A 72,089-nucleotide genomic window follows, 5' to 3' on the forward strand; every position below is an offset into this window, starting at 1 on the left:
ACCCCTGAGGTAGAGCAAGGCTAAATTATAGGCGAGCCATTAATGAAATAGTTTTCATATGACTGTATTTTGGTGCGATCAACAGTCCGAAAAGTGCTTCTGTATTGGAAGACACTCCGAATTATAAAATAGCCAAGCTCACTTTAGCACACCCATATAAGTGGAAGGGAAGTTAAACATGGCTTAATGTGTCTTGTGAATAAAGTCTTTGTTTGAAGTTAATAATTAAGCCGGGAAGGGAGTATATAGTATCACTGGCCTGAAGCCCAAAATGGACAGGTGAGTGAGTGGCTGACAACGAACTGTCAAAAAAGGTGCAATTAAACAAGACATAACAGGATCCACATTGCTGAAGAATAAAATGACCTTGGAGAAGGTGTCTTGGGATTCCATGTAGAAAAAAGCATATACAAAAAGAGGAGGTCAAAGAACCTGAGGCAAACCCAGAAGATGGAGAGACAACATCAAAGACATGCTACGACAGCATCAAATAACGGTGAGGCACCAGAAGAGCTAGAACCAGAAGTACATATTTTCCTTGACACCTGAACGGTAGAAGAGGAAGTAGAAAATACTTTTATACCTCCTTTAAAAACAAGTGTTACATGTTCTTGAGATGCTTCATATATTTACATCAAAACAAGTTTTAAGATGTTGCAGGGCTAATGAGCATATCAAGCTTCATTCTCCAATGCTTTTTTATGTTTGGCTGAAGAATCTTCCTTATCATGTAGAGAACATTCTCTGAACCAGTTTGGTCTAGTGGTCAAGGCACCAGACTAGAAAATGGGAAATTGTGCGTTCTGGTGCCACGTTAGCCATGAAAGCCAACTGACCAACTTTGTGCCAGTCACTGCCTCTCAGCCCAACCTACCTTCACAAGATTGATGTTGAGGGGAAAATAGGAGGAAAGAGTGTTGGATATGTTTGCTGCCTTGAGAGATGTATAAAAATAATGATGGTGAGATATAAATAAAATAAAAATAAATAAAAATAAGTAGCCAACAAGTTGCCATTGAACTATCAGGGGAGACATGATAGCACTCTTCCAATATTTGAGGGGCTGCCACAGAGAGGAGGGGGTCAAGCTATTTTCTAAAGCACCCAAAGGCCAGACAAGGAATAATGGATGGAAACTGATTTAACCTGGAAATAAGGAGAATTTTTCTGACAGTGAGAACAATCAACCAATGGAACAGCTTGACCTCAGAAGTTTGTGGGAGCTTCATAACTGGAGGCTTTCAAGAAAAGATTGGACTGCCATTTGTCAGACATGGTGTAGGGTCTCCTTCTTGGATGGCGGGGTTGGACTAGATGACCTACAAGGTCTCTTCCAATCTGTTATCTGTTATTGGAAAGTGTCAAGTTTCCAATATCATAGATGCTAGATCCCTTTAAAGTAGTGGGCCCTCTATTCCAAGTCATCTAGGGCTGTATAAAATTGGGAAGAATCATTTTTCATCACATTTATTCATTTATATTTATCAACTCTTTTATATTTTGGGAATGGTATGACATTCTTTCATGATGAAGAGAATCATCTGGTGTGTTGATTTTTACAGAAAGCCCTGATTAATGACATTGTTTGTGTTTTGGAAAATGAAGAGAAAAAAATTGCATTAAAATTCTGCTTTTGCCACGGATTGTGGATTCCTATCTTGCTAATGTACAGGAAAAATATTTATTTCTTTATCTAGGACTGAATCATTCCACCAAAAAATTATTTGGTTCAGAGACTATAGTGTTTTTTTGAGTAGTAGGAAATAATAAGTAGCAAAGAAAAAAGCATTTTCTTGCCATGTGCCATTTCCATTAAAACAGTATTGTAAACTCTGAATTGTTTTTATGATTGGTCTGCTCCCCCCGTCCCCCGAGATTTTAAAAGAAAACTAAAGATACTTCCTTCAAAACCAAACCAAGTGGTTTAAAAGATACCCGTGCCTGATTTTTGGAAAGAAAAAGGGAACAATTAATCAACTTTGCAATTCTGTGCCCAACGAAACCAAAGTGAAGCCTCCCTACATTTGCAAGGTCAAATTTCTAAGTAACCTACCAATCAATAAAGGGATTCTAAAAGATAATAATAAATGCAATTGTCACAAGATGCTTTTCCTCATGTTATATGAATGTTGAATCAGTTTGGTCTTCTTTCCTTGTTTAAAATGGAATGGGTCTGTTCCCTAGCTAATGCCGCCATGAGTCAAAATCTCCCATTAAATAACATAAGGGACATCTCCAATAGCGGGTGTTAGGAGCTGTGCTCTTTTACCTCAGACAGCAAAATACAGTCTTAACAGTATAATAGGTACAAGGAAGTGCCAGAAATACATCGCCCTGCAGTTCTCTTCTATTTATGATACTGCCTCCCGAACACACAGGCGTCGGGCATCCATCTTTCCCCTCTTGTAGCAAATCATTGTGGTCTGGAATGTTGCAGCTAAAAGCTGAATTCTTTATTGACACAGGAAGATAAACAGAACACAGCAGTCCGTCCCAAGAGGAGATGGTACCCTGTTTCAGAGGAGAATTCCTCTCCCCTCCTCCTCCTCCCCCCACATCAGCAAACACCAAGGGTCCTTCTCGCCCTCAAGACTTATACGAGGCGAAATCTGGAGTCGGAGAAGCATTCCCAGGAAGTCCAAGGGATTAGTGAAGTTTCAAATAGCTCAACAACAAATTGTGAAATTTAAAATAGCTGAAAACATCCATTTAAAAAAAATAAAAAATCTAAGTTAACATTTCACATAGGCAAAGGATCCGAATACTCCACGGGATGTTTTGAAACCCTTTTTAACCAGGCTTGAAATGAAAGGAATATCCAACATGTAAAATATCTCAGAATTCAGCTTCAGAAAAAGAGGCATTCCCCCTCTCCCCCCGCCCAGGTATTCTTATACATCAGGACCACAGTTTCATGGCATCCTTCTTTTCCCTCCTGTTCTCTTATGGCTTTTCTTTCTTCTTCTTCCTATCTGTTTAGTTCAGGGGCAGGAGATTTGTTTCAGTTGGAATAGAAGGTACAAATGGAGAACTGTTTAAAATGAACAGAAGCATATGTGGGATCACCCATTTATTTAGGAAATTTATACACTATCTTCAGTTGTATTCTAGGCAGCCTACCATGTACAGACAATAACGCATTCTAATACATATTATATATTATATGTAGAAAATAATATATATTAATAACAATAGCACAATACTATAAATATTGACAAAATATAATTGCGAAAAAGCACTTCAAGCCTAAATATGATTCCAGATGGAGAAGTCTCCATAATCTGTATTTTATCTAGAATTATTATTGTATTTTTATTCTGCCTCTAATATATGGAATGGAAGCTTGGTGATAATGGGTCTAAATGAAGAAACCAAGAGAATAAAAAAAGATGCTATTAAGAAAGATCCAAGTTGATACACTTCTGTGTGATTTCTGGTTTGTTGAGGCATTCCTAGACTTTTGTTTGAATAAATTCAGACTGTGTAACTTCTGTGACAATTTCATTTGTTTTGTGGGAATGTAGCAGTATACAAAGTACCTCTTTGGATTTCAATTATCTTATTATCCCAAATAACTCCCTGGAGATAAAAGGACAAAACTATATGCTTACTAAGTGAAATCCTGAAGGCAACAATCTAAAAAAAAAAAATGCTGGGAATATTAACAGAAGTGGAAAAGATTCCAAATCATGTTTATTATAGCAAGTTACCTTATAAATCTTCAGTATCAAATCCCATCCCTCAGTTTACAGTTTTATCAACTTTATCACTAGTAATTGAAATAAAATGCCCAAACTATTGAAACAGTTTAAAAACATTTTAGAATTTATTTTAAACCAGTGTAACTAAAACATTGCAAAACCTTAATTGAGCTAATTTTAATCATTATTCTACAAAACCTGCAAAATTCAGAAACTGCTATAGCATTCTATAGTAAAAAAAAGTGATAATAAAAAAGGACAAAATATGATATACAAAACAAAACAAAAAACCTTTTGATTAAAATGAACTGGATTCCGTAACTCTTTGGAGCAGATCATACATTTAGAATTTTGAAAAAGGCTCCCTCCAAAATATCTACAAAATGGCTGCTATAGTGTGCAAAGTCAGTCACAGGAAACCCAGTTTACAGTAAGGCAAACTTATGAACTACTGGGAGTTGAAGTCCACAAGTCTTAAACTTGCCAAGTTTGAAGACGCTTGGTCTAAGACAATCTATTAACCAGTGGTGGGATTCTATCAGTTAGGACCGGTTCAGGAGAACCAGTAGTTCTGGTAAGCATTTGGCTCCGCGCACCTGCCCCTGCTCTTTCCTGTGCTTTAGTTCCTGTTTTTTTAGCACAGCTGATTCACTCACCAAACTGGTTGTTATACAAGTCGAATCGTGCCACTGCTATTCACACCAAAGAAAGTCTACAACATACTGGGAAACAAGTTGGCTCAAGAATTCATATATCTCCAAGAATGTACTTCCAGCGGCGTTCTATTTCCACAAGCTCTTTTGAAAGCAAGATATGTTTTGAGTTTGGGTTAGTTTTTCATCTCCGTTTGTCCAGACTACTGCAACATTATTTCCAAAAGAATATACTTCCCATAAATAAATTATTTGCATGAAGGCTGGTTAGGCAGCAGGCAGCTCTCTTTAGAACAATGAATTACATTGACCGGAAAGGCTGTAGAGGACAGTGATTCAGAGTTGACAGGAGTTGGTGTGCAAAAGGGAGCGGTAAGCGGCAACTGAACTATGCTCCAGAGTTTGACAGATTTAAAAAAAGAAATACCTTTTACTTTAATTTGGGAGATTCTTAAAATAAATATAAAATTGAAACCAGAAGCTTTCCTTTTGGATTTCATGGACAAAAAAAAAATCTGGAATGTTTTCAGAAGAGACTTCTGTTATGCAATTAGTTGCCTTATTCATGGAATTTTGGGAAGACTCCATCTGACAATCTTCCATTTATAATTCTGTCTCTTTCCACCATCAACCCCCCCACCCCAATGGTCATGGAAGAGAAGACAATAGTAGAACACTGATTTTTTAGCAGAACGTGAAAAGCCCTCCATCTTGATGCCAAAGGATGATGCTTTGCTTCGCAGTATGTCTGATTCCTCTTTATCAATTTTTGTTAATCCGGCAGGGGGGTACCAAGGAGCCATCTAAGCGAGCACCATCACCTCTGACCCTTCTATGCAGTTCAGAAAAAGCTTCTGGTTTTCCTTTCATTCCCTTCCACCGGTTAATTTATGGAACAAGTCTTCATCCAACGTCTCATTCTGGTCTTTGGAACGGGTTGACAGGAAAATATAGCCGCCAATGTATTCATGCACCACTTTGCAATTTGCACTCAAGCAAGCAAAGGCGATGGAGACATTCTGATCGAACTCAATGGCAACCTGAAGGGGAAAGACAATGGAAATGCAAAGAATATAAATGCCGTGGTTGCAATTTTCTTTCTGCTTTATGTTCGTTAGTGCAAAAAGAAGCACCTGAAGCACAAACATCTCAAGGATAAATTTGGTATATCCCAATTCAGCGTTTTTCAACCTCAGCAACTTTTAAGATGTGTGGACAGTTCCCCTAACCAGCATTCTGGGAGTTGTTCTACCATGTCTTTAATGTTGCTGAGGTTGAGAAACAGTGACCTGCCCTAAATGGCTCCCTTTCTAAAATTTCGTTTCCCAGGGAAAGCATTCCTTTTTTCATTTTAATTAGATTAATTAGAAGTCTTTATTGGCCAAGTGTGATTAGACACGCAAGGAATTTGTTTCTGTGCATAAGCTTTCCATGTTATCCTCCTCCTCTTTTAATGGCCCCATAATTCCTTGCAGGGTGGAGCCTGGGCAACTGAATGGAGCTGAGTGTTTACTGGCCGGATGCCCTTCCTGTTGCTGATGCAGGGTTTGATTCAGCAGATAGATTCTCAGTGTGCCCAGAGAGAGAAATATCTGTCTCTACCTAGGATTGAACTAAGCTCTCAGTGTGCATACAACAATAGTGATAGGTAGCAATTTTCCACCAAGCATCAGAAGTAACAGAAAGGAGAAACTGTTTAATCCTATTCCCTGTTGGGCCTGCTGACTTAAAACCTCCCTCCTTCAACCTTTCTACACTTTCTGGGAAAGACTTTTTTTTTTTTTTTGCTCCTGCAGGGAGAAAAAAAACCAGCTTTGAAAGGATCATTTTGGGTGGACTCATGACAGTTTGCTGGGATTCTTCATGTACCTGCCGTAACCAGAATCATCGTAGGCCTTTTAAAATGTATGTTTCTGTGGTGTTTTCCTCTTTTTCGATATTGGCAACTTTTCCTGCAGTACTGCAACTCAATAGTTAAAAAAAAACCAAAGCTTGGGAGTCATCTATATGCCTTGTGTCTATAATGCTTGGTTCCATCCTAATTCGAAGCATAAACTTTATTCTGAAACTTTCTCCTAAATGCAGAAATACATTTTGGTTGGTAACGATGAGAAAGCATTTAGGCCATGCGGGGAACCACAGAGGCCTAGTCCACGTATTAACAGAGATGCTAATTCATGGCATATTACTTATTCATAAGCAGTCACACATATGGGGCTGGGTGATGGCATTTGATTTAGCTTGCTGACTAGAATTTGCCCCTCTGGAAGGCAGGCATAGGAAAAGATACCTCAAAAGGGACTTTCATTATACAGTTGTTGTGTCTTAACCAGTGGTGGTATTCAAATGTTTTTACTACCAGTTCTGTGGGCATGGCTTGGTGGACGTGGCTTGGTGGGCATATCAGGGGAAGGTTACTGTAAAATCCCCATTCCCTCTTCAGCCCGCTAACCTGCTTTCCAGCTCCGTTCTCCTGTGCAGGCCAACAAAAGAAGACCCAGCCAATCAGCTGGGACTCGGGAGGCAGCGAATAGATGGGGGCGGGGCCAGTCAGAGGTGGTATTTGCCGGTTCTCCGAACTACTCAAAATTTCCGCTACCGGTTCTCCAGAACTGGTCAGAACCTGCTGAATACCACCTCTGGTCTTAACACAAAACTCTTCAGAGGGTCCAAAGGACATGCTTGTCCATTTGGATAGTCCTTGGTTTATAACCACAAGTGGACCAGAATTTCCACTGCTAAGCAATGCAGGGAGTTGAGAGTTTGTGATTTTATGACCTTTTTTGGCCACAGTTTGCTTGTTGGATGGAAAGGTGGCAAATAGCAATAGAGTGGAGTAGAATAGAATAGAATTCTTTATTGGCCAAGTGTGGCTGGACACAGAAGGAATTTGTCTTGGTGCATTCACATGAACCCACAACATGTCCCAGGTGCCAAGCACTGGGGGCAGGTGTGACTTCATGGCAGCAACAAATGCTAAAGTAAGATTGTCTTTAGAGAAGAGGCCTGCGGGAAAATTCTTCTTGCAAATCAGATAAGAAGCATTTTCTGTCAGCAGAGCCCCTTCTCAACCAATAAAACAGTTGGAAAAGCTTGTGATCAGGGAAGGAGAATATATGTTTCCACCCATCCCATTTTCTAGATCCAACTTGTTCTCTTCTCTGCTCCAGAGAACCTTTCTTCCACTAGCATTAAACAAGATCTTTTCCAATTCTTCAGTCAACCATTTCTCAGGTGAAGAAATTTTAGTCAAGGAGCAACAGAGCGGAATGGTTGCCCTCCGGGAAACAATTTCATTTTTACCTGCCGTATCTCCCAGTTCACGTTCCATTGTTTCATGTTTGAATACCTCCAGGTTGTAATTGGGTCCCCAGTAGCTGTGTCTATCCTAATTAGCCTGTTGTAAGAAATCCCCAAGAGATCATCCTTCTTGCTTCCTTTAAATCTAAGGGAAAGAAGAGAAAGAGAAAAGTCCAACCAATTGCTTCTGTTTCTCCAAGCAATTATTCCCATGTGCATTAGACTAGACTAGACTAGGAGCTGGAAGAGACCTTCGAGGTCTTCTAGTCCAGCCCCCTGCTCAGGTAGGAGAACCTTTACCATTTCAGATAAATGACTTCTTAAAAACCTCCAGTGATGGAGCCCCCACAATTTCTGAAGGCAAAGCTGTTCCACTGGTCAATTGTCCTCACTGTTAGGAAGCTTCTCCTTAATTCCATATTGCTTCTCTGATTAGTTTCCAACCATTGTTTCTTGTCCTGCCCCATGGTACTTTGGAGAATAATTTGACCTCCCTCTTTGTGGCAGCCCCTCAAATACTGGAATACTGCTCTCATGTCACCCCTAATTCTTCTGTTCTTTAGACTAGCCAAACCCAAATCCTGCAGCCGTTCTTCATATGTTTTAGTCTCCAGGCCTTTGATCATTTTGGTTGCTCTCAGACTGAGCAGCAGGAGAAAAGAATCACAGATAGTCCTTGATTTACAACCCTTCATCTAGCAATTGTTTGAAATTACAAGGGCACTGAAAAAAACGACTTACAAAAAAAGTCCTCCTTGCAGCATCCCCATTGTCGTGGGATCAAAATTCAGACGCTTGGCAGCTGGCATTTATTTTCTATGTTTAGAGCATCCCAGGTGTTGTGATGGCTATTTGAGACTCTCCCAGCTGGCTTCTGACTAGCAAAGCCAATGGGGGAAGCTGGGTTTGCTTAATAACTCCACAATTCACTTAACAACGGCAGGGATTAAATTAACATCTGATGCAAAAAAAGTTCATAAAATCAGGTGTGATTCACTTAACAACTGCCTTGCTTGGGGACAGGGATTCAGGTACCAACTGTGGATTGTAAGTCAAGGACTATCTATATATGATCTTTTTCATAAAGCCAGTGAATTAAAAGAGCAGGAAGTGATTAGATTTTGGGGCATACCCCATTCACACTTGATTCTCCTTCTCACTCCCAAATCAATATATGTGAGTCAGGCTATTACATGCATTTTCTTATACCCCTTTTGCTAATGTACATCTTTGTGTGTTTGTGTATCTCTAGGCATTTTCTTTTAAATAGTAATTGCATTTTGGTTTGCGTATCAGTTCAGGAAACACAAATATTGCTAAGTTAGTATCTAAATGCAAATTGGAGAAACTTCCCCATGCGGACTAGTGGAAAGGACTGACTATAGTGCCATCCCAGTGGAAGCTACTGATGAGATGGAAAAAGGGTTGAGGAAGCAGGGAAGGGTGCTGTCCTGTCAATCATCAGTTGCTCCAGAGCAAAATGGTGAATGGCAAGTTATAGGTTGCAGCGGAGGGAACGTAGCAATAGCACTAGCACTTAAGACTTATATGCTGCTTCACAGTGCTTTACAACCCTCTCTAAGCGGTTTATAGAGTCAGCCTATTGCCCCCAACAATCTGGGTCTTCAATTTGCCCACCTCGGAAGGATGGAAGGCTGAGTCAACCTTGAGCCTGATGAAATTTGAACTGCCAAATTGCAGTCAGCCAGCAGTCAGCAGAAGTAGCCTGCAGTACTGCACTCTAACCCCTGCACCACCGTGGCTCAACTTCCTTCCTATCCTTCTCTTTCTTCACCAGGGATACTGTAGAACAGGGGTCCCCAACCACCGGGCCCCGGACCGGTACCGGTCCGTGTATCACTTTGTACCAGGCCGCAAAGAAATAAAAATAAAAAATAAAATAAAAATGGCGGCTTTCTTCGCCTTCGGTGAATGCTGCTGGGATCAGGGATCAAGAACACAAAGGAGAGAAGGGGAGGGAGGAAGCAACCAAAGCCTGTCCTGCTCTCCGGCTCAGCGGCTTCAGTTTCCTCCCGCCTCGTTCCTCTCTCAGTCGCTCTCTCACTCCTCCACCAGCCCAGGAAGAAACTGCTTCAAAGAAGCCGGCAGGGTGGCTTTTCCTGTCGGCGCTGCTCCTCCGAAGCACCCGTTCACCCCCACCCAGCCGCCCGCAGTTCAATCCAGTGCTCCGTTCTGCCTGCCTGCCTGCCTTCGTTTCTGGTTGTTTGGAACAGATTTGGCTGAGAATAATAACTATTCGCCTCTTTTCTCAGCCAAAGCTGCTCCGAAACAACCAACGAAGCAGCAGGCAGGCAAACGAGCACTGGATTGAACCGCAAGCGCTGTGTGGGGTGACGGGCACTCGGAGGAGCTGCGCCGACAGGAAGCCACCCTGCCGGCTTCTTTGGCAGTTTTTCCTGGGCTGGTGGAGGGCGAGAAGCGACTGAAGAGCACAGGCAGACACCTGAGGATGAGGCTGAGGGAGGGAGGGAGACACCTGAGGGATGAGGCTGAGGAAGGCAGGGCCGAGAGGCGGGGCTTCTCAGCCGTCCTGCAGGGACTTGTCCTGAGCCGCGGAGACAGCCGTGGGCTGCCACCGCCCAGCGCTCAGTTTTGAAGGCGCTCCTCAGCCAGGCGCAGTTCCTGAATCTACAGCTGAAACCCTCCGTTTTAAATGTCTCAATAGAAGAGAATATCTGTCGCTCAGGGTTGCAATGAGGAGGCATTGGCGCTCCTGAACTTGGTGGTTTGCTGGCAGACGCTTTATTACCCGACTAGGTAACAACATCAGATGTTACCTAGTCAGGTAATAAGCATGCAAGCAAACCACCAAACTCGAGACTCCCGGTCCTTGAAAAAGTGTTTCTGTGTGAAACTGGTCCCTGGTACAAAAAAGGTTGGGGACCACTGCTGTAGAAGGTTATATTTCCTTTCATTACAAACCAACCGTCAATAAAAAGGAATGGCTTCAAGCAAATGGGATTTTAAAAAGAGAATCCAAGCATTGATTGCTGACTTCCCATCGTAGACTGTGCTTCCCTCTACTGGCCAAATATAGAACTACTAAACATACTTGGGGAAAATAACTATCTGCAGATCACTTTTTTTTTATTTGATAACTTTCAGAAGACACTTTTTGACTTCTGCATTGTCTAAAAAAAGTTGACCCTGATGATATTACGTTATGCTTGTTAACCCTGAAGGGCCAGGTTGAGGCAGACCATCCTGAAGAAAATCTATTTATGTAGTTATTAAGAGCTGTCACTGATTTGATGACACATGATCAATCACTGTCAATAAGTCTGGGTTAGGTGCTGGCAGAACAACCTGAAAATGATGGGGGGAAGCTGTCAATAAATAATTCCAAAATAGGTGCATATGTAACTATGTTTTATAAATATGTAGCACCAAGTGCTAGGAATAGGAGGAATTCCAAAGATCCCAGCAGTCCTGTTTATGCAATCAGATTTATTAATCATCTTTTCATATTCTAAAATAATTTCAAGTGAAATGAAGGGCCACTGCTGGATATTAAAAGACAGAATATATATTTTAAAAGAAGCCACAAAGCAGGTGTTGCAGCCCTGATTATTCCCTTAAAGATACCGAGAGCAATGTGTGGGAAGAGACTATATCATATATAAGCCAGAAAGAAGGGTTACAGGTAGTCTTTGGTTTGGGACCATTTATTTAGCAACCATTCTTGGTAATAAAGGTACTGAAAAAGTGGGACTTGTAACTGGTCCTTGGAGTTCCAGCTGCTGCATTATCCCCATGGTCATGTGATCATGGCTGACATGATGATGCCACTATATTCTGCCACCGCCAACACCAACCCCAGCGGATCTTCCTCCTCGTTTTATTATTTATTGGCATATCCACCTTCTTCCTCTTCCCAGCATTGGCTCCCCTCCCCTCCTTTCTAACGTTAGCTGGCCTTAAGGCCCACAGAGAGGACTTCGGCCTGTGTTGGGTTCAGAGGTAGTAGTGAGGGATGGGGCTAATGGTGAGGACAAGCCCAGTTCCCCCTATGGAGCTTGAGGATGGCCAGTGTTGGTGAGCCCCATGGAAGAAAGGCGAGGCAAAAGTGAGGAGAAGGAAGGAGACAGCAATGGTGCTGAGGAGGATAGGGAGGAATGTCCAGTGGGAGTGATGGCAGCTGGTAGATGGTGGCAGTGGAATACAGAGGGGTCTTCATTAGTGGTGGGATTCTAATTTTACTACCAGTTCTGTGGGCGTGGCTTGGTAGGTTTGGCTTGGTAGGTTTGGCTTGGTAGGTTTGGCTTGGTAGGTTTGGCTTGGTAGGTGTGGCTTGGTAGGTTTGGCTTGGTAGGTTTGGCTTGGTGGGCGTGGCAGGGGAAGGATACTTTAATATCTCCATTCCCTCCCCACTCCTGGGGGCAGGTTACTGTAAAATCCCCATTCCCTTCCCACCCTACTAACCTGCTTTCCAGCTCTGTTCTCTTGTGCAGGGCAACAAAAGAAGACCTTGTCGATCAGCTGGGACTTGGGAGGCAGAGAATAGATGGTGGGGGGGCAGTCAGAGGTGGTATTTGCCGGTTCTCTGAACTACTCAAATTTTCCACTATTGGTTCTCCAGAACTGGTCAGAACCTATATGAATACCACCTCTGGTCTTCATCTCAACCATGCTGTGCAGGGTGGCCAAAAAAGATAGGGGGAGATAAATGTGGGAGGGTCTAGTTGAAATGGAGATAGTTCATGCAGGGCAGGGGAAACGAAACAACCTCTTTTCTGGCTCAGTGATCCCCTGAAAATGTCTTTCGCTTTGGAAGAATCGAGGCTCATGCCTGGGAGGGACCAAGCCAGGCATGGCTTGAATCTTTTTCCAAGAAAAAAAAAAAGGGAATTCATCCAAAGGTCGCAAGTTGTGGTCATGTAAGATCCTGGTTTAATAACTGCCTGCTCCCCACTAACAGCTGCATTGCTGGAATGGCCATTGCTAAGCAGCGCAGTCACATGACGTTTGATTTAAGGATGGTTTTGCTGAGTTAGAAATTCCGGCCTCAATTAAAGTCATAACCTGAGGACTATGTACCTGTAGAATAGTGATTTTAAGAAGACTTCTAAACCAGAGCGCTAAAATGTTTTTCACCCCAAAAGAAGGCCATTTCTGATATAATTTCTGGGCACACTTTTTTTTTTGAACTATTACCACCTGGCAGACAGTACAGGATAATAAAAACAAGGAAAAATAGGCTGAAAATCAGCTGCTATCCCAGGGCAGTAATTCTATTGAATTCTACTGTATAGTGCAATATTATAGTGCAATATCGGGTTTTCAATTCAATTGTATAGAATGTGAAGGATGTGTGTTTGTGTTTTATTTTTATAGTTATAGTGTACACTGAAGATGGCATTTAATTTCATTGTATGAGGTGCAATGACAATAAAGTAAACTGAACTAAAAAAAAAGTTGTTAAAAGGGTTCTAAGCAGTACTCTTCTTTAAAAATTTAGGGGCAGAGGAACACTTGAATTACCTCACAATGTAATAGGATAAGCCAAATTCTGGAAGTGACTGCCATGCCTGGATAAACCTCAGTTTGGCTTCCATAAGAGGCAGGTGAATGATGTTGTGGTGTGCTTCTAGAATGCGAGCAGCTAGCTAGGAAAACATGGAAAGGAAAGCACAGGTTTAACTGAGGTAGAAATGAACAAGCAGCATTCAAATAGTCAGAAAGCATCACATAACTTTTAGTACTTTACTAATCTGCTGTTTTAAGGAAGCAAACCAAATACTGAGTACAGATCACAATGGGGGAACCTTGAGGATGTCAATACAGGATGTGAAAATGCTGGCAACTCCATCAGCATGGACACTCTTTATCTTAGCTCTTCCTTTCCTCCTTTCTTTGCACAGGTGAGTGGAAATGGTATTCTAGCTACAACAGCACCTTTGTAGCTTGGCTGACAAGCAGCTGCACCAATTTCCCCATCACTTTCTTCTCTTCCTAGCAGAAATTCAATAATGGCATCCAGTATTTAAGAGCGGAGGTCCCCAAACCCCGGTTCGTGGACTGGCACCACTCTGCAGCATGCCAGACACTGGGTCGGGCAGACAAGCAAAGCCCCATTTGCGAGATGAAGCCACACCCCCTCCAGTCCGCGGAAAAACGTCTCTCCATGGAACTGGTTCCTGGTGCCCAAAAGGTTGGGGATCGCTGTTTAAGAGGGCTTTATTTAAGGGCTGCATTGTAATACGTATGGTTGACCGTAAAACTAGTTGGTAATAAGAGGTTTTTATATATACATATATATACATACACACACACACACACCGGTATTTTTTGTATAAAATGGTAATTTGTTATTCCTTCATTCCTTCCTTCCTTCCTTCCTTCATTCATTCATACCCCACCTTTATTTTCACAAATAACTCAAGACAGAGAACATATCCAACAGATCTTTGTCTCCCTATTTTCCTCACAATAACAATCCTATTAGATAAGGTGGGAGAATGACAGGCCCAAGGTCACCCATCTGGCTTTTATGGCTAAGGCGGGACTTAAACTAACTGCCTTAACCACTAGACCAAGCTAGCTATAGATTAATTAATGACAGAGTTTAATTACAATTGTGGTTATGACATTCATCAAATGGTTTAAACGATTTGTTTTCTCTTGGTTTCTTGGATTGCTTTGTGCACTTCTGCTCAGTAAACTTTTTTGCTTCAGTAAAGTCAGTGGGATCTGCAACTGCAAACATGCAAGGATATGACTATTGATCGATTCTATAAAATGCTGTTCTGCTGACATTTTTTGGGTTAGATACTGAATTGGGAGTTTACGGGGTAAATTCCAGGATTATTTTTTTCCTCAGCTCTTGCTAGCCAGGATCTTTTTTGGTTGAAGAGGCAGAAGATGAGAACTTCTGAATATGGAAGTTCTGAAAATGGAAGAGTTTAATGTACCCCTCCTTCTTCCTTTAATAACCTATTGCAGATGCAAAAACACAGAATGACACAGAATCGATACATTAAGATCAGGGAAAAGCAATTTTGGGCAGAATTTCTATCTCGCAAATTCAGGTCCAATATTCTATTTATAGGTTTATGCTGTCTCTTCAGATTTTATTTGTAGATTTTGCTGTAAGAAAGATACTCCTTGAAATTCTCTTTTGATCTATTAAACAAGAATCCTCTACCAATTAGACCTGAATCAGTTTGAGTACGTCCCCTGCAATTGGCCCAACATTCAGCTGTTCCTGTATTTTTTGGGGCTCCCCATTTACCTGTTTAGATTTATATTTCTTAGCATATCGTGGCGAGATGAAGCATTCCGGTTTCACGTCCATGCTTTCTACATCTCTAACTTCTTGGGGTGCAGCTGTTCTGCTTTTCATTTTCAGGAGCGAGAGGATGTTATGCACCTCGGACTGGTAAGAACTGTCTGCCATTGTTTTCCCTTTGGAAGCCAATGCACAAGCAGCCATCCATCTGGCATACTGCTCTTCCTGGAACAAACAGTCCATTGAGAGATATTAAGGAAAAAAATAATAATCTGGCACCAATTTTTATTCGCATTGTTTAGCTGCAATCATTTGAAATGCTTTGGTTAACTTCAACACAGGCTTCTGTTAAGAAAGCAGTGTTCTAGGACCAACTCTCTTCATACTCTACATAAATGACCTCTGTGATCACATTAAGAGCAACTGCATTCTCTTAGCTGATGATGTAAAGCTGTTCAATACCACAGACAATACTGCTACCCTTCAAAAAGACCTTGACTATGTATTTAGAAAGGTCAAACAAATGGCAACTTCAAATCTCAACAAATAAATGCTCTGTCCTACATATTGGCAAAAAAAAATCAGAAAATAAAATACAAGCTGAAGAGTCAAGACCTTGTTGATGATCCAAGCTCTGTAAAGCAGGGGTCCCCAACCGCTGGTCCGCGGACCGATACTGGTCCGCGGAACAACTCTTACCGGGCCGCTGGTTGCTGGGCGCCGCCATCTTTTTGGTAAAAAGTGCTTCCGGTGAGCTTTTCCGGGTAGAAAGCTCACCGGAAGCACTTTTCATAAAAAGATGGCGCCGCTAACGCTTCGGTGAGCTTTTCCGGGTAGAAAGCCATTTCTACCCGAAAAAGCTCACCAGAAGCGCATGCGCGCCATCTTTTTGATGAAAAAGTGCTTCCGGTGAGGTCACCGGAAGCACTTTTCGTCAAAAAGATGGCGGCGCCCAGTTGATGCCGTACCGGGCCGCGCGCCCAGCTGATGCCGGTACCGGGCCGCGGCGTCAAAAAGGTTGGGGATCCCTGCTGTAAAGGACCTTGGAATACTCATCTCTATTGATCTAAGTGCTAGAGCCCACTGTAACTACATAGCCAAAAAGGCATTAAGAATTGTTAACCTAATCCTACGTAGCTTTTTCTCTGGTAATATCACACTACTAACTAGAGCATACAAAACATTTGCTAGACCAATACTCGAATACAGCTCATCAGTCTGGAACCCACATTACGTATCTGATATTAACACAGTTGAGAAAGTCCAGAAATATTTCACAAGAAGAGTTCTCCACTCCTCTACTCATTGCAGAATACCTTATGCCACCAGACTTGAAATTCTAGACCTAGAAAACCTAGAACTATGCCGCCTTCAGTCCGATCTAAGTATAGTATATAAAATCATACATTGCAATGACTTACCAGTCAATGAATACTTCAGCTTCAACCATAACAACACAAGAGCACACAATAGATACAAACTCAAGGTTAACTGCACCAAACTTGACTGCAGGAAATACGACTTCAGCAACAGAGTGGTCAATGTTTGGAATACTCTACCTGACTCTGTGGTTTCTTCCCCAAACTCCAAAAACTTTAACCTTAGACTGTCTACTATTGACCTCACCCCTTTCCTAAGAGTTCTATAGGGGGCGTGCATAAGCGCACCAATCGTGCCTACTGACGCTGTCCTATTGTTTCTTTTTATTTTTCTTATATGTACCCATTTCATATATTCATAACTATGTATATACTTATACCTATTATTTTGTAAGTCATTGACAAATCAAAATAAATAAATAAATAAATAAAATAAAAAAGCATCCCATAGACCAGGCGTTCCAACTTTGGCAACTTTAAGACTTGTGGACTTCAACTCCCAGAATTCATCAGACGAGGAACTCTGGGAGTTGAAGTCCACAAGTCCTAAAGTTGCCAAGGTTAGAGACCCCACCACAGACAACACTTCATCAGCCTAATTGGTTTATTAAACTTCTATCCCATTTCTTCTTCAGAAGTTCCAGGGGGAAGTTTCCAAGGACCACATATGAAGGGGATGAACTGGTTTCTTTCTTCTTCCTTCATGTTTAGCTCTGAGAACAAAACTGACCAGAATGTTTTTCATCTGTTAGCAAACAGGCAAGACCGAAGCTGGAAATGAAATGTTTGCAGCATTAAGAGGAAGGTGGAAAGTTAAGGATGTTACAGAGAACAAAAGGGAGCTGTGAAAGCTCATCCAAGTTTGATTTTCATGTTCTTTTGTATGATGTGAATGCACTTTCAATTTCCTCCAGAGGGTATGTCATACTGTACTACAGGACTGAACCGAAGTGACACTAAATGCATCTTTTGTGATCCTTCACATACTGATAAATGTACAAGCAGGCAGCAGTAAGAAGGCAAGATTTTACTTGCCCTCTTACTGTGTTCCAGAAGTAAAATCTCCTTGCGCAAATGGAAACTTCCTTTCTAGAATTGAGGCAAGTCCTGGTACAGTGGTAGGAATGTTCTTCCTACCACCGAACCAAGATTGTGGGAAAAAAGTATCAAATCTCTTATGGACTGTTTGCTGAAAAAAGAGAAAAATGAACTTGTGACTTATGGGTTTGAACATCAGAAAGAGTAGCTTATGGAAGAAAGGAAATTATGTTGTAGAAAGAGGGGGGCAAATAAAAATGTATTATAACATTAAAAGCTGTTCTTTATAATCTTTTTCTTTTCTTTATATATTAAACTTATATGCCACCCATCCTACCTAGAGGCGACGCTAGGCAGCTTACAGCCAATAGAAAACAACAAGATGACACATTAAAACAATAAATATTGTTAAATTAAAATTGACTAAAAATTAACAAAGATGGCAAGGAAGTCACACATCCAATGTGACATGCCACCATCAGGGCCCCAGGTCAATTGGCACAGCCAGGTCTTCAGGGCCCCTGAGAAGGCCGGAAGAGTAGGCATGGATCTCACCTCACCTTTTCTCACCAAAAGAGTAGATTCAGATCTCACCTCACCTTTTCTATGTATTTTCCTGCTATTTACCATTTTTCTTTACTATCTTTATATTATTTATATAAAATATGTGTATAGCTAATATTGAATCCCTTTTCTCTCTCCTCCTCACGGACATATCAGAACTCTTAGATCTCCTTTGTCCTTTAATGTCCCTCCACCCCACCAGTCCACCTTGGGAGAACCTGAGGAAATCCCAGGGCTATAGTCCACACAAAATATAGCCCAAATAAGGCAATGGTAAACCTATACTGTTGGCTGAGAAAGCCTTATTGTCCTGTTCATGGAACTGTCAGACATTACTGACTTTAGGGAGGTAAACTGAGTTTCACAAGGGTTCTTCAGACAGGAAGGTCATATGAGGCAAAGGACAAATACTGACAAATTTATAGAATCATTTGGCAAAGTGGCTCTTGGCACAGACTTTTAGACAAAAATCCCCTCTCATGAATGGAGGCGAGTAGGCAACCTGGAGTTTGGTTAATTGTGGTTTTTCCCCCTATACAAGCCTTTTTTTTATTTCCATGCACAAATAGCTGGGAATATTTATGCACTGTGTGGGTTTGCAATGCATTGAAATGCCAGCCAAGCACCTGGACCTCAATGAGATTTCCCAAGGGGCAATGCAATGCACAAAAAGCACATTAATACCCCTCGTCTGTGCACACAATAGGTTCATTCAGCTGTTTTGTTACTCACATCATTACACCTCAAATGTGTTTCATTCATTCCATCAGCAACTGGGATGAGTAATTTAATCCCATATTTTTTCGCTGACACACTTACATCTGGGACAATTTCACATCCTGAACAACAAAACAGAAGAGAATTTATATGTAAACTTACATTTCATCTTCATTTAAGAACAATACATGAGAAAGACCGGGAGAACAAACCTCATATTAAAAAAAGGAATAAGGACAATTTTAAAAAGGTAAATGATTAATTATTACTTACCACTAAGATAGAAGTCCCCAACCCCCAGTCTGGTAGCGATCTGCACCCCATTGGGAACCGGGCCACGCAAGGAGGTGAACACATGAAGCTCCATTTGCACATGTGAAAACTATCCCCTCCCTGCCACACCCCGCCACCATTGTTGCTCCGTGATGTGGCAAGATTGGGGATCTCTGTAGTTAAGAGGATAGATGTAAACTTGCAGACCAAAATAATTTTATTCTGGGGTGCACTCAGCCTTAGCTTAGTTTAAAGGGAGACCGTGATATTATGGATCATCATCTGATCAGTAATATATCTTCATGTGATGGGTTTAAAATGATAAGAGCTGGGGTGTGGTGAGGACCTTTTCCCAGACAAACATAAGTGCCATTGAAGCGTGTCATAAGCAGATGATCAATATGGAATTTGCAATACACAGAGCATTTGCACCAGAGGGATTTCATCGCTTCCCACTGGTCACATAATTTGGGAACTCAGGGCATTGAAAGCCTGGCACCATTTCTATGAAGCTGTGTAATACAGTTTCTGTAGCCAGAAATGTAATCACAGAGGTATGTGGATTTCATGTGTTCCTCATCTTCACTCATGGCTGTGGTATCCACACTTTGGCACATATTATGTGGGCAACAATGTCATAATGATTAGTATCCTTTGGACATCTGTCAGTAAATGAGACCAAAACACTCCCAACTATACAAAAATAGGTTTTGGTAAATACTACATAAAGACAGATTAAGCTGTGTCTATGCATGTGCACAGACATGCATGTCCGTGTGTACTCAGACATATAAACAAAGAACAAATATGCTTATTGTGCTAGGAGATCTCTGTAGATGCAACTGCACTTCATAAGATGCTGTATGAAAATATCAGCTTCTACCTCTTAGGTTAAGCTTCTCAATAGGTTCTCCATGTTCAGCTTCTTTGTTTTTAAAGTAACATATGGATGTATCTTTGAAGACGAACCAATATTGCTTGAAGGCCTTCAGCACCAGCTTTTTGGATCTGCAAATCAAGAATTGCTTCGTCAAGCCTCTGTTCTAATGAGAATATTGGTCAACCTTTTAGGCCAAGTTTTATTTTCCATACATTATGAAAGTCCATGTGCCTGCGTCATTCAGAAGTATCCGTTTTCTCTATTTTAGCTGCTTTATCAGAGAGGGGCAAGTCACAGTAGAAACTACAGTGACACCCCCTCCAACCCCAAAAGACAAAACATGCAAACTCTGGCCTTTGAGTTTACTTCTCAGTGCAGGTAAAAGTATAGAAATAGTGAGATTTGTACAGGTAGTCCTCAACCACAACTGAGCCCAAAATTGTTGTTGCTAAGTGAAACGTTTAAGTGAATTTTGCCCCATTTTCCGACCTTTCTTGCCATAGTTGAACACGGTTGTTAAGTGAATCTGGCTTCCCCATTGACTTTGCTTGTCAGAAGGTCACAAAAGCAGATCATAGGATCCCAGCACACACTGCAACGGTCATAAATGTGAGTCAGTTCCCAAGCGTCTGGATTTTGATCACATGACCATGGAGATACTACCACTGTCATAAGTGGGAAAAGCGGTTGTAAGTCACTTTTTTTCAATGCCGTTGTAACTTCAAACAATTACTAAGAGAGCTGTTGTAAGTTGAGGACTACCTGTATTGTAATATCGTAATGCATGTTTTATCAACTGCCCCCTCTTCTATTTCCACAAAACACTGAATTGCAAAATATCTTGATTATTCATTTTACGTCTTCATGTACAAACTCTGCTTTCCTGAAAGATTTCAAGTAAGTCATTCATTTCTTTATGAAAACACAAATTCGATCGTTTTTCATGCAGTAGTATTTAAATGGATTTAATCATTGAGTTTTATTGTGAAGATATTATTTTAATTTTGTGAACCACCCTGGGAGTGGTTCTTATATGAAAGATGGCTTATAGACATAAGAAGTCAATTTCCAATTTAACTGAAGTGATCTTGGTACATCATATTGACTTTTGAGATTTGGGACATTGATTGTTTTCAAAATTCAATGTAATGAAACACAAGGAAATATGCTAAAGTAAACCCCATTGTTCAATATATGGGTTTGCTCCTTTTCCTTACCTAAATAGTTTGAGGTTATCAGCAAGCTTTGGAATGTCTGTGATATCCTCCTATGGAGAACCAAGAATTATGCTAGTAACAAGGCACAGCTAGATACTTTCAATTGCATGTCAATGATTGGCCCATATTATGGTTGCATATTTGGCGCATTTTATGGTTGCTGACTTGCTCTTTGTTTTCCCCACACTTTAAGCCCAATTCAGCGATACGTTGCAGATAAATTTAAAAATTTAAATTTAAAAATTTATCTCCGAAACAAACCCACAAATCTAAATTTGGGAGATAGGAAATAGCCAAGAGCTATCAAGGAGTACCTGTATAATACCTCTTTAACCCAAGAGGAGAAGGAACTTTATCATGACATTATCACTCCTCTCTAATTAGTTAGTTAATTTACTTTACTGTCATTGCACCTCATAAAATGATATAATATTGAAATTTTGTTTGTATCTCTTAAAATCTCAGGTGAAATCAGGAAATTAGGCACAAACTACCTTGTACTAAAAATACCTGAAAAGCAGATCCATCTTATCCTGGGCACCCTATTTTTGAATTATTACCACCTAGCAAATGGTACAGGATAATAAAAACAAGGACAAATAGGCTAAAAATCAGCTTCTATCCCAGGGCAGTAACTCTATTGAATTCTACTGTATAGTGCAATATTAATACAATATCGGGTTTTCAATTCAATTGTATAGAATGTGAAGAATGTGTGTTTGTGTTTTATTTTTATAGTTACAATGTACACTGAAGATGGCATTTAATTTTGTTGTACGAGGTGCAATGACAGTAAAGTAAATTAACTAACTAATTAGAGAGGAGTGATAATGTCATGATAAAGTTCCTTCTCCTCTTGGGTTAAAGAGGTATTGTACAGGTACTCCTTGACTTATCACAACTGAGCTCAAAAATTTCTGTTGTTAAGTGAGACCTTTGTTAAGTGAGTTTTGCCCCATTTCATGACCTTCCTTGCCACAGTTGTTAAGTGAATCACCGCAGTTGATAAGCTAGTAACCTGGTTGTTAAGTGAATCTGGCTTCCTCATTGACTTTGCTTGTGAGAACGTTGCAAAAGGAGATCACATGACCTTGGGACACAGCAATGGTCATAAGTATGAACCAGTTGCTAAGCAGCTGTATAACTGACAGACTGGATTTTATCATAAATTCGATCTGTTATTTATTATTTTATTCTAGAATTTTTAATTGTATACTTGCTGAGTGTTTTATTCATTCTGGACTCTGGTCTATAGACTGTAATAAATTGAATACAGTTGTCAAGCATCTGAATTGTGATCACATGACCATGGGGATGCTGCAATGGTCATAACTGTGAAAAACGGTCATAAGTCACATTTTCAGTGTCGTAGTAACTTTGAACGGTCACTGAACGAACTGTTATAAGTTGAGGACCACCTGTACAGATATTCAGATATTGTTGAACTCTAATTCTCTTCAGCTCAAGCAGGCATTGATAGTGGATGTTGCAATTCATCAACTTCCAGAGGGCCATAGGATGTGCATCCTGGCCTACGGTGATTGGATTCAATTTTTTTTACTACTGGTTCTGTGGGTGTGGCTTGTTGGGCATGGCTTGGTGGGCGTGGCAGGGGAAGGATACTGTAAAATTCCCATTCCCTCCCCATTCCTGGGGGAAGGTTACTGTAAAATCTCCATTCCCTCCCCACCCCACTAACCTGCTTTCCAGCTCCGTTCTCCTGTGCAGGGCAACAAAAGAAGACCCAGCCGATCAACTGGACTCGGGAGGCAGAAAATAGATGGGGGCGGGGCCAGTCAGAGGTGGTATTTGCTGGTTCTCCGAACTACTCAAAATTTCCGCTACTGGTTCTCCAGAACTGGTCAAAACTGGCTGAATACCACCTCTGCCTACCAGGTATGGTGGGAAATATGCTCATTGATAAAATCCCAACCTAATTTCCTACATCCAGAATATTACCTTGACTCCGTGCCCAAAGGAAGGGAATGACATACCAATAGGTTCTCTGATCTTCTGCCTTCTAGTGTTATTTCTAGATTGGAAAGTGCTGCTTCCACTTCGTCGGTTTCACTCTCAACTGGGAAGTCTTTGGATCCTGAGGATAAGGTCAGCTTGCTGATATGGTACTGCAGTCAAGGGAAAACATACCCGGATGGCATCTGGTAAGCTTGTTGATTTCATTTTAGCTTTTCCCTTTGATTAGTATATTCTGACTCATCACATGTATAAAAGGCAATGGAAGCAATCGTGTTTTTATTAATTTGATCCTTTTTTAAATATAGTATTATGTATTTACAGCAGTTCAGTAATAGACTGTCAATCCTAATTTTACTCCAGGCTGCTGAATGATGCATTTATCAAAATCAAATAATTCCTGGCTGATTATACTCTCAAAAAGGCTAAAAGTTATTCATACAAAAGCTTAAAACACACTAAATAAGAAAGCAATAGCACTTAGACTTATATACCGCTTCATAGTGCTTTACAACTCTCTGTAAGTGGTTTACAGAGTCAGCGTATTGCCCCTAACAATCTGAGTCCCCATTTTATGGACCTTGGAAGGATGGAAGGCTGAGTCAATCTTGAGCCAGTGAAAATCAAACTGTTGGCAGTCGGCACAGTTAGCCTGCAGTGCTGCATTCTAACCATTGCACCACCACAGCTCTGATGTTTTAACCCAGGCTGCATATTCTATCCAGCAAAACATGTGGTAGCTGCTAAGAGAAGCAGAGAAAATCATCCTTATGTAAGCAGGTCTTTCAGCTTCCCCAGCAAGATATGTCAGTGTGGTTTTCTGTTCAAAAATCAGATGAGGGACATATACCAGAAACAATTTTAATATACTAATGAAAAATGAACCATGTTGACATTGGTTGATGCAGGGGAAAGCAATTGATAATTTAAATTAGATTATTATGTTTAAAAATTTGGAAGAATGGATTTTGGAAATAACTTTATTAAATGGGTTATATACTATCACAAGCAGCACAAATTATAGCCAATGGTGAATTGACTCAAACCTGTGAGATCCAAAATGAACAAGACATTGTTGTTCATTTTCACCATTTGTGTAAGTGATATAAGACAGAATGAGAGAATAATCAGGATGAGGGTGGGAAAAAAAGGATATAAATTAAGGGCATTTGCAGACTATTTGGTTTAATCCCTTGGGAGGATTATTAATGGATTATTAATAGAGATATATTAATGGAAAAACTGAAGGAATTTTCTAGATGGAAAAATTGCAATTATTATTGATAGAATTTTGATGATAAAAGTGAATCATCTCAAATGATGCAGTTATTTCATACTAGTTTTGAAAAATGATGCACCTTTTACACAAGGATAAAAAGATTTATTTAGATTTGTATGGCAAGGCAAGAAATCAAATGTTAAATTCAATTTTTTTCAGGATGCAAAAGACAGAGAAGAGCTAGGAGTTTAAATTGTATTTTGCAGTTTGTTGTTTGGTTTGGATGAAAGAATGGGTTCTTCTAAGAAATAAAAGAATGTTAGAATTGGAACAGGATAGCCAGTGGCTTAGTTGGCAAGGGTTTTTAAAGTTAACATATGGATGTTAACAATCATTATATGAGAAGTGCCAATTTGAAAGTATGAAATAAATAGAAGCCCAGGATATACTGAAAGATACCTTTTTTGTCCTCAGCACAGGAAGCATTTTATAGATGAGAAACAGCAGATAGAACAAAATGATTAATATATCAAGATTTATTAATATAAGAGGATGGAAAAATTAAGATGAAGTCAAGAGAACAATCATCCTTCAGTAGGTTTAAAAACCATAAAAACCATAATTTTAATGGTTTTTATATGCACAATTAAAAAACAGGTTTGATATGGATAAAAAGACAATAGAACTGAAAAATACAAAATAGGGACTTCAGATCCAGGGATTTTTTTTTCTGAAAGAAGAAATAAAATAATATTCTATGGGTTTGAAAATTAAGAAAGACATGGATTAAGTTAAGGTCCGAAGGAACTTGTATGAAATCTAAGAGGAAGGAAGAGCAATACATTTGTAATTATCTGTTGAAAATGTCAGAAGTCATATTTCTTAACTTTAGTTTTTTTTCTCTTTTCAGTTTTTTGTACTTTCTTATTTTCTTCTTTTGATTTGTATTTATGAAAAATGACTTAATAAATATAAATTAAAAAAGGGTGAGTCAAAGGGAACAGAGATAAAGGAACAGGGAAGTAATATTTCAAATAGTAAACATCATTCTGCTCCATAAATATGTGAGTTACAGCAATTCAGACAAATACTGTAATTCCTTCCCTGTAGAAGTTTGCTTGCATACTCAATGAAAATGAAGTTTGTGCAGGTTCCCTATAGGGAATAATCCCATAAACTTTTTCCGAGTATAAAATCCCACTCAATTACATGTGGCTGTTATCCAATTAGACATGCAGAGAATTGCAGTCATTGAATTACTGTTTGGGTTTATATCTGAAGAACTAATTTCTGAACTGATCTGAAAACAACTAAACCTGGTTAAGAAATGTGCACAAGGGCCTCCTGTCCTTTTGTTTATCATCCAATCTGAGGAAGGACTCTTATCAAACTCAAAACTCAACATTTAACACTTTGGGGGGATGAATGATATTTTCTCATTGTTTGGAAATGGGAGTGCATCATGATCAATCTATGTTTTGTATTTGGGAGGTAACACAATTCAATATTTGTTCTACAACATTTGAAGAATTAGCCGCCTCATCAAATATCCTCTGTTAATCATTGACATATGTGTAAACAGAATTTGAAATAGCAAACTAGTTTATCGCTTTTGAAGAAAGGAGGGGGAAAGATTTCACTTGGAACAATCAATCCAAGTCCTCCTCCTTGGGTGTTCATGTTCTGGCAGGTGACTGCTGCAAACACAAAAAACTGGTTTTGTAACAAGATCAAGTACATGCCTGCAATGCAGCAAAAATGAAGGTTTCTTCTTCCGTGCAGTCTATTTCTTCTAGCAGAATAGCCCAGCGGGCTTGCTCATATAGCTGATGGATCCGTACTGCATCATACTGCCAAGAGAAGCAATACCAGGTTGCATTAGAAATAAGCAGACTTTGCCATAAGTCCAACAGTTAAACAGCCTAACTACCTCCAGATATACTGTCCTTTGAAACATTTTGTACTCCGTTTCAGCAAAGAAGGACAACATTGGAAGACCTGAAGGATGAGGTTGGGAACAGATTATCCTGGAGAAAATTTGGATGGCTGCCAACATGATGATGACCATCAGTCATGATGATCAAGTGGGGAGAGCTTTTGTTAGCCAGAGAGCTACACCACATTTTGCACTGTATGTCAACAGCTGCACTATAAAAATGAGTGGCGCTAGAATCAGATTTTGGGAGAAGGTTTAATGGCTTTATAAGAGAAATAGATATGTAGTATTTTAGATAGCTGTATGAGGAATGATACTGATATGTTCAAGGGTGGAATTGGAACAATGCTATCCATATTAATGCCAAGAAAAATCGATAAAGAAGTGTTAATATTGAAAAATAAGAAAGCTACCGGTATAGATTGAGTATTGAAGAAGTGTTAAAATCTACATATAGTTTCCTCAGGGAGCAGCTATGTAACTTGCTTAATGTCTGAAGAAAGTACCAATGACAGATGATTAGAAGAATGCCATTATTATACAAATAAAAAAGGAACAAGAATTAAGATAAGAACTAAAAGGGGATTCGCTGTAATTTTATGCTAGCAGAGTATTTTGACCAGAGCTTTTGCTGCTCAGCAGGTCATTTAAGCAAAACACATGCTAAGATATAGGCACAAATTTGGGAATGTTTTGCATAGATGTGGAATTGAAGGTTGGCTGTTAAATTTGATAAGAGTGTGATGTATGTGATGGAAGTAAAATACATATAATAGTAAATGCTCTCAAGAAGTCTAATATTGAGCAAGGAATTAAACAAAGATATATGATGACCTCTGTTTTGTGTAATGTATTTTTATGGCTAATATATAAAAGGAATATTTGTAGTGATGTTAGAGACATTTTGCTTGGGACATGAATACAGTGAGCTGTTGGGAGAAATGAATCCTTATATAAAAAAGTGAAAATGGCTGTAAGAATGTGCTTCTGCCCACTTAAACGGAATATGGAATTGAGTGATGGGTCTGTCCAGAGAAATACATACCGGTAAGTTGAATACAGTAGGAATGGAGTATTTATCTAATAATACAAGAAGTGATAGAATGAGGACTGAATGGGGGATGAGCAAATGTAGACTGAAAACAACACTGAATAGCCAGTACAGTATGAAAATAATAAGTTCAGGTGGTTTGGTTAAATAGAGACAATGAATAAGCTCAAAGGAAGTATACAGAAGAAGAATGAGCTGGCTGAGAGGAAGAGAAAGACAAAGTTCTTTGATAAGATTACATAACAAAAGGCAATTTTTGAAGCGATAAGCGCACAAGGATAAAAGAAGGATAATTTGTAAGACAGGAAGATATGGAGAAGCCTAGTGAAATGTGATGGTGCACAATTAGAGTACTACTACTTCTTACTATTTATCTGCACTCTGCATAATATTGCTTACCCTAAAAGGGAATAGAGAGATGCATGTACAGAGTGTTTCAAAAGCAATATGTTTTATTAATTTTCTTTTTCAGAGAAAATGTCATTGCGCTCAGCAATGTTTTTAAAAGTCAGGGCTAAAATGAGTAAGGAAGTATTGAAAAAAATGTCAACCAATTCAAACATTTAATGTTTATAGAGTAAATGGTCCATGGGGCCTGACTTTTGGTATGCCCTGTGCATGCACCTGCATAACTCTACTACTGTTGAAATATTGTTGTTTAGTAGCCTAGTAGTAAAATTGGATCTCACTGTACAAGATTAATCAACCTACTGAAATAGAACTGTAGACTTTGCATTGGATTATTAGAGGAGACGAAAATCATTTTAATGTTAAGTCTATTACAGATAAGAAGATTGAATATATTAAGGAATATTAAGGAAAATAGAAATATTAAGAAATAGTAGAAATATTAAGGAAAATTCTGGACCAGTTCTACCATAATGTTACAAAATAAAATTTTAATAGAGGATAATATATCAGTTGCTCCCCTTCCTGGATTGGAAGGTCCTGTCGTTCATGCTCTTTGCACCTCATTCATGCTCTTTGCACCTCATGGCTTGACTGCTGCAATGTACCCTATTGGAGACTGCCCTTGAAGACACTCAGAAGCTTTGACTTGGTATGCCCACGTGACACCCTGATTTGCAATTAGCACTGATTTCCAGTATGCTTCAGGGTGTTGATTATGATTTATATAGTCCCATATGGCACAGGGTCCAAATATTTGAGGACTGCCTATCACCCATGTTATCTACCTAGGCAGTCAGGGTTGACAGAATAGGTATGCTCTGGGTACCTTTGATTACACAGTGGCATTTTTCATGACCCAACAAGGGTATCTTCTGTATCAGGGCACCTGCCCTTTTAAACATTCCTACTGTGATAATGTCCTGGAAGGCTTTAAAAACTTGCTATTCTCCTAGGTCTTAGGGTAGGGTTGAGATTGTTGTATGTATTGGGCATATGTTTTGGCATATGGGCATATTGGGCAGATATTTTATCTGTTCATTGGTTTCTACTCTATTTCTATTTTTTTTAATATTGTGAGCCACCTCAACTCAGCTTGGAGTTGCTCAATCCCGAAATCAAATGGGTAAGTCAAATGAAAGAGAATATTCCACAAAAACTATTATGTTATTTTACTTACGTTAAAAGAAAACTGATATAGTGTTACTGTACTCTGATCTATAAGCTGTGGTTTAACAACATTCAGTTGTGAATACAAAATGAAATTTGCTTTTTAATTGTCATGTCAGGAATCTTAAAGAGCTTCTTACTTTTGCATTCAGATCAAAGAAATCATAGTATTTAAAACGGAGTAGAAGTTGATCGTCCTCCTGGATATCTTGTTCCATGAGTGATCGAGATGAATCTAACCATCTGAAAGGAAAAGAACACCAAGCACTGACAATAAATTCCACAGAAAGAAAAATGCCAAGTTGTAAAAAAGCACAAGATATCAGAAATATATGGGCGGAGGTGGGGGAGTGAGAGATATAGAGTTTAGTAAGTACAGTCATAGTAAGAAAACTTGAAATATATTTCTGCACACTGTAATGCCTATTAGTATTATTGCATATTACTAGATGTTGCCCCTGACAGTGTTAGCCTCAATAAACTCCCTTTTTATGACCCTTTAATCCCTTAAATGTTAGCCTCAATAAATGCGGGACAACATTTAGCAAAAGTAGAGGTAGCTGCATAGTTTTTCAATTTTAGCAAATGAACATATTTAGAAATTATGAATTCTACGTATATAAGAGGAAAATATGTGTGCTTTGGAAAAAATGTGTTTGGGAAGAGAGAAATACAGTTATGAACAATCAAAAGTGTGAAGAGGAATTTGAGCCTTCCTTTATTCCTAACATAATATGTCAAGGTGTCACTTTTCGTTCATCCCAAATCTTATCCTAATATCCTAATTAATCCTTTGTGTATGGATACACAGCACACACACACACACACAGCCAGCCCTGCCCTTGGCTTGTCAAAATGATCCAATGCTAATATTCAAAGAGAAAGGTTCCTCACCCAGCGTTCAGTTTGGCTTTGTCGACCAATGTTCGAGGCTGATACATTTTGGCAAGTGTCTCTGGTGCACAGTTAGGATGGCTAAAAGCGAGGGTGCTCCAGCTCTGTTGTGCCAATGGGCTGTCAGTGAACCACGCAACGGTGGAAGGGACGGGTGAACCAGTAATGGGATCGTAAGTCGGGGTCATGGTCTTGCTATATAAGCCAGGACTGGCTGGAATATTGAGAACAGAAAATAAAACAATCAATTTCTAACATTGCTGAATGTGAAAGGAGATGATTTTCTAATATAAGCTACCTGTCAACTCATAAAATATTTCTCTGGTCTTTTTAGAGTTGCCAACAGAAAGGGAGGGGGGAGCAGTGCAGCAGCTTGCAAAACCGAAACTGCATTCCATAAATGTTTTCATAGATAATTTCTAGGCGACTAAAGTTTTTGCTGTGCAAAATTCTAACTGGAGAGCATGATTGATGACTCTTGGCTAGGGATGTGTCCCATTGGAGAATATGAATTATGATACACCCAGGGGGTGGGGGGGAAAACCAGGGTCAAGGGTGACAATGAATTATGTGTCTCAGAGTTGGCTACACCCAGGTAGTGCCGGCATGCTAACTCTTAATAAATCCTTTTTAAGTTTTGGAAGTTTGGCTTGAGACTCATGATTTAAAATGGGATAACTGCTGGAATCCTGACACTACCTATATTTCTTTGGGGAAAAAAACTCTTCAGGACGCTATTTAATAGTTTTGCAGGCAGCTTTCAATAAATAACTAAATCCCAGCAATCTTACATCCGCAAGGATAATTGTGCTTGTTCAAAAAAAAATTAGTTAAATGTACTTTTAGTTTTCTAACTTTAGATGCACTTAGATTTGGAATACTATGCCATTGTTATAATCCAAAGTATCTCTTTCTTTAATATCCTGGTTCCTGGCATAACTGGGTTTTTTCCTTATATGTAAATATCACTAACCATAATTGTTCTATAGATGATACTGTGCCAGACCTGAATTGCATGGCGCTCAGGTTCTTTCAAGTCTTTCTCTAGAAAAAAGGAAGAATGCTTCCAAGTGGGCGCAGAGAGAGAGAATAATGATTAAATCTTTCACAGTGCAGAGCAGGGGTATCCAACCTTGTCAACTTTAAGACTTCTGGATTTCAACTCCCAGAATTCCCCAGCCAGTCATGTCAGCCAGTTGAAGTCCACAAGTCTTAAAGTTGTCATGGACGGACACTCCTAATGCAGAATAAGTCATGGAGTTTAAGTATACATACCAACGAGCTCCATCCAAATACTAGATTGCCATTAAATGGAAGCAAAGACTTCCTGCCAGCTAGTGACCCTCTGGATTTTTGCAGGTCACATGAGGTGTGCCTGCTGGCAATGTAGAAAGAAAATTACATTTGCAGCAGGAGTTGGTGTGGTTTTAACTGGTATTTCCCTTGAACACCAAGTCTTTTTCAAAAGCTGTAACCGATGAAGAACTGTTTCACTTTCCTAAGGTACAAAAGGCATTCTTGCATGCCGTTGTCAAAACTTAATTCTTATTCCTAAAACTGTGTACTTGAACTGAATACTTATTCTTCTTCTTTCCTGATGGCAGCATTTTCAGTTCAGAGTTCCCCAATAATCCCTGTCATTCTGAGTCAGCATAGCCAATGTTAAAAAAACAGCTTATAGGTTTCTCTAACTGATTAATTACATGGCCTTTTGTTCTTACTTTTCGAAGTTCAATGTATAAAGAAGGCAGCCAATAAATAAGTAGAGCTGATAAAATCAGTATTGTCTATTGCACTGTTACCTGGCAATCCCAAACTCACTGGAGAATTGTGCAGGTTTAAAATATCTTCTACGACTGGTTCTTTGTCTTTGTCCTTCTCTTTGTCTTTTCTCTTTTTCTTTTTTATCTCATTGGTTGGCTTCAGCAGAGACAGTTCTTCTGATCGTCTAATACCTGCAAACACAGTTGAAAATATCAACGGGTTGGAAAGACCAGCGGGTTCTATCATCCAAGAGAGTCCATTGATTTGACACATCATTTTCTTTTGCCCTCCAGAATAGGTTAAAGGGGCCAAAAAGATGACCCATACCAGGGTTACTGGTCTCTCTGAGAAAAGGAGTTTCTCCTGCTTTGAAAGAGGTGGTGATTCTAGTTCTATCCTGTAGGATTAGCTCACTCTGGGTTCCTTTGATTAAACAATGTCATCTCTTAGGAACCCTTCTCTATAACAGGGCCTGCCCTCTGAGCAAGATTCTCCCTGAAAAAATGGCTAGGCCGTCTTTTCGGGGGTGACTTAATTTCCCCCCTTGCATCTTCAGGCGGGCGGGCGGCGACGGCTTGGATGTTGACCTCGGTGTTGGTGGGGCACTTCTCATCAGGGTCAACGCAGGCAGCACCATATCCGGGTGTGCAACAAAAGTACTTCCTAACGGCAACCATTCCCCCCCATTTCGCATGTTTTAATATAGGCCTTAATTTGGGGGAGGGGCTTAATTTCATTTCATGCCTATAAAACATGCTGGGACTTCCTATTGGGGGAGGCCGTATTGTTGGAGAAACAGGGTAGTCTTAGACTCCCAGAAACCTGTCCTTCTTTCACTCTTTAACTGAGGAAAAGCATATTCTATGCCCATCAAACAGAGTCGTTCTCAGCTGCTTCTACTTTCAAGGCATTTGCTTCCAAGGGCTTCCAAGAGGAAAATGGTTCCACCTAGTCTAGCCTAACTGATAAAAGCAGCAGAAGGGACATATGAGATGATCTAGTCTTAATCTCCACCACACGTACTCTCTTACATTAGTGACCTAAAACTGACCTGAAATTCTTATTTAGATAAGATAGATCAAGGGTCTTGGCAAGTTTAAGACTGGTGGATTTCAACTCCCAGAATTCCTGAGCTAACATGACTGGAGGAAGAATTCTGGGAGTTGAAGTCCACAAGTCTTAAAGCTGTCAAGTTTGAAGATTCCTGAGATAGATAGAAGCACTAGCTGACCCTGGATGATTTCAATAAACTAAGAGGAATTGGGCACACTTGGATGGAAAACTGGAGAAACAGCAGGCTGTTTTACAAAGAATATCATAAAAAAGGCAGGGATCAATCACTTAAGCACGATTATATATAAAAAAGTCCCCATAAAGGTCAAATTTGCACTCAACTCAAAAGGTATTTTACTTTTACAATACTTCAGTAAATAGCCACTAATTAAACATACTTTGCTAACAGTTCCAGGGTAATCTACATGTAAATAGTAGATAAAACAGATGCTTGCTTCTACAATCTTCACTTAAACCCTCTTGCATGCTAAGATTGACAGAAGTAGTATTATATAGTTCAGATTGACTTTCTCAAGATCCAGGGACTTGAAGGCCAATATATCTGGAATGTGTACCAAGTTGGTGAGAGCTACTTTAGGGTAAAAATGGCCATGATATGAAGTTCTACCGTGTTTCTCCAACAATACGGCCTCCACCAATAGGAAGCCCCACCATGTTTTATTGGCATAAAATCAAATTAAGCCCCTCCCCCAAATTAAGGCCTATATTAAACATGTGAAATGGGGGGGAATGGCGGGGGTGGTGGTGGTGGCTTGCCGTTAGGAAGTACTTTTGTTGCATACCCGGATATGGTGCTGCCTGCGTTGGTGGGGCACTTCGTATTGGGAGATCTTCTGCCACCGTTGCTTTCCCTTCTCCCTTGCTTCTGCAGCGTTTAGAGCAACGCCACAGCGTTTGGCACAACCATGCACAGCCAGCCAGGGCTCCTCCCTGCAATTGGAGCCCTGCGGAGACACTTGGCTTCAGGCCTTTAAAGGTAAAGCCAATTCTTTTAAAAACGATACCCTACTACAACAAAGCCTCTCCTGCCCGAGAGGGCAGCCCAACCCCACGTGGGGAGGCGAATCTCCCGGGGCCGCAGCGCAGGATCGGCCCACCCCGGGAGAAGCACCCAGCCACCATCCCTGCCTGGCGCTGGGCAGAGTGCAAAGAGCTTCGCCTGGGGCGCCCAGCGCAGCTGAGAGGCGGGCCCTCCTGCCTGACGGCAGAGCTCTCACCAAGGCAGCAAGCGCCTCCCCGCCAGGCCCTCCGCTCATCCCACCAGGGCTGCGCCGGAGCCGTGTGGGCTGGGCAGAGCTGGGAAAGCGAGCCGCAGGTGCGCGCCCGCCTGCCAAGCGAAAGAGCCGGGCCGACCCAAGCTTGGCTTCCTTCCCAAGTCCCTCCAGCCCGAACCCGAAGGGGCCACCGGGAGAGGCCGCCCGAGGCAGTGATAGTGCCCACCCATCCTGGACAGGGAGGCAAGGCAACGGCCTGTGCCGCGTCCTCCTCCGAGCTGAGCCCCGCCGAGTCAGCGCCTCTGCCTGATGCCCGTTCCGCTGCAGCGTTTGGAGCTGCCGGCACATTTGGAGATGCATGGGGACAGGGACAGGCTGGGCGAGGGGTGGAAAGGACGGGGGGCTTCGGGCTCTCTCCACTGGCCAGGGAAGCAGCGCTGCCATCACCTCGCCTCCCTGTCCGCGGATGGGAACTTCCAGATCTGTTGCCCCATAATTCCTATTCTTTCTGTCTAGAAAAAAAAAAGGCAATTCTATTCTGCTAAATCTCCAGCAAACTATGTCCTCAGGTTATGAACAAGCCAGAAGAATTCATTCAATCATGTCACCTACGGTATACTTGTGAAAACTCAGCAATATGCCATACTTCTAGCTAACTCCCAAAGAAGCATTATCAAAATCATTTCTCCCTTTCTATACAGATTGCAAACTTTATCTACCTCTCCCACATTTTCATCTAAAATAGTGATAGCTGAATGACTCTTAGCAGGCCATTTCCTGTTATTTATAATGTTATTTATAATGTCATTCCCTGCAGTGTTATTTGCAATTATAGTTTCCTGTGTAAAGAAAAAACACGATCTTATATCTATGAGAGAGCATGCTTGATTTTCTCAGACTTAGCAAATGAATCAGTGGCTATTACCTGTACTATGGGAGACTTCTAGTGCATTTATTTTCTATAATATTTTATTCTGTCACTACACTCATATGCCGTTATGTACTCATCTACAAACACCTACAACCCTTTCCTGCAGGCTGGTACAAGTCTTATTTGTGGTGAGGAATATTTTAGAGATAAATTCCTGGTTGAGCAATACCTGAGGCTTTAATCATTGTAATTGTGGTGTGTTTACAGACATGTGCTAGGAATTCATATTGCGAATTGCACAGCTGTTAACATGGCTTGAGGTGATACATTCCATCTACAGAAAATGTAGCATACATCATTGGAGAGGTGAACAATAACAAACGGAAGTTATGCTTGTGTACAACTTCGTAGCTTTAAAACAGCAATACTCAACAAACTATTGAGTTCAAGGACCTCTGAACCTGGAAATCAGTATGAAAGTAGTGCGATAAGTCCACTGCAGTTATTTTAGAACTTTCCTGCTCTTTATCATAGAGCTGTAAATAAGATACTGTAACTACATAGCTAAAAAGGCATTAAGAATTGTTAACCTAATCCTGCATAGCTTTTTCTCCAGTAATATCACACTACTAACTTGACATACAAAACATTTGCTAGACCAATACTTGAATACAGTTCATCAGTCTGGAACCCACATTACGTATCTGATATTAGCACAGTTGAGAAAGTCCACAAATATTTCACAAGAAGAGTTCTCCACTCCACTACTCGTTGCAGAATACCTTATGCCACCAGACTTGAAATTCTAGACCTAGAAAACCTAGAACTACGCCACCTTTGGTCCGATCTAAGTATAGTACATAAAATTATATATTGCAATGTCCTACCTGTCAATGAACACTTCAGCTTCAACCATAACAAGAGCACACAATAGATACAAACTCAAGGTAAACAGCACCAAACTTGATTGCAGAAAATACGACTTCAGCAACAGAGTGGTCAATGTCTGGAATACTCTACCTGACTCTGTTTTTTTTTTCCCCAAATCCCAAAAACTTTAACCTTAGACTTTCTACTATTGACCTCATCCCTTTCCTAAGAGGTCTGTAGGGGGCGTGCATAAGCGTACCAACGTGCCTACCATCCCTGTCCTATTGTTTCTTTTTATTTTTCTTCTATGTATCCATTTCATGTATTCATAACTATGTTTATACTTATACCTGTTATCTTATAATCGCTTGACAAAATAAAATAAATAAAAAAACAGATCTATGCATAGAACTATAACTTATTTTTTTATCTTACACATGGTTTATTTATCAAGATGAACCAACAGAATTCATGACTTTAAAAAATTCATCTAATATCAAATACACAAGGAAGGTTGTAGAATCTCTTTTGCTGGAAATGTTTGATGCTGATGGTCTATCCAGCATGCTGCAATTGTAGATTTTATTTATTTATTACATTTGTATGCTGTCCTTCTCACCAAGGGGTGACTCTAGGCAGCTTACAACTGAGTAAAAACAAGATGAAATATTAAAATATCAAAACAATAAATGTGAGCACAAAAATTATTAAAGATGGGAAGGAAGAGAGCAAGATTACACAGTGTGGAAATAAAGCCTTATCAGTCCAGGATTCCTTGCTTGGCAAGGTTTAGACTAGATCAGAGTTCTCAAGGGTCAGTATTGGTCCTTAAAAGGTCCATTGTTGTTGTTGCTGCTATTATTATTATGTAAAGAGTATTTATTATTATTTTTTAATATAGGTGTTTGGTGAATAATCTGAAACTTCATATCCCTAACTAGATGATCTATAACAGGGATGTCAAACTCATGTCGTCACGGTGGCATCATGTGACGTATCAAGACTTTTCCCCCCTTCACTAAACCGGGCATGGGCGTGGCCAGCACATGACGCATCTGGCTCATGTGCCTCGAGTTTGATACCCCTGATCTATAAGGTACCATCTGTCTCTTTCATTCTAAGTTTGGATGACAAATTGCACTTGAGAGCAGAAACACAATAAATGCTGTTGTTACATTACAGGAACCAAAGGCTACAGAGAGACTATCTGATGTCCCATTAGAAATCAGCAACCTTACCTTGCTCAATTATCCATCTTCAGGAGTTTTGAACACATTTTGGGTTTTTTTTAAGGTTTCTAACTGAACATGGTCAGGGAGTTGTGGCTGTTTTGGTGCTTTGCCATTGAATAGTACCATGTGATTTGAGGGACTCTGAAGCATGCAGAATAAGGCCTTGGGCAATCTAGATGTCTAGATGGATGTTTTCCTGATCAAAGGTCTTGTATTACTTCCCCTCCTGAATGATGATTCCTCTAAACGATAAGATTCTCATATATAGTAGGAATGTCTCTTTGTACTGCAAGTCCTATCCTGCCCTCCCCTTTATTCTGAGATATGTGTAGACACATCTTGTTCTGCTTTTTAAAAACATGTAATTGATGTTCTTCTTGAGTGAGTGAAAACAATAAGCAGTAATGGGCAGCTATGCAGAAATACCTCAGAATAAAGTGAGTGATTTGCTTTGGGTAAAATAAGCTCCATGTACTTTTTTCATTGGTCATTACATTCATTGGTATGAACAAACTTTATTGGGCATTGGTCTTATTCAGCCAATATTCCATTTTTTAATATATATTTGAGAGAATGCAGAATTCAATGGTATTTCTCTCAAATCTGCTGAACTGAAACCTTTAAAAAAACCATAACAAACAATTACAATAAGTCCCCAAGCTGTCAATGGACCTGAAGGGCTGAACTAAACTGTCTTTAAAAATCAAACTACTACCTTCCACAGCCTACATTGTGTTCTCATTTTCCCTTTACTTTCAATGGATTTTAGAATTACAAATCAAAATATTTAAACTTTAGGATCTTGAACTGGTAATACACAGCAATTATGCTTTCCTCAACCTGGTTAACTTTCAGCTGTGAAGATCTGGTTATATTGTCTTAGAATTCCAGGAGAGAATTCCATGGATAAAAGGCTCAAAAGAAGCAGAGAGGATGTGTCCATAAGCTCATGGTGTGGAAATGCCCTAGCCACCAACTATAATTTACATGGCAAGGTACTTGCAGTGAAATTCTAAAAATTAAAGAGCCCTCTTCTCTTCTGCATCTGGATGCTAATGTTGAAGCAAAATTCAATCACAGCTTGTTTGGCTTCTACAGCTAGAAACAGACGAGAACCTTGATTTTCACATCAGGCAGCAGTAACTTATATCTTGGACCTGCTATAAAACCATAGTAATGGAAAAAGAAATGCTCTGCTCCAAATAAGTGACTTACTGTTATATGAAAAAAGTGTTCAATAGATTACAATTATTGGACAAAATCTATTCTCTCATAAACTAGAAGGCAGATGTTCCAAAGAGAGAGAAGCGTTATGTCTTTATATCTCATCAGAGCCGCTGTTCTGTAGGCTGCATCTGATTGATAAGCTTGGAATGGATGAACATGATGGATAGTGTTAGACATCACTCTGAATATGAAGAAATTTATTTTGGATTAACTTAAATAATTTTTTTTGGTGTCTTCAAGTCAGTGTTGACTCCCAGCAATCACCTGGACAAGTTTCTGCAGTTTTCTTGGCAAGGTTTTTCAGAAATGGTTTGCCATTCCCTCCTTCCTAGAATTGAGAGAGAGGGACTGGCCCAAGGTCATTGGTGTCCAAGGTGGGACTAGAATTTACAGTCTCCCAGTTTCTAGCCTAGTGCCTTAACCATTACAACAAACTGGCTCTCATACTTAGGAAAATATTAGGGAATATTTAGAAACTGATTATCCTTATTACTAATATCCTAATTAGTTCATTGAAAAATTAACTTGTATTAAATGGACAGCGTTCATAAAATCATCCTGTTATGCATGTTACTGTTGGAAACAGTGCTCCATGAGAATTCAGACATAAAGTGGACGATTCCCAAGACAGACATGTGGGGACATCACTTACAACATCTGCCGGAAGCACATCAGGGCAGAAATAAGTGAATGCAACTTACCGAGGCTCTTGCAGATGTCCCCAACAACCCTGAATATCACAGAAGAGAAGCTAACGTTCAGCCTCACAACCTTCATGCTTGGTAAACGAAGGCGCAGATTTTTGTGCTGAGGGGTAAACAGGAGGATGGCATCTGCTTGTACTCCATATTTGTCTAGTGTCCAATGAGTTTTCAGAAGCCAGTATTTCTTTTGCTCCCACCAAAGGGCATAGTCTGACCAATCTTGGGAGATTCCTAAAAACAAAAAAATAAAAGAAAGCAGGAATTTTGAAAATGTTACGACAAAGGTTACCACCAAGCTGAGGCCCTGGTTATACCTAAATATATCCCATTAGAACCATTTGTAAGCTATCGAGCCTTAAAAAAAAGTCAGTGAAAGCAATAGGCTGATAGACAGAACTCGTTTTCTGTATTTAGTGTTTCCTGGGGGCCAGTCACTTTCTTTCAGCTCAACTTACCTCACGGGTGGTTATTGGGAAAAGTGGGTGAAGAACATACTTATACCTACCTTGAAGTTCTAAACCAAACGTAGTAAATACTAGAGCCATTTCTATAATTTACTGATTTCATCTGATGGATTAAGATGACTTTGAGGTACCTCTTGTGCTTAACTAGTACAATGATGATGGGTATAGCATTAGCACTTAAGACTTATATACCACTTTATAGTGCTTTTAACAGCCCTCCCTAAATGGTTTACAGAGTCAGCCTATTGCCCCCAACAATTTGGGTCCTCATTTTACCCAACTAGGAATGATGGAAGGATGAGTCAACCTTGAGCCTGGTGGGATCTGAAATGCCAAATTGTAGGCAGCTGGCTGCAGAAGTAGCTTACACCAGAGGTCTCCAACCTTGGCAACTTTAAGACTTGTGGACTTCAACTCCCAGAATTCTCCAGCCAGCAGAGCTGGCTGGAGAATCTGGGAGTGAAGTCCACAAATCTTAAAGTTGCCAAGGTGGAGACCTCTGGCTTACACTACTGCACTCTAACTACTGTGCCACAGAGGCTCCTAATATAGTTCAAAGACTGGAAGATTGCGGATTGGGGACAGAGCATCCTTGAGAAAATATGGTTGTTAAGATTCAATACTGACTTGATGACACATAATCATCCTGGGCTTGACATTTGCCATTTCTTTCTTGTGTTTTACTATTTTAGAACATATTCCAAATAAATAGAAACAATATAAAATATGCAAACAATAGTTTATATTCCTGCTTTCATTCTACCTACTGGTGGGCATTGATTCAATGCCTGCTATATATATAAATACTAAACTCTGACTTAATAAGTGATACTGGTCTTCTAAATCAGTCCCTGCTTGTTATGACCTCCCCAACACTCCAACGTATGCTGGTTGCATTGCTGTTCCCACCAGATGTTTCTGGTATGGTGGCAGACATAACAGCATGAAACAAGGATGCAGCAAATGGGCAGCTGTGTAAGTGATGGGTCATGCAGAAACCCGCAGAGCTTTCAATTTTTTCTTAGAAGGCTTCCTCACTAGAAGCTCAGTGTCAGCAGCTCATGCATTTCCCTTCCCCTCTAAGGGAGGTGAGTGGTGCAAAAATGTAAAAAAATAAATAAATAATGGATGGCTGGAAAAGCAGAATTTTTGTTATCTGTTATCAGGGACATGAGCTCACACACCCCAAAATATGTATATTATTTGGGAGGCTCCAATTTCACTCGTACATATTATGCAGAATGAGCTGCTCATATACACACACACACACACAAAAGGCAGAAAAATTCCGGCAACCCCAAAATGAATAAAGTGTATGAAACTTTATTCATTTTGGGGTTGCTTCAGGTTGCCTGAAGTCCTTTAAAAATGCCACACTCACCAATTTGTTCTACAAGTCTGAGCATCAACCCTCCGACATGAAGCTCCCCTGATACTTGAAGGGGAATCTCTTTTTGTTCTCCATTGTGGTGATCAACTGTGATTTTCAGCTCCCAGGAATTGGAACCATATTCATTTAAAGAAATCATAGCCCTGTTGAGAATTCCAACATTAAAAATATTAAAAAGAAGGGAAATATGGTATATATCTATATTGTATCATTGTTCCCTAAGAGCAGGATGAAAAATATTAAGGCGGCTTCGTTGTTATTATTATCTGCTCCTTACCCATTATCTTTTTTTCTCTTTTAGCTTTGTGCTTTTTTATAGTTTTAACATTTAATAATAATAATAATAAAGTATCGGGACTTACAAATTGAAGTTGAGCGACTGTGGAAGAAGAAATTGTGTGTTATCCCAATTGTAATTGGAGCCCTTGGAGCAATACCTAAAGGGCTGCCTCACTATTTGGAAATTCTGAATTTATCAGACTTGAATACCCAGATTCTACAAAAAAACCACCTGACTTGGAACAGCTTATATCCTCCGACACTACCTGAACAGTTCCTAGGTCCTTGGTTAGGACTCGAGCTGTTGAGCTACCAACCAGCCCCGAAGGCTGTGAATCTCATGAAAGGTTAACTACTACTACTACTACTACTAATAATAATAATAATGGTGATGATGATGATGATGATGTTTTCTATATATTGTTTAGCTTTGTTGTACCTTCCCAGAGTCACTGTGAATAAGGCAGCTATATAAATTTGATACATGAATGAATAAAATTTGAGTCTAGCTAAAGACCCTATCTGGCAGGAAAAACAACAGACTCCTCTGATCACTTTTGATGTGATGAATCAGCTCCTGAAAATCTAATCTGATCTCCTAACAGGCCAGTTCTAGTATGTTTGCTCCCTGGGGTGGACATGACACGTGCACAAACATGTATAGGCACATTGTGGAGACACATCACCCAAGGTTGGTGATGTTATTTTGGCACTCGAGGCAGAAGATTCCTCAAGCATTCCTCCCACTGTCTGGCAGTAAAACACGCAACTACCTATTAAGTAACTAACAATTTGCGGGCTTTTCAGACATCCCTTAACCACTCCTAAGAGTTGTTTTACTCTGCTTGACTGCAGGGGCTAAATTTCATAGGAGGATCATTGTTAAGGAATATTTTTTCAGCTTGATAATGGCTTCAGCTTACGCTTTTTTCTTTCTTTCTTGAATGGTGAACAGCAGCCTTTTCACCATGTTGGGATACAAAAGAAATGTGTTGTGTCTTTTAAGGACTGAGAATAATATCTTTGCACTTGTGGTATTGTACAAAGTTCCAAACCAGCTAGTTTGGAAACCACAAAAGCAATCACTCATAAATTTGCTGTATTTCTTTTTAACATCTAAGTGATGTGTTGCATCCCCAATCAAACATTTAGAAGTACTTCTGTACATCATAGTCAATATACAGGTAATCCTCAATTTACAACCATTCATTTAGTGACTGTTTGAAATGACAAAGGCACTGAAAAAATGACATGACTAGTTTTCACACTTATGACTGTTGCAGCATGTGATCAAAATTCAGGTGCTTGGCAACTGGCATTTATTTATGACAGTGGCACTGTCCTGGTCTCGTGTGATCACCATTTGTAACCTTCCCAGCCAGCTTCCTTCAAGCAAAGACAATGGGAGAAGCCAGATTCGCTCAATGACTGCATGATTCATTTAATAACTGCAGTGACTGGCTTAACAACTGTGGCAAAAAAGGTCATAAAATGGGACAAAACTCATTTAACAAATGCCTTGCTTAGTAACAGATAGTTTGGGATCAATTGTCGTTGTAAGTTGAGGACTAGCTATTTGTATTTTATTTTTCATTAGTTAAACTTCAGCTGACGCATTAGATCCCAACAGGATACCACCTCCTTCTTGGTTATATATAATTCTTCCAGCATCTTTTTCTAAAAATGCACATTCACAATCATGGTTTTTTTGGGGGGGATTTTATTATACCAACCTGATTAACAAAATTTAGATAGATTGAACAGAATTAATGGTATAGAATGTCAACCTTAATCATCATCATTTAAACAAAGAACTACCATGCCAGAAGCTGTAGGGTTTTTTTTTTATATCCTTGAAGAGCAACTTCACTTTAAGATTGTAGGGACCCAATTTTATATTATTGCAAGAACTTTTCTACTGTTCTGTGAAGCCACGACATTCAAATATTTAAATTAGTAAAATCTTCCACAATGTCCTACTTAGGAAGATTCTAATAATTTCCTGTTTTATTTAGTTTGCCCCTCTCAGAATTATGAGGGAAAAACGCAAGCTGTGATCCTCATTATTCATTTTCGAAGTGAACCTCTATCAGTGTGTTTCTCAACTTTAGCAGCTGTGGTGTGTGTTCAACTCCCAGAATTTCCCTGCTAGCAATGTGGGAGTTGAAGTCCACACATTTCAAGCTAGGAAGGTAGAAAAAACTCTGTTCTAGATACTGCTGATCCATCACCCTTTCAAAACTTCCAGCGACCAGAATAATGGCAATTAAGAGTTCAACACTCTGAGAAATGCTCTAGGTTATTTAGATCAGAATAGAGCTGGAAGGGACCTTGGAGGTCTTCTAGTCCAGCCCCTTCTCAAGCAGGAGATACTATATCATTTCAGACAAGCGACTGTCCAGTCTCTTCTTAACTGAACCTATGTCCAACACAACGGAAAAGGTTGTGAAAAGGTTGTTCTGAACTTCCTGCAGTGTGGTGAGGAAAAAGAGTAAGTAAGTGGGCCCAATGTTCCCAGGACAGTCCCTATTTCAAAGTGCTTTTGTATCTTTTTGTCTGAGCTTTTAAACATCCCTTCCGCTTCTTACTCCAAGGTTAGTTTTTGGGGAGGGATTACAAATATGCATGGACACCAGAGCATTCTGGCTTTAAACCCAGAAACCGAAGCCTTTCTATTGAGGTTCAAGAAAGGCAGATGAGCATTTTTAAGGACCCTAAAGAGTTATGGCTCATTTCAGCACATTCCAATATTTTCTTAATGATTTCCTCCTGCAATGGTATTTTCTCATTTGTCCAGTTTTTGGCAAATACAATCCTAGCCGCTGTTAATACATTTACAATCAGATTGACATTTGAAATCAGAGAACAAGATGATAAACAATTTTATAAAATTTTGGAATCTATTCTATCAATGGTTAGACAATAAAACATGGTAATGAAATATGTAGATTCTTAGAAAATAATAAATATATAAAGATGTATTTTTTTCTTATTATATCTACAAAATGATTGTAGGATAGATTTGAGATGATAATATGAACTGTCATAAAACAAATTAAGTAAAATATGGATTATTTCGTAAAACATGAATGAATAATAGTATAGTCAAACGATTAATAATGATATTAATGTATTTGGTATTTGATTGACAGTATGATGTAATTGTAATTGAAGACTACAAAGTGGAAGCACAAAACAATTTGTAAACCAACCGACACACTGTATGTATATATATATATGGAAGATATTTTTATGTTTTGTTTGTCTATGTTTGTCTTAAAAACCAATAAAATTTTTTTTTAAAAAAGTTGCGGTTCCTGGCTGGCTCTGCTGTCATGATGTATCTCAATTCCCTTTTGGGGCCAAGTTCGGACGCCACGATTTCTCCCGCTTCCTGCAAGTACAGTGACCCAAGGGGAGGCTGGCTAGCCGACGGACCCGCTTTTGTCCCATTGCTACACTCCGCGCATTGTCCGAGGGACGCCAGGTCCCGTTGCCACCTGATTCGGTCCCGGTGCCTGCATTTGGGATTATATCCTTTCTGGACATTTTAATCGCCGCCGTCCTTTCGAACCAGGTTAGGTTAGGTAGGGTGTTACTAATGTGTCTTAATCTTAATCTCCGGTTAAGCGATTTATTTTCTTTGCATTAGATCAGAGCTCTCCAACCTTGGCCACTTTAAGCCTGGCGGACTTCAACTCCCAGAATTCCCCAGCCAGCTGGCTGGGGAATTCTGGGAGTTGAAGTCCGCCAGGCTTAAAGTGGCCAAGGTTGGAGAGCTCTGCATTAGATGACTTTTTTTTTTTTTAACTTGCACGCCCTGCTGAGTCTCGCTTAACTAACAGATTTGCCCGGACATTTGGCTTTTTAAAAGAATAATCACAGCCTAAAGCAAACGCTCCGAGTGTCGTGACAGAACGTTTTCAAAAACAAAGCAACGCACAACATTAACGCCGGGCAAACGTTGCGCGTTGCGGGGAATTTACCACACCCGAGTTAAAAGAGCGTCGTATGAACGCAGCCAATAAAGCTAGTACGCCAACCACCACCACCACCACCACCCGGCCACGTATTCACAAAGCGCATGCGTCGTGAGATCCCATTGGTACGCTCAAGGTCGTAATTCCACGCCGGACGGGGGAAAAAAAACCAAAAACAAAAAACGACTGAGATTCCGGAGAAGCCGATAGTTAATCCCGGCTCAGATTTCCTACCTGCTCAAAGTGGCGGCAAATGCTCCGTCCGAACCCGCGCGCGCCGCTCCCGCCGCAGCTCCTGGACGGCCGACTAGAGCCTCGCGCAGGTTCGAGCAGTCCCGTCGGAGGAGGTGGCTTACCTTAGCAGCTCTCCCCAGCCCCACCTTCCAAAGCGGCGGGGCCGGGAAGAGCAGCAGGTGTCCCAGTTAATAGTTGCTGCCTCTCCCTCCTCCTCCTCCTTCTCCGCCGGCTATGTGGGAGACGACCCCCCCCTTCCCCGCGAGCAAAGTGGGTGGGGTGGGCCATTTGAGCTTGCTTACGATCAGATGGCTTATTTAGTCTGGCACCAGGAAGCCAGGCAAGTAGTACAAGGTAGTCCTCGATTTACAACAGTTGCTTTAGTGACCATTCAAAGTTCTAACCACACTGAAAAAAGTGACCGAGGATCGGTTTTTCACAATGACGACCTCCCCTCCCAGGGTCATGTGATCAAAATTCAGAGGCTTTGGCAACTGGTTCATATTTATGACCGGTTGCTGTGTCCCAAGGTCATGTAATCCTCTTTTGCGACCTTCTCACAAACAAAGTCAATGGGGGAAGCCAGATTCATTTAACAACCGGGTTACTAGCTTATGAATTGCGGTGATTCACTTAACAACAGTGGCAAGAAAAGTCGTAAAATGGGGCACAGCTCCCTTAACTCCACTTAACCACATAAATGTTGGGCTCAGTTGGGGTTGTAAATTGAAGACTACCTGTACACGAGAGCTGTAGCTCAGGCACCTGTTTAACCTGTGGCAAGAAGAGCTGCAGCCTTTGAAGATTTCAGGCCTGTAATCGGAATTTTTAAATGCAGGTAGTCCTTGACTTAATGGACACAATTGAGCCCAACACTTCTGTTGCTAAGTGAAACATTTGTTAGGTGACTTTTGCCCCATTTTATGACCTTTCTCGCCACAGTTGTGAAGTGAATCACTGCCGCTGGTAAATTAGTGACACGGTTGTTAAGTGAAACGGGTTTCCCCATTGACTTTTCTTGTCAGAAGGTCAAAAAATGGGATCACATGACCCCTGGAGACTGCAACCTTCGTAAATATGACTCGGTTGAGAAGCATCTGAGTTATGATCATGTGACCACGGGGATGATTCACTGGTGTAAGTGTGGAAAAACGGTGATAAGTCATGTTTTTCAGTGATTAAATTTGAACTGTCACCTAATGAACCTTTGTAAGTTGAGAACTACCTGTATGGCTGTGCTGTCTAGGCTACCAAACTCCAGATCAGCCCTGCATGTCAGCAGAGAGAAATCTGCCATCAGTTGCTCATCTGGATTTACGCAGTCCAGACCAGATTTATTTTGTATGAATTGAAAAGAACAAAACAAAACCATTCTTCTCTCTCAACTTTGAAACTGGCTACAAGCCCCGAACTTTTTGAAGGGTTGTAATTGAGCATTTTGAAACCAGCAGAAACTGTAATGATGAATTAACAGCCTCTCTGAGATCTTTTGGTTAGGCTGAAACTGTAATTCTCCCAGCCATGAGCTGCTCCTGTGAATTACTTTGAACATTGCAGTGGTATATTGAAGAATAATTTCTGAAAAGAGTAGATGTGTTAGCCTGTTGCAGCAACAGTAACCAAGAGGTGTGCAAAACTTTGTAGGCTAATAGACTGTGGTATAATCTTGACACAACAGTTCACTGCATGGAATATTTGCATTTTTGTAAATTCATGCTTGTGTCATCAATAATGGCATCTCATTACTCTGTCTTCTGGGATTAAATGCCACTGAAGCCTGTAGGAAATTTGAGTTTTAAGTTTTTGGAAATATGATTTGTCTTTGGCAGTTGTGTTTGTGGATGGCCACCTTGTGGACAGTGACAGATTGTTCCACAAACCTGTTACGTGATGGTTTCCTTTACAAACATTAAAATGGTATTTTAATGTCAGATGTGGACTTTTTGGTGATCTTTTTATTATTCTAAATATTTACACAGTTTTCCCATTGCTTTATGCTGACATTTCAATTTTAATTTTAGTTTATTGTCTTGGTAGATCAGTATAGGCAGAGTGTGAATATAACTATATTTATACCCATATCTCAATAGATAATGAACAAAATAAAGTTTAAGACAACGTTAAAATACTTTTTAAAAACAACCTAACATTTACGTGTCAGGCACAGGATGCAGCCTATATTAAATTATAATGTAGACACTAAAGTTATATTAAGTGTAGTAACTTTTAAAGTTACAAAAAGGTGATAATATCTAGAATTTAAATGAATTATAGGTACTTAGAATATATTTGGCTAGAGGAAAATTTGCCCATATTACTCTGGCATTCATAATTTTCATTATAATGTATTTCAATATCACGAAATTGTACTGTGGAAAAGATAAGAAAATGGCATAGCATTTGCTCTGAATCCAAGAAAGGCTTATCTGGAAATCACAGAGGAATAGAAATTACTTTTTAAATTCAAAAGCTGTAATCTTGGCAAACACCTCTTTAATAAGCTCCTTTAATTATCCTTGCATTTACTGCTGATATGCACTTACCGCTGACAGATATGGGTCAACAAAGCAGAGGAATGGACAACACTTGTAGAATACCAATTGGCAAGTTTCCAGAGCCAAACCTAGGAACAACCTTAGGCTAGGTAAGGTATTATTCTGGGCCAGCTTGTTCTGAAACAAATAGCCGGAAAACAAATAGCCGGAAAATGTACAGAGAAAAAAAATGAATTGGTTCAATGGAATGCTCTTAAAAGCCCTGTAGATTTGATAAACGTGTGTCACCTTCTCATGCTAAGCAAACACTACTTTTATTCAGGTTGTTAATACTATCAGTTTCCAAATCATGAACTGATTTCCAAGTCTTGTGGATGTAATGAGCTTTAATTGATCTGGTTTCTTACATTGCCATTTGAAGGCATTCTGCCGCTCTGCTATTTTTCTTTTCAACACAGCTTCTGGAAAGATGGAAGAGGTGGCTGGAAAACATGGGGTTCCAATGAAATCAAGGTGTTCTAAAAATCTGAAATGTTGTGACATTTTGCTTGGAAACATTGTTCATTGCATTGATCCTCCTTATGCATGTGAGTCAAAACTCCGCTTGTGGTAACCAAATTAAACTGGTTTACCTAACCCTAGCCCTAACTGATCTGGATTTCCACAATGGAGGCACTGATATATCCAAATGTTACTGATGTAGAGAATGTTACCAGATATAAAGATATTTTAAATGAAAAGGGGGAACTTAAAACTAAGCAGAAACTGAGTGATCAAGGGATTGAGATAACATGGTGGTCATATGTACAGATACAATCTAGATATGAGAAGGATGTTAAAATGTATGGTTACAAATGGTGATTATGTAAACCAGAGGACATTGTTGTCATACTGTGAACAAGTGCCAAGTGCCTAGATTGGAATCACTTCAACGGGGAGGTCCTGGGATGGCTGAAACTTTGAGCATTGGTCATATCACTTGTTTTGTACTGTTGTAACTTTAAAGTCACTGGATGAGTGGATTTTAACTGAGAACTGTCTATATGAAGGGAATTCACTACCCATTCCAGCCCAAGTGAAATAGGCTTGCTTGATTCAATTGGTGATTTTTGTGCAATAGGGAATTTTGTTATGAACCTGTAAAGCACATATTTGTTTGGGATAACTTTTATGTTAAAACTAATGCTGTAGACATGTTATTGGCATATCCTTTCGAAATAAACACACAATGCATGTGTGATATCAAGTTTCCCATATTCTACTCCTTTTAGTTCAAAAAGATGGGCTTGAAGGGGTTACATTACACCCTCTATATTCAAGGAATGGTGAGGCCAACTTTGCAGGAATGCTGTCACGAATACGAGCCAATTGTCAGTCTTGATATCTGTTTATGAACCTCTCCTCCCAATGATGTTTGGGGTATCTAGCTAAATTAGGACAATTGATATTTTTAGTTTGAGGATCTATAGGCTGAGCCCTACCAGCCATGGAGCCTGCACTTCCTTTGGGGATATAGATCAGTGGTTCTTAACCTTTTTGAAAGAATCGACCCCTTGAGCCATTGAGGAAGTTATCATCGCCCCCCTCCCCCAACATAACCTCTCAATCACAACACAGGGAAATAATTCTTCAATTTATGCAAACACATTTTTTGTTTTCTTTAAAATTGTCATCAGGACATATTGATGCAAATAATTTATTTCCAGTCTTTTTCCCATATCTCAACTGTGTGAAAAATTCTGATGCCACCCATCACTTTACTCCTAAACTTCGTGATACGTGTATTTCATTATTATCTTATTTATTCAAGACACTTAAATGCAATGACCACTGAAAACAAAATTCAATTGCAAGAATATGAAATGCCCAAAAAAAACCAGTAACATTTAATGATTTAATTACAGGTGAATTTTAAGACGCAAAAAGAAATATAAAAAGGGCATAAGAACAAACCGCAATGCAGGAACTAAGAATTTCAAGACGAAAACTCTGAAACTAAATTAAAATTTGAGGAAAATATATATTCATGCACACTGTAAAAAGGGTTAAAAAGAGACAAAATTTTTACAGAAGGAAAGCAACAAAAATCAGAGTGACAAATGTAATGGGTAGAGTGATAGAGGCTGCTGCGCAACACGCATGAAGATGAGCAATGCATATTCACATATGTTACACTCTTACACTGCAAAAACATATGGACGACACAACTCGACCAGGGCAAAGCAATAGACGCAATCTACATAGACTTCTGTAAAGCCTTTGATTCAGTGGTACACGACAAACTACTCCTAAAAATAAAATCCTATGGTATCTCTGGACAACTGAATAACTGGATAGAAGCATTCCTGGCAAACAGACAACAAATGGTCAAAATTGGGAGCGTCCTATCAAATTCTGTACCTGTCAATAGTGGTGTCCCCCAAGGCAGTGTTCTAGGACCAACTCTCTTCATACTCTACATAAATGACCTCTGTGATCATATTAAGAGCAATTGCGTTCTTTTCGCTGATGATGTAAAGCTGTTCAATACCACAGACAATACTGCTACCCTACAAAAGATCTTGACTATGTATCAGAATGGTCAAACAAATGGCAACTTCAAATCTCAACAAATAAATGCTCTGTCTTACATATTGGCAAAAAAAATCAGAAAATAAAATACAAGCTGAATAGTCAAGATCTTGTTGATGACCCAAGCTCTGTAAAGGGCCTTGGAATACTCACCTCTAATGATCTAAGTGCTAGAGCCCACTGCAACTACATAGCCAAAAAGGCATTAAGAGTTGTTAACCTAATCCTACGTAGCTTTTTCTCTGGTAATATCACACTACTAACCAGAGCATACAAAACATTTGCTAGACCAATACTCGAATACAGTTCATCAGTCTGGAACCCACATTACGTATCTGATATTAGCACAATTGAGAAAGTCCAGAAATATTTCACAAGAAGAGTCCTCCACTCCTCTACTCGTTGTAGAATACCTTATGCCACCAGACTTGAAATTCTAGAACTAGAAAACCTTGAATTACGCCGTCTTGGGTCTGATTTAAGCATGGTATATAAAATCATACATTGCAATGTCCTACCTGTCAATGAATACTTCAGCTTCAACCATAACAACACAAGAGCACACAATAGATACAAACTCAAAGTTAACTGCACCAAACTTGATTGCAGGAAATACGACTTCAGCAATAGAGTGGTCAATGTCTGGAATACTCTACCCGACTCTGTAGTTTCTTCCCCAAACCCCAAAAACTTTAACCTTAGACTGTCTACTATTGACCTCACCCCTTTCCTAAGAGGTCTGTAGGGGCGTGCATAAAGCGCACCAACGTGCCTACCGTCCCTGTCCTATTGTTTCTCTTATTCTTTTATTTATCTTATATGTACCCATTTCATGTATTCACAACTATGTATACACTTATACTTATTATCTTGTAAACAATTGGCAAATCAAATAAATAAATAAATAATAAATAAATAAATAAATATGTCTGGCGTTCTGTGCTGAAGGTAGCTGGAGGAACATTTTAAAACAGTTCAATCCACTAATAGCGAGCGATCTGATGTTTTTGTACGACAGATATACAGTGGTTCACTGTACGAAAAAAAGTCTCAAAAGTATCCCCAAAACTTCTCGCTCCATCGCCCCCATATCGCCCCTTCCATTCCTTCGCCCCCACGTCACCCCTTTTCATTCCATCGCTCCCCTGAAGAACTAAATCGCCCCCTGGGGAGCAATATCGCCCAGGTTAAGAACCACTGATGTAGATGATTCATGGGGTATGTTGAATTCTGCTATGGAATAAATTGACATCGATTCAGTAGACCATTATGTATTGTAAACCACAGATTTTGAAACTTTTTCAGATCATAAAGTCTGTTAATTAAAAAAAAAAAACTGAAATTGCCAATCAAGAGATAAAGATCCAGAAATGGAAAATCAGCCTGATTTTCTTGATTTTTGTCTGATCAAGTTCTCCTGAAATCCCAAGTTTCTGTGGAACACTGAAAAATCTTAAAATATCCAGCTGCAATTTCCCTTCTGTCAGGGAAGAAACCCACCTAGCCAGATAATAAGAAAGTTGTTACAAAGAAATTAATCCTATACATGCAAAGACAGAATTGGTGGCACTAAGGACTATTAGGGAGGTAAGTTTAGAACTAGATGGTGGTTGTTCAACTTTTTAGCTTGCCTAGGCTGCATTGAATGAAGGGAAATTGTCATATATGTGTGTGTGTGTGTGTGTGTGTTTTCTTAAGTTTTCGTGGGTACGTATATGTATGGTATGGAATGGAAGCCATAGAGATTGAAAAAAGACCTGAAAGCATGAATAGAAGAGATGATTCCACCAGACTGTCAATTATTTGGAAGCCTGCACTCACAAACAAAAAAATCTCCACACTACAAGCCAGCCAAACACCTGGGCACAAACAGATCCCCCCTGATACCTCCAGCTCAAACACACCCCAACCGGGCACCCAGATGAAACCTAGCTTCCTAATAAATGATAGCCGTCCGTTTACTCGGAGCCAAGCTGCACTAAAAGCCTCCAATACAGGAAACACAATGTTGCCAGCCAATCAAGACAAAAAAAGCTACAAAACAGACAGAAGATATTAGAAACACCAATCAAGCAGAACACAGCAAACTCCAAGACCAATAAACACAGACCAAGACTCCCAACCAATCAGGATGAAGAAAAAACCATTCTGGCACAGCAGTAGGCTAGCACCAAATTTAAAACAGAAACGGCTGTGAAAGTCTGACTCACAGACGAACACAATACAGAAGCCTGATGATGGCAGATGAGATTCTGCCGAAACATTGCTACAACTTTAAAAGCACAACTATAATGGAGAAGGCGGAGCCACGTCGCGCCTACAGCTGTAATTTGGGGCTCTGAAATTACAGCTGAGATCTTCGCCCCTGGTCGGTCCCAACGGACCTAAACCGTCCCGTAGGGACGGTGATAGTAAGGGGCGCGTTCTGTTGATCACAGGGACACCGCAAGTCCCTGGAAGATCCAGAAGAAGCCCCTTTACCAGCGGCGGAGAGGCAGCCATTAAGCTGCTGAAGCAGGGACAGCTCCGGAAGGAAGAGAAGACAGAAAGAGAAAGTGCATCGGCTGGTGAGATTTTATTTTAATTATTTGGAACTTAAGCTCACTCTAGAAGAAGAAGAAATCTGTAAGATTTTTGACAGAACTCGATAAGGTGGATTTAGTGGCGATTTTTTTTTAGAGCTGTCAAAATGAGGCTTGGCTTTTTACCTTTTTTTTTCTTCTTTCCAATGAACTTTTATTGTGATCAGTAATGGTAACCAGACTGGTTTTCCCTTTTATATTTATCCATTTTCTTTGGTCTGACTGTTTATATTTTTAATAGAGGCTCCCTTTAGTAATCTTTTTTTTCTTTTTGTATAATTATTATTATTTTTATTGGGCTTTTCTTTTTTTTTGGAGGGGAAGAAGGGGGAGTGGAGCAGAGAAACTTTGTAACTTTGTAACACTGCCAACTAGAGGCTTGAAGAAATTTTATTTGAAGCTGTGAGAACTGTGAGAAACTTTTTCCCAAGGACACGGAGTTGATAAGATAGAGGGAAGAAATCTGAAAAACATTTCCACAGGTGTCCCTTGGGGTTTCTACAATCAACTGAATATATGAAGTCTGGCTTCGAAGCTTGCCATAATAAGAGCCTTGGACGTTTAAATAAAAGGCAGTGTGCTTTTTGTTTTATTGGTTGCTAGCTTTTACCCCTCCTCCTCAACCCCATAGCATTTTGTAATAATCTTACATATTCGCTCATCATTATTACTATTTTTATTTATTTCTTTTCTAAAGGAAAGCCTCAAAATATTTTTTTCCTTTCTCCTTTTTTTTTTCCTTGGGGGATTCTTGTTTTTCCACATATATATATTTCCCTTTTATGGCTATGTTTTATTGTTTGGAGACCTCGCAATTGGATTAGGGTGTGAAGAACCTGAAGAATTTTTCTCTTTTTCCTTTATTATTATTATTATTATTTTTTAATATTACTGGGTTTTACTCTTTTTTTTTTCTTGTTTGACTATCGTAACTGAGGATTAAGGTTTAGAAGAACCTGAAGAAATCTCTTTTTTTCTTTTTGAAACCTTTTTCTTTTTGAATCTTGGGCTTTTTATTTTTTACTGGTTATTCTTTTTTCTTTTTTTTACGTTTTTCCTTTCCCTAATTGGATTACAATTACCACTCTGCTAACTGGGTTAAAGAGTGGGAAGATTCTGAATTATTCAAATGAGTAAGAAAATTCTACCTTCTGGCACCTCAACTTCTGCTCCTGCCTCACCATCAATTGGAGGACGACTTTCAATAATGGCGAAGCAAGATAAAGCACAAACAGACTTAATGACGGTTATACAAGGAATTCAAGAACTCAAAATGAGTACAGGGAGCATTGAACAAAAAATTGAGAGCATCCAACAAATGATGGTGAAATATGATGAGAGACTACAAAGAATGGAAGAGAAGGATAACCAAAGAGATGAGAAATTGCAAAAATGGAAGAGAAAGACAACCAAAGAGATGAGAAAATTGGAAATATTGATGACAGAGTAACCGTGCTTGAACAAAGTAAGAATGAGATGTTGAAGTTGGAGATGGACAGATCAGAATATTATCTCAGATTTCAAAATATAGAGGAAGAAAAAGGACAAGATCTTGCTGCAGTAATGATAGAAATCTTGGCTGAAGCACTGGGAATAACAGATGAAAAGATGATGGATGGAATAGATGAGATATACCGAGTTTTTACAAGATATGCGTCGAGGAATAAGTTACCAAGAGAAGTTCATATCAGATTTACTAAAAATCTATTAAAACACAGATATGGCAAGAGAGAAGACATTGAAATATAAAGATAAAGAGATTTTGGTTTTAAAACAAGTTCCCAGAAAAGTTAGAGAGATGAGAAGAGAATATCGATTTCTGACTAAAATATTACTGGAAAAGGAGGTGTGAACTACAGATGGTTGATTCCAGAAGGATTAATGGTTACATGGAAAGACCAGAGATACAAAATTGACTCAATTGACGAAGCAGAAGCGTTTTACAATGAATTTCTTAAAGAAGAGAAACAGAGATAGAAAAAGAGATCACCCCAACCGAATTTCAAGAAATGGGAAAAGAAGAAGGTGCAGTAGGTGGACAAGCGGAGACTAAAGAACAACGTGAAGTAAGATCAACGAGAGCGGTTAGACCTAAATATAAATCATAATCATGGAGGGGAAAAAATTGATCTCTTTGAATATAAATGGACTGAATTCAGCTATTAAAAGAAGGAAAACTTTTCATAAAATAGAGAAATTAAAATTTGACATAGTTTGTTTACAAGAAGTACATATTAAAGAACAACATCAACAATTATTGGTTCGACCGAAGATAGGGAAAATGTTTACTTCTTTGACACATTGTAAGAAAAGAGGCGTGGTTTTGTATATTAAAGAAACCATTCCAGCAAAATTGATCTATAAGGATGAAGAAGGAAGAGTACTAATGGTTGAAATAGTGGATAATAATACAAAAATACTCTTGGTTGCAATCTATGCCCGAATGATAAACAAAAAGGATTTTACAAAAAATTACATATGAAAATAATTGAATTGGACTATGCTAACTTATTTATAATGGGAGATTTTAATGGAATTGTAGACAATGAACTGGACTATTCAGCAAAAACAGTACGACAAAATAGGAGGAACCTCCCTAAAACTTTTTTCGAAATGATAGAAGAACTAAATTTAAAAGATATATGGAGGGAAAGAAATACTAAGATTCAACAATACACTTTTTATTCGAATAGACATCTATCATGGTCCAGAATAGATATGATTTGGACGTCAACAGAATTATTATCTAATATTCAAGAAATAAATATCGAAACAAGTACATGGGCAGACAATAATCCATTGACAATTAAATGGAAAGGACAAAAAAGAAGATCTAGATGGACATTAAATAATACTATTTTAAAGGAAAAAGATTTTATACAATGGATGGAAAAAGAACAGAAAAGAAGATACTTCATTACAGAATGTTTGGGACACAATGAAGGCTTATGCAAGAGGATTGATAATGGATTATACAAAGAAAAGAATATTAGAAAGAGGCAAATGATTAAAAGTTTAGAAGAGGATTATAAAAATTGGAAAAAGAATTACAGAGAACACCGCAGAAAAAGATATTAAACTTAAAATGGACATAATTAAACATAAAATGGACCAAACAGAGAAAGAAGAATTGGCCCAAAAAATTAGAAGCGCTAAACAGAACTACTTTGAAAATGCAAATAGGCCAGGTAGATGGTTAGCATATAAATTGAGAAAAGAGAAAGAATCCAAGAAAATACTACAATTAATGGATGAACAAGGTCAAGTCTGTTATGGTAATAAGGAGAAAAAGAATTATTCGAGACTTTTATGCACAATTATATAAGCAGGAGGATCTTGATGAGGGGAAAATTAAACAGTACCTACAAAATGCCAACTTACCTAAGATACCGGATGAAACTGGGAAAATGTTAGAAAATCCTATAACAATGATGGAATTAACTGAAGCACTTAATAGGCAGAATAACGGGAAAGCACCAGGACCAGATGGTTTCCCGGCAGAATTTTATAAAACACTACAAGAATCGTTGAGTATCTCATTGTTAGAAATTATGAATGAAGTTATGATAAACAAGAAAATGCCTAAAACATGGTCAGAAGCTTATATTACGCTCATTCCAAAAGAAGGGGCTGACCCACTACAAATTAAGAACTATAGACCCATTTCCTTATTAAATGCAGACTATAAAATCTTTGCTTCAATTTTGGCAGAAAGGCTTAAAAAATACTTAAACAATTTTATTCATCCTGATCAAAATGGATTTTTACCAAAGAGACAAATTAAAGACAACATGAGAATAATTCTGGATACTTTGGAATATTATGAGGCACATCCTGAAAAACAAATGGCTTTGATATTCTTAGATGCCCAAAAAGCATTTGATAACGTGAATTGGAAATTTATGTTATTATTACTGGAACAGATGGGTTTTGCTAGAAAATTTATCCAAGCAATAGAAACCATATATTGTAAGCAGACAGCCAAAGTGATGATAGATGGAGAATTTACAGATTCTATTAATATTAAAAAAGGCACAAGACAAGGATGTCCATTATCCCCTCTGCTATTTGTATTGACTTTGGAAGCGTTAAACAGAAATATTAGAGAGGACACAAACATAAAAGGAATGAAAGTTAAAAGGAGGAATTTAAGTTGCAAGCCTTTGCAGACGACTTGGTCTTTATTTTGGAAGACCCTTTAGAGACAGCTTTAAAATTACTGGAAAAGATAGAGACATATGGTGAGATGGCTGGCTTGAGAATAAATAAAGAGAAAGCAAAGATTTTGACAAAAAACATGTTATTGAGACAAAGAGAAGAGTTGGCAGACCTATTGAAAATTCAAGTTACTGAATAAAGTTAAATACTTGGGGATAATTTTGACTTCAAGATGTATTACATTGAAAGAGAATAACTATATCAAACTTAAACAGCAGATAGCATCCGACTTGAAAAAGTGGGAAAATTTACAATTGTCTTTGATAGGTAGAATTTCAACAATTAAAATGAATATTCTACCTAGAATTTTATATTTGTTTCAAACAATACCAATCAAGCTAAGTAAGGACTATTTTGAAGAATTAAATAAAATTGTGTTGAAATACATATGGCAAGGTAAGAAAGCGAGAATAAAATTAAAACTTTTACAGGATGCCAGAATTAGAGGAGGATTTGGCCTTCCTAACTGGGAGTTGTATTATCAAGCTGCAAACTTAATGTGGGCTAAAGAATGGATAACATTAAGAAAGACTAGATTATTGATATTGGAAGGACATGACCTATTGTTGGGTTGGCATGCTTTTTGTGGTATAAAGGAACTAAATCCCAGGGCTATTTTAGAAGGCACTATATACGGGAATCGTTATGGTTGAATTGGGAGAAAATTAAGAAACAATGTTATTTGAAAATTCCAGTTTGGTTATCAACTATCGAAGCTTTTTCTTATCCTATAGTTTATAAGAAGGAACAAACAGTTAGATATGGGGAAATATTGGATGAAAAGGGTGAACTTAAAACGATGCAAAAGTTAGAAGAACAAGATATAAAGATGAGTTGGTTTTCATATGCGCAAATACACTCAAGGTATCTTAAAGATTCTAAAACAGAAGGATTTTATGATAAATTGACTGATTTAGATAGGATTTTGACAGGTTCTGATGAAAAGGTGATTAAAAATTATATAGTCATTTGTTGGAAATTAAACTAGAGGAAGAACAAGTTAAAGAAACAATGATTGCTTGGGGGAAAAACTTTGGATATGGGATTGATTTGGAGAAATGGCAAAAATTGTGGTCTCAAAATTATAAAATGACAATGTCAGTAGCATATAAAGAAAACTTGTATAAGATGTTTTACAGGTGGCATTTTCCTCCGACAAGAATAGCAAGAATGTTCAAGAACAAATCTGAAAAATGCTGGAAATGTCATCAGACTCCTGGCTCATATTACCACATGTGGTGGACTTGTGAGGACGCAAAAAAATATTGGACTAAAATTCGCATGTGGTTGGAAAAAATGACAAAGGAACATATAGATTTGAAACCAGAGATTTTTTTTACTGGGAATCTTACCTGATACATTTAATAAAAATTTAAAGTATTTGATTGTAAATGTATTAACAGCGGCTAGGATTGTATTTGCTAAAAACTGGAAAAGTGAGAAAATACCATTGGAGGAAGAAATTATTAAGAAAATATTGAACTGTGCTGAAATGAGTAGATTGACATTTGAAATTAGAGAACAAGAAGATAAACAATTTTATGAAATTTGGGATCTTTTTTACCATTGGTTAGATAATGCAATATAATAATAGAATACTTAGAAACTTAGGAAATAATGATTATATATATTTCTTTTTTTTCTTTTTTTCTTTTTTTTTTGGCTTTGATAATATTTTTAGAATATTTCATTACGATAGACTTGGTATGATTTTATGATTCGTAATAAGATAAGTTAAATAAACTATAGTTATCTCGTTTAAGTATGAATTATTAAAATCAGTTAAATGATTGTTTAATAACAATATTAGGATATACAATTGTTGATTGATAATATGAGTTACTATGTAAAATAACTATTATGAAGGTTATGAAATAGATGCACAAAAAGGAGTGATAAACCAACCGATGCACTGTCTGTAAATATATGAAGAAGAATAATGATGTTTTTATGTCATGTCTTATGTTGTTTGTGTTTTTGTTTGTTGTTAAAATCAATAAAAAAACCTTTTTACAAAAAAAAAAAAAAAAAGCACAACTATAATGACGTGGGAAAATACCCGAACAAAGCTGAATACTATACATGTAAGTACCCACGAAAACTTAAGAAAACACATATATATATATATATATATGTATGTGTGTGTGTGTGTGTGTGTGTAATGTACAGTATAATAAATAACAATTTTTATTTTTTATAAAGTTTACATTGTCTCAGGAGGCTGCATTACTATTTGTCCAGGGCTGCATGTGGGTTGGATATGTTTGACCTAGAAAGATAACAGTTAATCAGAGTTGGAAGGGACCTTGTAGGTCATCTAGTCCAACCCCCCGCCCAAGCGGGAGACCCTACACAATTTCTAACAAATGGCAGTCCAATCTCTTCTTGAAAGTCTCAAGTGATGAAGCTCCCACAACTTCCGAGGGAAAGCTGTTCCATTGGTTGATTGTTCTCACTGTCAGAAAGTTTCTCCTTATTTCCAGGTTGAATCTCTCCTTGTTCAGTTTCCATCCATTATTCCTTGTCTGGCCTACAGGTGCTTAGGAAAATAGCTTGACCCCCTTCCTCCCTGTGGCAGCTCCTCAAATATTGGGAGACTGCTATCATGTCTTCCCTGGTTCATCATATGTTTTAGCCTCCAGTCCCCTAATCATCCCGGTTGCTCTTCTCTGTACTTTTTCTAGAGTCTCAACATCATTTTTATTAGACCTTAGACTGTCTACTATTGACCTCACCCCTTTCCTAAGAGGCCTGTAGGGGGCGTGCATAAGCGCACCAACGTGCCTACCGTCCCTGTCCTATTGTTTCTCTTATTCTTTTATTTTTCTTATATGTACCCATTTCATGTATTCACAACTATGTATACATTTATACTTATTATCTTGTATTGGCAAATCAAATAAATAAAAATAAATAAATAATGTTGTGAACAAAACTGGATGCAGTACTCTAGGTGTGGTCTTACTAAGGCTTTATAGAGTGATATTAGTACCTCCCTTGATCTTGATTATATCCCTCTGTTAATACAATTTAGGATTGCATTAGCTTTTTTGGCTGCTGCTGCACACTGCTAGCTCATATTTAGCTGGTTGTCCACTAAGACTCCAAGATCCCTCTCACAGTTACTGCTGTTGAGCCTGGTTTCACCCAGTCTATATGTGTACTTTTGGTTTTTCTTGCCAAAGTGTAGGACTTTATTTTTCTCTACATTGAATTTCATTTTGTTAGATATGGCCCAGTGTTCTAATCTGTGAAGATCCATCTGGATCTTGAGCCTATCTTCTTGGGTTTTAGCTATTCCTGCCAGCTTAGTATCATCTGCAAATTTGGTAAGTTCCCCTTCTGTTCCCTCATCTAAGTCGTTAATGAAGATATTGAAGAGTACTGAGCCTAAGACGGGACCTTGTGGCACCCCACTGCTTACTTCCCTCCATGTAGACTTAGACCCATTAAGGACTACTCGTTGAGTACAGTTTGCCAGCCAGTTGCGAGTCCATCTAGTGGTGGTGCTATCTATTCCACTTTTTTCTAGCTTACTAAGAAGTAGGTTGTGGTCTACTTAAACAATATCTCATTTGCTGGCCCAGGGCATCATAGAAAAGTTTCTGGGCAAAGCTTCCATTATCTTCCCTAAAAGGCTGTTTTTCTGTCATCTCTTATAATGTATGAATTTGGAGATAATTGCTTAAAAGAGAAAAAGAGGAACAGGAGAGAGATGAGAAAGGAGTAAGAAGAAAGCTTACTTATCAGCATTGAGGCTGGAGGCTGGAGGCCCAGGAAACTTATTCAAGGAGTTAATGAGCGATCAGAGGAGCTACATAGAATATTCTCACCATTTCATTTCTATATACTTCCATGGCTGCATAGCTACCTCTTGTGTTCCAGTAACATAATTTCTCAGAGCAACGTCCCCATGTATCAGGTAGAATAGTTGTATAGCTACCCCTTGTGTTTCAGGATCATTACTGTTCTGAGTTACGGTATATGTTTCTTAACTTACTCAACTTTGCAGGATGTTAACACCTTCCTTTCTATTTTCCTAGAGCTGGGATAAAGCAAAGAATCTAGTGTGGAATTCCCCACTTAGATAAATTAGTTGGTTTCAGAGAGTGCAGCCTGACTGATGTCTATCGAGATTCTCAGTCATCCAGGTCATGAATATCCCAAAGGCCCTTTTTTCAAGAGGCAACTGGACTTCCTTCCTTTTTTCCTTGAAGACATTTCGCTTCTCATCCCAGAAGCTTCTTCAGTTTTAATGTAAAGCTCAATTCAGTTAGAACTGAAAAAGCTTCTGGGACGAGAAGTGAAATGTCTTCAAGGAAAAAACAAAGAAAGTATAGTTGCTCTTTGAAAAGCACCTTTGGGACAGCCTTGACTGATGGCAGTCTGTGAAGGGCTCTGACAGAAAGCCTTTTTATCTATCTTCTCCTGACCCGGATTATAGCAACATGGCCAAGTATTCAAAACTTTCTCTAGGCTATTTAATTAGAGCAAAGCAAGGGAAGAACTTCCTGACATATATGTTGAAAAATACACACTGTGTATTGTCTTCCTCCTCCTGTTCATGCAGGATAAAGCCTGGGAAGCTAAACCTGGGAAGCCTAACCTAATTCCCTACATACATATGCATTCTTGCATGCGATTTTGATTCCAAACAAAAGACATTTTCATATTTCATATTTTTATATGCATAGTAAATGTTGCATACAAGATCAGTTGAAGACTTAATTGGTGCTTTGTGTAAATAGAATCACTGTTTGCTAAACACAGATTGATAGGAATTGGCAAAAAAAGAAAGAAAGAAAGAAAGAAAGAAAGAAAGAAAGAAAGAAAGAAAGAAAGAAAGAAAGAAAGAAAAATTTTCCACACACTCAAGTAACTTCTTGCTTGCACATGAGAAATAATCTTGATAAATGCAGTAAGAAAGAAATTCCTGCTCCAACCTGTCCCTTACATTTAAACATGGACAGTCCTCAAGTTATGCAAGATTAACTCAATCAATCTGGACACTCCTGACATTAACTCAATCAATCAATTAAGCAATCAAATCTTTATTATTGTCATAGACCAGCAGGGATGCAACAAATCGATTATAACAAGGCATGTAAAACATTGCTGCTCACCCTTTTGTGCGTATGGAAAAAAGTCAGTCCTTATTTTGGTTATGGTGTGATCTGACTGCTATACAAAAATGGATGACCATATTACAAATAATAATCGTGCTACACAAAAGTTGGCTTGTCCAGAGGTCCAGCAATGGAGCAGTATAGAGCTAGGACTGTGTGTAGTAACTACAAGTCTCCATCATGTCAGTCCTGGAGATTTGCTTGGTAATGATCTTCCCCTCCCCACCCCCAATAATATTTTCTGAAACATTTCATATGTCAAATTTTATCCTGCTCTTTTAGGAGAGTATTGAGGAATGGTGGTAGATGGATCTGATTGAGAAGCAGAAGGGAAGAGACCTGTGTGTGAAACACCAAACAAACATCTCTCTCATCACACATTCTGTTAGTTCATCTGTACATCTAACAGATTTTATCCACGTTGAGGCTTTCCTTGGATAATATTATAGTAAGCAGGAAAAATACTGTTGTACTTTATTATTATTACAGCTAATGATAACCTTGGGCAATTTGAGTCATATCCTGGGGACAGGATAAAGGCAGCATTGTTGGGGAAAATCCATGTTGCCCAGATACGATTGTGCTACAGCTAGGTACAAGTAGGGACAGGTCTTTGTTTACAAGCTGTCTACCCTGTTGTAAATGACCAATGAAGGCGACTGGAAAAAAGAATGGTTCTGCAAGAAAACCGGCAGCAATTTACTAGGATTTGAATTTTCAACCGTATACAGTTTTCCCCCTAGATTATTAATATCAGTAGCCCTGTTACATTTCTAAATCAAACTAATCTCATCAAAACCAAATGATGGAATATGATAAAAAAAACTTTTTTGGCTTTTCTTACTGTACATTTTCCTAATATGATGTCCTTCAGTTACCTTAATCTCCAGTTAGCCCAATTGGGAATTGGTTGATCTGATCAGGGGAAATAGGAAAAAGCTACTTTGCCGGACCTTCCATAAAACTTCTGAAGGCTTGCTAGATTTCTGCCTTCTTAACAGTGGTGCCTCTCTTACATGTCTGTGGAGATTCTCAGTCACCCAGGTCATGGTTGTCCCAAAGGTGCTTTTTTTTTCAAGAGGTAACTGGACTTTCTGGTTTTTAACAGATCGTCAGAGTTGGAAGGGACCTTGTTGGTCATCTAGTCCAACCCCGTGCCCAAGCAGAAGACCCTATACCATTTTTTAAATTTTATTGATTTTTAAAAACAAACATAAACAAACAAAACATAAAACATAGAAACATAAAACATCTTTTTTGAAAGCAGCCTGATCCCGGGTTACATCTCTTCGTGCAGACACAAATTCAAGTTCATGCTCATTTTTATATTCCATTCCATATCTTATTACCATTCTACATTTTCTATATAACTTCTCCCCTCTTTCAACTTTCTTAATTTTATTTTATTTATTTCATCTCAATTCAAATCATCATACTTATATTCTTTGTCTGTCCTGTTTCAACTGTCTATTATCTTTTCTCATTAAGCAAAATTTCTCCTGTGGTCACTGATTGGAATATGACGCCTTTATATCTTTCCCCTAAAATTATAACACTTAATATAATACATAACTTCCGTTCGGATTCTGCTTGGTACATTCTAAAACTACACAATGTATTTTAAAAAAAGAAAAAATTATAAATATATAACAATTAAAACAACAATCCATACCAATTCAATTCTATCATTAATATTAATATTCATTTAAATCTTAAACATTTTACACATTACTTTTCAAATAAGTATCATACTTCTATGGGAACACTTACAAACTTTCCATAATTACTTCCCCCCCACTTCACTTATATTTTATAAAACATTGAGTAGTTAAAATGTTCCCATTCCTTCCTAGTTCAATTCTCTCATTTATTTCATTTCATTTATTTTGTTCACAAAAGTTTCACTAAATTACACTGACTATTTTATTCCACTTTTTAATCATATGTTGTTTCCAATTTTCTAACATTATTTCTATTACAAATATAACAATACAATCTTATGTACCTTTATAGAATCCCTTTTTCAGTTAAATTTTCACCCATTATCTCTGAATAAGTCCTGTTTCTTTACATCTTGCTCCAGACCTTTATAACTTCTCTTCTCTTTCTTCTTCACTTTCTTCTTCTCTCTCCCCTTTTTACCCCCCTGTCTCTCCACCTCCATTTCCCTATTCTGTATTCCCCCTTTCTGTTGCTTTCCAACATTATATCGACTTTTCACATTATTTTTCCGTTTTTTGGCTGTTTTTTTAGATCTTAAATTCTCCATTCTCTTTCCCCACTTTTCTTCCCCAGATAGAGTTGCTTGTTCATTAAAAATGGCTTCTTCTTTGTCCCAATCTTCTTGTTGCGCAGTCTTGTTGTTTCGTGTAGACACCAATCACCATTTCTAAGAATTGAAAAATGGAGCCAAAGGAGCCCTTCCCTTCTTGTTCCTCTTCTTTATATTTTTTAAATTCGATTTTCAGTTCATCCAGAAGTGATGCCATTGTAGAGTTTTTTTTAAAACAACCACCCAATTGTTTTTAGTCATTCAAATATAATTTCCAAAAATCCCAAAGTCACCAAACAATCCAAATACACACAAGCTGTTTCTTTTGATACTTTCTTCTTTTTTCACTTTCTCTTCTTGGGGTTACTATTTAGTTGCAAAGTTCCAGTTAAAATGTATCTTTTAGAAGTCTTGTTAAGATTTAACTTTAAATTCTTTTGAATTCCAAGCAGTCTCCTCCTTCCAAGTCCTGCTCTTATTCTTTTCCTCTCCCTTCCCACTTATAGCAAAAAAAAAAAAAGAAGGATTTTTAGTATTCAGAAATCTTTATTGTCCCTTTGGCATTTAATTATATTTCCAGTTTAATTACCTATTGGTGCCAAAGTGGATTTTTCCGATTTCTTTATTCAGCTCTTCTCGTTGCCAGCATGAGGAAGGAGAGTGAAGAAAAAAAACTTTCCTTTTTCACTTTCGTTCGCTGCTTCCGACTCTTCTTTGGGAGTGGTGTTATCTTTTGTAAAATTTAAATTCCAGGATACCTTAGTTGTTGCTTTTTGTCCCAGTCAGCCAAAAACTTTCACTTCTTAACTTCCTCCTGCACTTTCTTTTCCGGATGAGTGCTTCTTTGAGGCGGCCATTTCTGACTGCCGTCTTACCGCCTTCGGGAAAGGGAGTTTAGCCAGCTGAGGAGGAGAGATGCGGCTCCCTCAACCCTGCTGGGTCTCCCCGTCTTCACCACCTCTACGGGGTGGCTTAGCCCCGAAGCCAACTGGCTCGGGGTGCTCCAGCGGCGAGCCCAGGCAGAAACCGCACACGATCGCGGATTCCTGCCTGCCGCCGAAGCCCTGCAAACCGGACCCTCGAGACCCTATACCATTTCTGACAAATGGCAGTCCAGTCTCTGCTTGAAAGCTCCCAGTGAGGAAGCTCCCACAACTTCTGAAAGCAGCATCCCACAAGTTCAGCCCTGACTATTTAGCTTTGAGCCCAGACAAGGCTGGCCAGGTGATACTTCCTGCAAAGAGATCATAGCGAGCTTTATACTTTCCAGGGATTCAACACTGCACATTATCTTTAAGGTATTTTGTTTATTATAGTATTTCTGCCCTACTTTTTATAATTAGAATAAAATTAAATCAAATCTGGATACAATTCATTAAAAATAGGAAGTTCCAAATAGTTACACAGTATAATCAGGGGTGGGATTCTACAGGTTCGCACCTATTTGCTAGAACTGGTTGTTAACATTCTAACCAGTTCGGAGAACCAGTTGTTAGAAGAAATGACTGGCCTAATCCTGTAAGGAAGGCAGGAAGGAAACATTCTGGTGTTGCTTACAGAAACTGCCTCTCCGTTAACCCTTATTACATTCTTGGCAGGACTAGACTTCCTGTCTCAGAAACTTCTCTGGAGTTTTCCCCCCCTCCTTTGCTGGTACTTTGCTTGTGTGGAGTGACCATTCAAAGTTACAATGGCACCGACAAAAGTGACTTATGACCCTTTTTCACACTTACGACTGTTGCAGCATCCCTACAGTCATGAGAGGCCAGGTGAGGAGATGCGTGCCTCGATGTGAGTGATATTGAGTTGGCCACGCCCAGCCAGTCACATGACCACCAAACCATGTCCACTCAGTCACATGACCACCAAGCCATGCCCACACCTAAGCCATGCCCACAGAACCAGTTGTTAAAAATTTTGAATCCCACCCCTGAGTATAATAGTTTAGTAAAGTTCCAATTAAGCATGTTGAATACTTTTAACAAAACTTTCAAAAGAGTCGGTAGTCCCAGGCCAAGAAAACAAAGCACAAGTAACTAAAACCCTGAGGGAACATACAGTATATTTTCACACTGCTTCTGAACGTGTGTGTGCGTTTGCACATACACACACGTTAAGCCTATTCATTCCCCTCTTGTTCATTTACACCCAGTTGGACGAGTCCCAGATTGTGCCTTGTTTATTAGTGACAACTTCAGGGAGACGTGCCTGCTAGCAAGCAAGGGGCATCGTTCCAAAGTCTTCCCTGAGTAACTGCAAGCAGGAGCTTGTCGAGCCTGAAGTTAGAAGGAATAGCCTGCGAAGGATCAAAACGAAGGAGCCATGGTGGCTAGGCTGTGCAAGAAAGAAGCAGACGAGAAGTTGTGAGAAGCAGCCAGAAGTTGCCACCGTGTGAATTTTCTGCCCAAGGTTTGCAGGGCTGCCAGACTCTCTGGCAGCTTGCTTTGCTCAAGCAAGGAACTTCGCTTTCTCTGTCTAAAGGTCTTTTCTCAGGATTTTGCCTTCCTGGGAGTGGCAGCGAGTTACTGCCTTTTCACTGGCAGGCTTCCTTTCAGATCTCATAGCATAGGGGGGAGAAACCCGGGGGGGGTCTTCTTGTGTGGCTGAATTACAGCCTCAGCAAAGCTTGGACAGTGGTAAGGGATGCTGGGAGTTGTAGTTCAGTCACACAGTGTCTTTTGGCAGACACTGTAGAAGCAAGGAGTAACTGCCTAAATTTAGGGAACCCGCTTAGACCAAAACAAAATCAAGCTTCCATGTACTTTTGGGAATTCAAAGGCTATTTTTTTTTCAATGGAAAAAAAAAGTGAAGGAAAATTGAGTGAGGTGGAGCAGCTGTTGAAAACCCAGGTAGGAGAACAGTCACATTATCCCAAACAGGTGAAACCTTTAATTTTTGTTCCTTCGATATCCTTAGTTTGCTTTTTCTCTGTAGAGAAAACAATGGGGTGGGGGGGAGCAAAGGAATGACTTTAAAAAGCTAAATAGAATGATATAATTGATTTTAGAGTCAGAATGGTAGTCAGGTTGCTAGTTTAAGGGCCATCCCCTAAATTTGCCTTTGACCATGTTGGCTGAGGCTAAAGGGAGTTGAAGTTTGGGAGGGTTTGACATAAACTGTACGGGAAAAAATAACTACTGAGGTTTATTCCTCTGAATCATAGACTTCTTTCCAGATAATCAGTATATTCAGCCTCAATAACCTTGAAAAAAAGTCAATTATTTAGTCATCACAACAAAAACTTAATACTATTCATGAGGCAATTATTAATTATAAATGCAAATCCTTTGAGAAACTCCTTTGATGAATTTAGGAAAGTACCACTCTTAACATTTCCCCTCAGATGGGAAAGATTTTAAACCCTGGAAGAAGTTGTAGGAAAATGGCACAGTGAAAAAGAAACAATGAACCAAAGGGCCCTTCCCAGATAGGCTACCTGAAAATATTGGATTTCAATTTCCATAATCCCCAGGCTAGAGATTAGAGGAATTAGTTGAGTATATCTACTGGATGCTATGTTGGGAACGGCTGGAAAAAGAGAAGTGTGTGGCTTATTATGATCAGTAGATGTCACTCTATCTACACTAACAGTCAAGATTGTCCTTGGCCAGTAGCTTAAGCCAAAAGGACAATTTTGTTAGCAGACATGGGGGGAATGAAAGACTCAGTCATGCACTTCCTACAACTTCATGACTCAGTGTTCACTCACAGTTGAACATGCATAAGCAGATTCCACTGAATTTAGGGTAACTAAATTCATTCTAAAGACACATTGCACATATACCTTGCTGTTAAGTGGATAAGGGAGTATTTCTAGTCTGCAATCTAGTCCCACATTCTCACCACATAACTTCTTTAACTTAGTTTGTATAAATAAGATAAGTTATCTAAACATTTACATCATATTGAGTCATTCAATTACTTAGAGGACAGAATTGTGGGAATGAATGGTTACATCATAGTTTATTGATCTCTTTCAAGAGTTGATGCCAAAGATTTTACACTTCAGAGAACTACAAAATGTTTTCTGGTTTATTATTCTTCCTGAAGAGAGTTTGCTATAGAAGTGTTACACAAACATTGCAAATACTGGCATCCTTAGCAGCAGACATTCATTGGGTTAAATTGTTGTTTTGATATGGGTGATAATAACCTTTTAGAAGGAAACATAGATTTAGAATTAAATTTTGCAGTAAATGTCAGTTTCGTCATTCATTTATTTCTCATCAGTCCCTTTAATGTTAAGACACGTGTTTACTATTACAAAATATGAAGTAATACATTGTTTATGGTATGAATATTGATTATGTGCCATTAGTCAGTGTTGGGTCCCAGTGATGACATAGATTTTTTCCATGATGATTGTTGTTAGGGAAAAATAGGAGAACAAAGGGGTATTATATATGCTCACCAGCTTGAGTTATTTATAAAAATAATAAAGATGGGATAAAAAAATTGCCTGTCTACCTCTTTGTCCTCTGCTTGGTCTTTTAGGATGCCCAACTATGTACTCATCACCACTGTAACTCAGTCCATCTTGCTCATCCTTTCTTTTCTTTTCCAGAGAACTGTGGCATCACACAATGTGTCTAAAGTAGGATAATTTAAGCCAGGTTATTTTGTCTTGAGGGAGAACTCTGGGTATGACCCAGTCTTATTTTTTACAGCACTTGTGCTTTGTCTTTATCTCATCTGTAGTATCCTTTGCTTTGACTTTTGTGAACTGTCAAGAGGTCTTGAGATTGTGGGTATAGAAATATAAAGAAATAAGTGTATTCTTGGAAACCTGGAAAAGCAGCAGAGAGAAGAGTGTTGCCTGCTCACCAGCTTTTCGCTCATGCCAATTGTGAATGCTTTTGGCAGTTATACAAGAAAAGCAATTATTGAGATGTTCAATCCCATTTCTCTCCAACCGTTGCCAGCTATACAACAGGTGGTCTAAAGGGAAGAATAACCTTTCATTCAATGAAGCGTTTGCTCTCTCTGGGAAAAGAAAGGTATTTGGCACATCTTCCATTAGTTTGTTTGCTGAAAGGAAGGATAACTTTAATCCCTCCCAGTGTTTCTTATTGAACAAGGAAGAAGATAGGCAGTTGTGTCTTATTCCTAACCTGTCTTCAGGGAAAATGACTTCCCTGGCAAATCTTACCTTACAGAGGTTGAGGTGGATCTTGAGAATCTTTAATTTTTTTTAGATTGTAATTTTTGTTTGTCCGCAATCTTTTATTACCTCTGGTATCTTTGCTCACTCTTGACCTTCCCAGAGTTGTTTTTTTTTTTAAATTGGGAAGGTTATAAAATGGTGAAATAACCAACACATAAATGGAAAAATGAAATAAACATAATAAGCTTGCAACGTATAAAAAGGGTACATTTCCTTTACCATTTGTAAACCAAGGTTCCTCTGCATTAGGCTTCAGTTAGAAGCAACGAGCATAAAGTTAAATCTGATTTAAAATTAGGCTGTCAGAGTGTGTGCTTCTAAAGTGAACTTTCAGTTTGCAAACTGGACTAGATATGTTTAAAGTTCCAGCTGGTATATTTTAATCTGAGCACCCTTGCCTATGACCACAATCATAGGCTGGAGGGGAAGAGGAGGCCCAGACCAACTACACAACTCTGTATTAGCAAGGAAACAGGGAGGAGGGCTATTTGGCAAGGGTCTTGTCCTAGGACCCAGAACTGAACAACTTGTGTGTATGGGTGTGTGCATCACAGCTTGTAAAAGCACAAGCATCTGCAGTGGGGTCAAGCAGAGGCAAATGACAAAATGTGTGTCAACAATGCATGATGCAAATCCTGTGACTTATATACTGGCATCCAGCATCAGGACACAGGTACAAAAAAACAGAATATGTGATGAGATGACATGATATCACAAGGCACATTTTGCAGTAGCCAGGCTTTTGGTGAATCACCATGGCAAACTGACATTCCTAGAAAGACACATTGGACCCCAAAACAATGCTCAGATGCAGGATTCAGGCTATCAAAATCTCTCTAGGGTAAGGGGAAATCACAAGATTACCCATATATATTCTAGACAGCTATTATTATTATTTTTATGTGAGCAAACAGCAGGAACTGAGTTTTTGTGGTTGGCATGCAATAGGCTGGGAAACGTGTGATTCCATCTTGCTTATAGCTGCTAATGTTATCTATGTGAAATCTAAGTTTGACTAACTCACCTCTTAATCACTTTGGATTTAATTTTTTTTTAATTAAGAACATTTAGATTGGCAACTTATTGAAATCAGCAGATGAGTTTTTCTTCAATTTTTTTTACAAAGTTTAATTACAAGTTTAAAGAATTGTAACATTGTAACATACAGCAAAAGGATGATTAATGTTGGCTTTAGAAAATTTTAAACCGATTAAGATGGAACTTGCTTTAAGATTGTAGTTAACTGAAAGGACCCTTTCTTGTGGAAAATGTTTATACTTAGGTTAAACCGGCAAATGGAACTGATAAGATGATTTTGAAAATTGGACATGAGGGGGCATTAGATAGATGGGTATTTAAAAAAAAAAAGATTTTTGCTGAATGGATGCAGGAAGTTTTAAAATCTATCCATCCATCCATCCATCCATCCATCCATCCATCCATCCATCCATCCATTTCTATAGCTGCCCATCTCAATCAATGACTCTGGGTGGCTTACAATTTAAAAATATATATTACAATTTAAATATTATAACATTTCAAAACAATAGAAAAACAAGAAAAACATCCAAAATAAATATACACAGCAGCCAAGATACTTGGCCAGTTAGCAATAAAGCCAGAAAACAGACCCCTTGACACATTCAGCACTCCAGGCTCAAGAAACTTGCCAGATTTTGTGGACCTTACAAAAGGCTAACAGATTTCTGATGACTGTCTTGGTACATTTTTCTTTAGCAACATTATGGAAATAATAATTTAGCATTTACCCTTTTTTTTGGGGGGGGGGCATTATTTTGGGATTTCCAGTCTGGTCCATAGCCCTAAGATTTTCTGGTGGTTTCCCATCCAAGCCCCAGGCCTGGTTAGCTTTTCAGAGGTGCACCAGATTTGGAGAGGTGATGCTACCTGTTGTGGTTGCCTGGGGCAACAGGATACCCAATTGTATATGCTGATTGCAGTGGACACACTTTTCTGGTGGGGTGAGATGGATGCATGAAACCATTCTGTCCAGGATCAAACTTATCTATCACTTGGACCCAAAATGGTCTTGACAACTATAGTTGATTAAAGGCAAAGAAAAACACACACACATACACACACATACACACACACGTACGCAACTTTGGGTTAATTACAATTTTAAATGCTATACTAGTAAACTGCTTCTGAAAAGTTGTCAACTCCTGCATTACAGCATACATACAATCCCCTCATTGTCTTCTTGTATGCACAAAGGCGATAGGGATGTCATTCAGAAAGTGATCTGTACACCCTACAAGGATTATGCACACCGTGTGATTTCAATTTTAATGTGCTAATTGCAGTTTAATTTTAATGAGAAAACTCTGCCTTTAAGTACATGGGAACAAGCCAGTGAATTTTATCCAGGAGAAATGTAAAGGATTGGGAGTCTGTATGCCTTAAGTTTCCTATTATATTCTAGCGAACATTTCTGAACTCAATACAAACATTTCCAGAAGTTGCTTCCTAGTTTGGCACTCCCTTTCCACTTGAAAGTAACCAAAGGATGAATGTTTTCCTGGATTAAAAACAGCTCTCATTATTTAGGATGGCAGTTAGTGGCTAGGAATAGGGTAAAATCTTATTTTAGCAACATAAATCTCACCATGCAAAAGTCTCTGTCTCTGTCTCTCTCTTTCCCTCCCTCCCCCTCCCCTTTCTCCTCCCCTCTCTCCTCTGTCATCATGTTCATCTCTATTATTAGAAGAAA

The 72,089-nt window shown here is 38.9% G+C and overlaps 1 protein-coding gene across 2 annotated transcripts; it reads right to left on the reverse strand.

Annotated features, from left to right (window-relative positions):
- Positions 1 to 3,803: 3,803 nt before the first annotated feature.
- Positions 3,804 to 45,181, reverse strand: FERMT1 (FERM domain containing kindlin 1). Of its 2 annotated transcripts, XR_015746131.1 has the most exons (16): positions 44,927 to 45,181; positions 40,425 to 40,576; positions 38,577 to 38,810; positions 31,426 to 31,578; positions 29,624 to 29,837; positions 28,870 to 28,972; positions 25,907 to 26,014; positions 22,966 to 23,097; positions 20,972 to 21,021; positions 19,758 to 19,882; positions 18,617 to 18,723; positions 14,907 to 15,128; positions 13,157 to 13,281; positions 7,658 to 7,799; positions 5,139 to 5,394; positions 3,804 to 5,022 (listed from the first exon to the last, which is right to left on the reverse strand). XR_015746131.1 is itself a non-coding variant. In XM_087948352.1 (15 exons), the coding sequence occupies exons 2-15, from the start codon at positions 40,570 to 40,572 to the stop codon at positions 5,221 to 5,223; spliced, it is 2,037 nt and encodes a 678-aa protein (XP_087804478.1). In that variant the 5' UTR covers positions 40,573 to 40,576; positions 44,927 to 45,181; the 3' UTR covers positions 3,804 to 5,220. The 2 variants fall into 2 exon arrangements, 1 of the variants encoding a protein (XP_087804478.1); XM_087948352.1 differs by having other exon boundaries at positions 3,804 to 5,394.
- Between the last annotated feature and the right edge of the window lie 26,908 nt (positions 45,182 to 72,089).

This window comes from Notechis scutatus, chromosome 1 (genome assembly GCF_049901735.1).
Source record: "Notechis scutatus isolate UNSWTSFEM ecotype Mainland chromosome 1, rNotScu1.2, whole genome shotgun sequence".
NCBI lineage: Eukaryota > Metazoa > Chordata > Lepidosauria > Squamata > Elapidae > Notechis > Notechis scutatus.

Coding starts and splice junctions, on each gene's coding strand:
- FERMT1 (XM_087948352.1), bottom strand. CDS start 40,572: ATGATTTCTTTAAATGAATATGGTTCCAATTCCTGGGAGCTGAAAATC. Junction 18,724..19,757: donor TGAGAAGCTTAACCTAAGAG/GTAGAAGCTGAT, acceptor TTTGTTGTTCAG/GATGTGAAATTGTCCCAGAT. Junction 13,282..14,906: donor AGAAATATAAATCTAAACAG/GTAAATGGGGAG, acceptor ATGTTTTCCTAG/CTAGCTGCTCGCATTCTAGA.